This window comes from Gossypium hirsutum, chromosome D08, assembly GCF_007990345.1.
Source record: "Gossypium hirsutum isolate 1008001.06 chromosome D08, Gossypium_hirsutum_v2.1, whole genome shotgun sequence".
In the NCBI taxonomy this organism is placed as follows: Eukaryota; Viridiplantae; Streptophyta; class Magnoliopsida; order Malvales; family Malvaceae; genus Gossypium; species Gossypium hirsutum.
In genome coordinates, this window is record NC_053444.1 from 15,989,834 (window position 1) to 16,061,922 (window position 72,089).

General features: G+C 31.5%; 2 protein-coding genes across 3 annotated transcripts; both read left to right on the forward strand.

The window, feature by feature from the left end:
- Positions 1–4,042: 4,042 nt before the first annotated feature.
- On the forward strand, positions 4,043–4,856 carry LOC121220285 (transmembrane protein 230). The gene is made up of 2 exons (XM_041099936.1): positions 4,043–4,397; positions 4,493–4,856. Exons 1-2 carry the CDS (start codon positions 4,208–4,210, stop codon positions 4,612–4,614), a joined length of 312 nt encoding a protein of 103 aa, XP_040955870.1. The 5' UTR covers positions 4,043–4,207; the 3' UTR covers positions 4,615–4,856.
- A 28,233-nt stretch (positions 4,857–33,089) lies between these two features.
- Positions 33,090–40,708, forward strand: LOC107924437 (ethanolamine-phosphate cytidylyltransferase). 2 transcript variants are annotated; one of them, XM_016854925.2, is made up of 10 exons: positions 33,090–33,251; positions 33,736–34,130; positions 34,819–35,054; positions 35,170–35,327; positions 36,213–36,284; positions 37,829–37,896; positions 38,673–38,793; positions 39,528–39,593; positions 39,685–39,807; positions 40,280–40,708. In XM_016854925.2, exons 2-10 carry the CDS (start codon positions 33,778–33,780, stop codon positions 40,349–40,351), a joined length of 1,269 nt encoding a protein of 422 aa, XP_016710414.2. In that variant the 5' UTR covers positions 33,090–33,251; positions 33,736–33,777; the 3' UTR covers positions 40,352–40,708. The 2 variants fall into 2 exon arrangements, with proteins under 2 accessions (XP_016710414.2, XP_016710492.2); XM_016855003.2 differs by lacking the exon at positions 33,090–33,251 and adding an exon at positions 33,259–33,392.
- The last annotated feature ends 31,381 nt before the right edge of the window (positions 40,709–72,089 follow it).

A 72,089-nucleotide genomic window follows, 5' to 3' on the forward strand; every position in this document is an offset into this window, starting at 1 on the left:
ACATGTCTGGATGTAATGAATTTATCTTATCAAACCTTTTATTGATGCTTGCCTGTTTGGTTGCACTAGAAGAAATTTGGAATGTACAGATGTGTTCACCATAAAACTAAAGCTGATTAGAGTGAATTAACCAACAAAGTTGGTAGAAGCACGATTGAATTCATAATAAAAAAAACCTTCAAAATAGGGGTCAGACATGTTGACAGAATCATGGGTGTAAATAAAATATGAAAAAAACATGTAAATTTGAAATTAATTACCAAATATTATGAGCAATCTCATGCTAGAAAAATCGGAATATTTTGTTTCGTAGTTAACTATTTATTTCACTCAATCGGCATTGTAAAAAGAAAGAGAGAAAGAAATAAACAAGCACTACATTACTTTGATCCTGTATTTATACATTTTTTTACTTCAACTGGTTACTAATTTGGTCTGCAAAATGAAAGTAATCAATTGTAATTTCACATGTGGTTGTCTTTACCATGAATATCTCACGCATAATTTATGAAAATTTTACTCTATAAGTTTGCTCCACAAGACATATATTTTAGTTTATCTATATATATTAGTGTAAGGATAAAAATAAACTTATGAGATATGAAAATGAGATCCTTAAAAAGTTTAAAATAATACGTAATAAGGCAAAAAGTGGCATATAGATGAGATCCTTAAAAGATGTAAGAAGAATTGAACTATTTTGCTCCCCTTTGAAAGAGTGTGTGAAATGAGAATTGAAGCTACATTAATTGCTTAGATATTCTAACTTTTGTACCCCTAAAAGTTGGAAAGCATTGATTACATTGCAGTTAAAACAGATTTGTGTAACTTGTACCTGTAATCAAGTGAAATCAACTTTTTTTTTGTTTTTACCTATTTGATTCATTTGTTGCAATCATTTGATAGTCCTTGGAACTCTATTATGGTAGTAACAGATATATGTAAATTGTTTACTTACCTCAAGGATATGCAATCATTTCTCAAGTAATTGTTCAATAGTTCAACATTTGAAAAAAAATATTGTTTCAAACCCTAAATTAGACAAAATGTATAATCTAACTATTGTTAACATGATTCAACAACCCTTCCAAAAAGATATAGTCTTTGTCCACAAAACATATTTCCCCAAACAAAATATATTCCTAAATGTGCAACAAAATGAAATCCAATTCAGTTAAAACAATTGATACATCTTTGGGCATTTTTTATATTGTGATAGTTGTGTTGGAGTGGAGTCATTGATCTATTGAGTTGGCATCCGTCTTACTATTGTTCGTTGACCAAGTGGATCATTCCTTTTGAAATGTAATTTGGCCCTAAAAGTTGTTGTAAGGTTTGAGCTTTGTTAGGTTATGGGTGGTTGGCTTAATGTGTTATTCATTGAAGTGGCTTGGTTCGAAATTTGCAGGCTCGATTATTGGTTTGCCATTTGGTTACCCCCAATAATCGCTTTACGAGTCCTTGTATTATTGCTGGTTTGCCATATTTGGTGCAGTTAACTTGTTGTCTTGTCTTACTTAGTTTTGGTCCACTTTTTCTTGCTTCATCAACTTTCATCCTCCTTGTTTCTTTGGGTCTTCCTAAGGGCCTTCTAATCATGGGAGGAAGAATGGGTTCCATGTCCCTCACATGTTCTCATTGCATAGGACCTATACGCAAAAATTTAAAGATGTCAAACACATTTTACAAATAATTAATATTTCATAAAGGTTTAGAGTTTTAGGGGTATTACCTTTTATAGGGTTAATCAAGTGGCTAAAAATATTTGTAAAACCCAAATTTTGCCCAGGGCCCAAAACCAGAAATTACAACTAAATAATAAACCAATAAAAAATAAAATAGCAGTCCAATAACAGTCCATTTACATTGGCCCAAAACAATACAGCCTAAATGGACCAATTACAAAAACCCAAACCCATATTCAAAAAAAAAACCCTAGCCTAGGCAGGAACAAACTCAGCCTCCGCACGCCCCAACAGCAGCCAAACCAAAATAACAGCAAATAATAACAAAAAAATAAGAAGAAATGTAAAAAAATAGTTTTGAGAATTTCATTTTTTTTCTTTCTGTTTTGGCTATAAAAGGAGCCAATCAAATCTGTAAAAGGGATTCGAAAAAATCAATAAAAAAGAGAACATATAGCAGTGAAATTTTAAGGTGATTTTTCGATTTCCATTTTTTTTCTTTCTTCTGTTTCCTTTGATTTGTTTTTATTGCGAACTAAAAAAGAAACGAAAGAGGCCATACCTTCGTGAGTGCGTCGTCGGAATCTCCGCGTGCTCCGTCCCAAATCGGAGTTGAGAGTGGAGGATTTAGGGATTACGCAGCGGCGGAGAGAAATGGGGTGGTGGCTACTGATTTTAGGGTTTAAAAGGGGTTATTTAAAGTAGGAAAAACGACACCATTTAGGGCATGTGTCAATGGCTCTAAAACGTTGCCATATTGAGCCATACCCGATGACCCGATCAAGATGCGACTAGATCCGCGCGTTTTGGTATGGGGAGGGATATTTGCGCACCAAGTCCTTCTGCTTTTGTGCCGTGGTTCAATCTAGTCCTTTTGTTACTTTAATTTTGGCCATATAATTTTCTGTTGGTTTCGTTTCGATCCATGATGGAATGCAGCATTATGGAGGGCAGGGATTAATTTCCCTTTTGGCCCTTCCCTGTTATTGGCACGTTTAATGTGGTTCATATCCTTTTATTTATTTTGAATTTCCCCTAAATTTCTGTTTTAATTTCAAATTAGTCCTTCTGTTATTTTTGTTATTAAATTAATTAGTTTAATACTCTTGTTATTATTTTATTTTATTATGTAATACTATTTTAAGTTTTCCACATATTATTATTTAATTTCATAATGTATTATTTTGTATTTTTTTTATGTTAATCTAGTATCATTTGTATACATTTTTATGATTTTATCTTTTAATATATTCTTAAAATCTATTTTTATATATTTCTAACTTTAAAAGATTTATACAATAATATTTTCATAATTCCATTGCATATATGTACATACAATTTATATTGAGTTATTTTATCATACATATGTATATACATAATATACTATTGATTTCAAATTATATATTTTTTTACCTATTTTCTATATATAAATATGTACTTTATTTCTTTTAAATATTCTATTTTATTTTACTTGTTTTAACTATTACATATATTATCACATATATTATTTATATTGAGTGTTTCATTTCATATGTATTACTTATTTAGATTAATATATGTGTATTATTTTGGGTTTTTATTTATTTTTATTTTCTTCTTATAATTCTTACTTTAAAATTCACTTAGATACTATTATTCATTTTTAATTCTATTTTTAAAATTATTTCGTCTCTTCATATTAATTACTTCTTTTTAATTTTTTATATACGTGAAATTTTGTGTTTATACATTGGTAATTTCAAATTTCTTTTCTCTCATGTTTTTTAGCTATTTTAAATTTGTTACATTTTATTTGTGATAGGCTTTTAGGTTATTAACTTTCAAATATTGGTGTTAATATTTACATGTGATGTAATATTTGTTGTTATTATGTACATTGTATTGCTTGTTTGTATTGATTGATTATTTGCGTTCATTGGTATGTATTTTGGCTTACGAATTATTCTTTCGCGGTATACATTGTCATTCCATTGCGTTTTACTTGTCAAAAAGTTTACATTTCATTTAAACATTAAAATCGTTTTATTCAAAAGTTTTCAAAATAAAGCAATACTCGATATCCAAAATTTTCGAGAAGATTGTGCCCTAACTTACTGGGCTTCAATTTTCTTCGTTGAATTTAAGTAACCGAGTATTCCTTTTTAAATTCAAACGTAAAATTTTCAAATCAAAGCTTATCTCAGGAATTCGAAACGTTGTGTCCAAACTCATTGGATATGACCCTTCGATATCTCGAGACGAGGTTTTTTTAATAAAGGCAAATTTATATGACGCATTTGGAACTTCGAGAAATTGTGTCCTAACTTAAAAAAAGGTTTAGACTTCTTGCCTTGGAATAATCAACTTAGACGGCAATTGATAATAGCAACAATGAAATGAAGCCTGATTTTGACTCTCTTTTTTAAGCTTGCTTCTAGCGACGGATATCTCTTAGCTTAAGATTCTTGAAAGTTGAAAACCCTCACCTCTTACCCTAATTCTGGAGTGGAGTAATCATATTGTTTTAGATATCTTGGCATTGTATGGCGTACGTAGACCATGCCTTCTCCATAACCGACGAGGACATCTTGGTGGACACATCCTACGCCGTTAACAATCGGCCTCCGTTCAAGGAAATCGGCCTCGCTGTGTCTCTTCTCGTCTTTGGCACGCTTGGGATCATATTGGGTATCTTCATGGCCTACAACAGAGTCGGCGGTGACCGAGCCCATGGTATATCCTTCTTTCTTTCTCTATTGAGAAAAAAGAAAATAAAAAGCTTTGTTTCAATTAAGACTAATGCGGTTAGTTATAATTGTTGGTTTCAGGGCTTTTCTTTACACTACTAGGCTGCGTATTATTCATTCCGGGATTCTATTATACGAGGATTGCTTATTATGCATATAAGGGATATAAAGGTTTCTCCTTCTCCAACATTCCCCCTGTTTAGTGTCTTCCTTCTATGTACAGATCTTCTTTCATTTATCTATGTTTCGTTACTTATTTGTGTATCCAGAATAACTTCAGAGTTTGAATGTTATTTGTTCGTATTAGAATTGTGAGCAGCCACTAGTCCAATCATTGTTTGAGTGAATGGAAGGATAGATGTTGGAAAGTTGTCTCTTCCCCTGTTTTATTGCCTCGGTTCTATGATTGGAGTTATCAAAGGTATATTAGAAACATTCCTTGTAACCAGAGCTTCCGCTTGCCTCCTTACAATATGCACAAGATACAGCTTCCATTTATTTGATTGTAATCACTTAACTTTCCAAAACATGAATTATAGAAAACATGATTTTTCTTTCTTTGAATTTGTTTGCATGATCCATATTGTCTCCCTACCCTTTAAATAAAAAGATAATGCGTTTCAGTGGAATAATATCGATGCCAACTAAGCTAATACTCAATCTGCGTTGTTTGGAGACAATCTTAAATGATTTCTTCTTGGAAAAAATTAATAAAACACGAGTAATTGCATTAGACATCCCTAAACTGTGACCTAAATTCTAAATTCACTCCCAAACTTTAAAATATTCTAATTACATCCTCAAACTATTGATGTTATCATCATTTAAGTCCTTCAATTATTAAAACCATTAAATGAGATATCAAATTTTATATAGCATAATTTAAAATGAAAATTTGAAAGAAAAATAGAATGTTTTCGCATAATTTTAAAAATAAAAAATAAAATAAAACATTAAAAGAGTGAGTGGTAAAGCTTTTGTAAAAGCTTTGAAAACTTTAAAACCAACAACATATTTTTTTACAATATTCAATTTTTTATACCTTTCATTTAAAATTATATCAAATAAAATTTAACATCACATTTAACGGTTAAATTAATAATTATAACATTAGGAGGACCTTAATGATATAATCTTGATAGGTTGCGAATGTAAATAGTATTTTTTAACGTTTGAAGAAATATCTAATATGAGTTTTATAATTTTGGATTGTATAGTGCAATTAACTCATAAAACACAAACCATTTCAGTTTCAATGATAAAATGAGAGATTTAAGTGTAGAGTACAAAATTATGCAATTTTTTATTTTTTTTATTTCCCAATTTTTTTAAATCTACCAAGTATTGCATTTAAAAGTTAATAAAAATGTATTAAATGAAAAGAAAATTAGACTTTATTTGAATTTAGGAAATATATAAAATGAAAAACATTTAAGAAAATTTAGTTAAAATTTTTAAAAATTAATTTTACAATGAAAATATGTAAAAATTAGAAAACATATTTATTGTTTTTACTAAAAATGGTTAATAAAACTTAAAAAAAAAAGTTAAAAACAAATATTTTAGATTTTAAATTTAATTAATGAACTGACGTTATCTCAAACTACAAAAAGACTTATTTTTTCAACAACCTATTTTGAATCTCTATAAATGTAGTTAAAATTTATTTATTATGCTTCTATTATAGGAAAATAGATATTAAATATTTTCATTATTAAAGGTTTTTAAATTTAAAAAATTGATTTTTTTTATAAAAAAGTAATAATAAAAAAACAAATTCAAGAGGCATGAAACCTTATTGTTTCATTCCATTTTTTCATCGTTCTTACTAAGCAAAAAGAACAGAAAGAAACATAAATATTGTTTGTATAAGGATTGAAACAAGTATGGTAGTCACCAAATGGAAAGGAATTGGACTTGAGTTAAGCTTCTTTTGGAGCGGACTTATAGTGAAGAAACAAATTCGAATTAAAGAAACAAGTAATGAAAGAGAGCAAAAAGAATGAATTGTCGGAGAGAATGACGTCCTTGTTTGAATGGAATTGGAGGTAACTTGGACACCAAGGTTGTCCTCGAATTGAGAGTAGTTGCTTTTTGATATGAACGCAAATGAAGCAGAATAACAGTAGCAATGAAAGAAGCAGAAACAGAAAAGACTTCATTTCTGAATTTTCATAACCATCTTCCCTTCCCACATCTGCTTAAGAAGGAAAGAATTAACGGTTTCCAGAATCAGTTAAGCAAGCAGTTGGTACCGTTTCATTTAATGGACACGTACTTAAAACGTCCAGTTTTAGCCACTAAACAACTCGGCCAAAGCGCACCGTTTTATTGAACACTAGAACATGAAAATGCAATGTTTGAATGCAGCAGCCTGTTGAATATTCTTCCCATATCACTTTTTTGAAATTCTAAAAATTAAACGATAAATAATTAGACTTTAGACTTATTCAAGAATAATCAGAATTAAAGAGATAAATAATTAGACTTTAGACTTATTCAAGAATAAACAAATAAGTTTATTTTCGTTGTTTAGGAACAAGGCTAGCCTTTGAAGTAGATCACCCCAACAAATTCAATAAGTCTCTAAGACTCTTTAAAAGAAAGTTTTTGCAGAAGAGAAAACTATAAAAGAAAAAGCTATTTTATAATTTGCAATCTCCTAGTTTACAATCTATCTATACAATTGAATTATCCTCTCTATTTATAGAGGGACTTAAAAATTCTATACAATTGTATTTTGAATCCCGAACAGTGTTTCTGATAAGGATTCGACTTCAAATGGATGTGGCTGTTTCCATGTCGCATTTGTCTTGTAGCTTGTGGAATCATGGTTACTTCCACATTTCACAAGTCTTGTCTCATCATAGATTTGATGTTTGCTTTCACGTTGCAAGACTTTTTTGTCTATATCTGAATGCCTTTCAATAGCATTAATGATTGCTTCCATCACTGCTTGTGTCATCATTATTTTGATGATTAATCCACGTTGCAATCTTTGTTGGTTGCATAGGATTTTGTCTTGTCACATCAGGTTTCTCTGATGAATAGTTCTTCACTTTGCATCTTTTTGCATGTGAATTTCAAGTTGTCGTCTTTGTTGACTTCAACCCAAGTAATGAATTGTAGAAATGTTTTGATGACAAGTTTCCCACATTCTTCTGATTTGTTCCAGAATGTATTCTAGGAAATATTCGAGCTCCATATCGGCTAGCTTTTTTAATAGTCGAATGGATTCTTCATCTTTTTCATCAATAATTCCAGAATGGTATGCCAATATCCTTTTTCCATCAGTCTTATTCTATAATCTTTTTGTTAGAGAAGATATTTGGTTTTGGTCATTAAATCAATCCCGGTTTGGGTTCGGTAATAACATAAATCTTTCTGACACTTGTCAATTGTTTTTACCAAGTGTTTTTTGTTTTCATTGAGGGCAGATAATCAGGGACTTCCGAGCATCTTATGAATAACCCATATTTGATACGACTGATAAATTTTTTCTTTTTCAGCAATACCAATAAAACTACTAATTTGAATATAAAATTAGTAGAAAAAATTATCATTGCTTATGATGTTTTGTAGTAAAGATTTTACTACTGCTGGAAAATCTTTTAAAAGATGAAAAGAAAGATTTGGTACAATTATTTATCTTACAAAACCCCATTCAATACTTGTTATATCAAATGGTTCATGGTCCAATCTATATTTTATAATTGGAAAACTTTCACCTATAAAATTAGTAAAAACATAGGATTGTAGAAAATATTCAGAAAAAGATTTTTGAAATTGAGTCTGCCGGTTGCAGATAATTCCATTTATTTTATTGAATATTTCTACCGGTAAAATCTATCTAGATTTGTTATATAAACATATTCTAAATATCTTATTCAGGACTGTTTTTTCCCTTTATGAATAAAATATTGAAATATATCAAGAAGATTGTTTATCTCCTTAATATCCATGAATTCCATTTGAAATTCATCCCATTCTCTGTATAAAACAGATTTTAGTAATAAATCTTCAGCTTCATTTCCTTTAGTTGTTTTTTCAACTAAAAATAATGAAAACTGTGTAAGAGCTCTTCTGAAATTGGCTCTTTGATTTGAAATATGGGTTTTCCATACCTCGTTAATAAAATTATAAAACTCTGGTGATATACCAGGATTATAAAAATCTTTTATTTTTTAAAAGATCTTTAATATCTTGAATTTGTTGTACTGCTCCCTTGATAGTTTCAGCATAACTGGCTTGAAATGCGGAATTTGGATCTTGGGACCATAGTGATTGACTCACCTTTTTTAGGGTCAATGGAAAAGAAGTTCCAATTGGTTGGTTTACCATTGGATGTGATAAAATATTTGTTCCAACTGGTTGTTTTACCATTGGATAAGACACATAATATCTCTGGTTGGGATAGAATGGTATTTGAGCAGGTACAATTCCTTCTTTGGAATTTGTTGTTGCTTTCCCTTTGTTGGGTTTTTTTGTGAACGGTAGTCCTTTCACTAGCTTGTAGAGGTTTTTTACCCCTTTCAATGAGGCCTACTAAGATAATCAACAATTATTAGTATAAAATATTTTTTAACTAATAATTTATTTTAATTAGTGTAAAATTTTTATTACACACAATTTTATTACTATCTACTAATGGTATTTTTACAGAATTGTTTTCTATGGACAACCTAATAAAATTTCTATCAGTAGTAAATGGTAAATACTTACATATAAAATTATTTCCTAATAATATGTTTCCATGCATAGCAGGAAAACATAATATTTTAGGTATTACAAATCTTACATTACTTATATAAATTGGTATATTTCTAGCTTTATATTGAATTATGGTTTCGTTACCATCTATTCCTATTGCTTTTATAGGATTTTTCATAGGTTTCCATTTTTCCACAGGAATAGCATTTTTTCTGCAACTACTAGTTGTAGCTCCAGTATCTAATAAAACATGTAAATAATATTTTTTATATTCTCTAAATTGAAATGTAATTTCAATATATGTATAATATTTCCTGGATTGAAATTTTGAAAATGTAATAATATCATTTTTCCCAATTTTTAATTGTTGAATAATTGTTTGTATCTTCTAACAAACTTTTTTATTATTATTATAACTAGAAAATTTTTTATTTCCTAGTTTCCATTTAACTAATTTATACAGTTTTTTCTTTTTATGTCTATGATGAGTATTAGGACGTATTGTTTTATATCCTAATAAAGTTTTATTAAATGATTTTCTTGTATTTTTAGGATTTATCTTATTAATAGTTAATTTTTCTATATTACTAGTCAAAATACCGGTTGTATTTTGAACTTTCTCAAATCTAAATTAAAAGATATCAGATAGTCATTTGTTTGAATATCCGATTCTATTTTCGTTTTTCCATAAGGATCTGTTGGTTCAATATCCATAGGTTCCAGAATATCTATTTTTTCATCTTCAAATGAAGTGTTTTCTTCATCAGAATTATAACTAGTGACTTTTATGTCTTCATCCTGATCTGTTGAAGTTTTTTCTCTATCAGATTGATAACTAGTAACTTTTATATCCTAATCTGTTGAAGTTTTTTCTTCATCAGATTTATAACTAGTAGCTTCTAAGTTTTCTATATTTTCAGAATTATTAGAACCACTATCATTTGAAGTATCATAATTTAACATATAATGATAATTAAACAAAGTAAATAGATCTTTATGTTGTTCATAAAGTTCTTCTATTAACTTTAAATATTCTACTTTTTCTAATTTATCAATACTATTAATAAATTTTTCTTTCCAATGTCCTATAAGGATTTTATAGACTGGAAATCATATTTTTGTTATTTCTCATATTTTTTCCGCTTTTTTATGATTTTTTATATTTTTTAGAAGTTGACGACGACTCTGATTCTTCAGAAGAATCATCATCTTCATTAGATAAAGCTAATATAATATTACCATTACCATAATATAAAGGACCTAAATCTACTTCCTAATTTATATTATTATTATTTATAACCTGATCTAATTTATTATTAACACTAGTTAATATTTCTTTAGATTCGCTATTCAAATCTAAATTTTTAACTTCACTTAAATTATTTACTTTCTCTTCTACTTTACTAACTTTATTATATAATTTACCAAAATAAAAAGAAGTCATATCTACTAAACTAATAATACCCTTACTCAAAGATGAAATGTTGTTTTCATTTCTAGAGTCTATATGCATAATATGATCACAAGTTTTATCTTTATATTGACACTCGATTTGCTCCATAATATTTGTCTTTGGTACCTAAGACCGGCCTGTTATCTTAACGTCTTCACTCAAACGCCTAAACGTCCTCCCTGGACTCAACAACAACAAGAAGACAGACTAATAGATATAGGTTTTGAAACAAATAACTGTGAAACAAACAGAAATGTAAATCAAAGATAAAAACTTACAATGAATATTACGATATTATTTCTCCAGAAAATCGTTACACTGTCACCTCTGATACCAATAGAGGGGAAAGGGTATGTAGGGTTAAATGCGATTTACAAGCGGAAGGATAATAGACTCTTTAAAAGAAAGTTTTTACAGAAGAGAAAACTATAAAAGAAAAAGTTATTTGATAATTTACAATCTGTTAGTTTACAATCTCCTAGTTTACAATCTGTCTATACAATTGAATTATCCTCTCTATTTATAGAGGGACTTAAAAATTCTATACAATTGTATTTTGAATCCCGAATAGTGTTTCTGATAAGGATTCGACTTCAAATGGATGTGGTTGTTTCCACGTCCCATTTGTCTTGTAGCTTGTGGGATCATGGTTACTTCCACGTTTCACAAGTCTTGTCTCATCATGTATTTGATGTTTGCTTCCACGTTGCAAGACTTTTTTGTCTGTATCTGGATGCCTTTAAATAGCATTAATGGTTGCTTCCATCACTGCTTGCGTCATCATTTTTTTTATGATTAATCCACATTGCAATCTTTGTTGGTTGTATCTGGATTTTGTCTTGTCGCATCAGGCTTCTCTGATGAATAGTTCTTCACTTTGCATCTTTTTGCATGTGAATTTCAAGTTGCCGTCTTTGTTGGCTTCAACCTTCTTGCATATTGTTAGATTCATTTCTTCAATTTCATCCAGATTTAATGAATCTAATGAAATTCTTGGTGAGTTCCAAGCTTTCCACATATTTTTAATTTGTTCCAGAAGATGAGATGCAGAATCTTCAATTTCTATATCACCTATCTTTTCTAATAGCCTTAAAGATTCTTCATCTCTAGTTTCTTGGATATCTCCAGTATAATATGCCAATATTCTTCTTCCATCGGTCCATAGTTGATAAATTTCTTGTTGAAGAAGATCTAGGGCTGTTGCTATTATATCAATCCATGCTTGGGTCTGATAATAATTTGGATCATTATAACACTTGTCAATAGTTTTTTTCAAGTGTTCTTTGACCTCTTTTACAGCGGATAGTCGGGGACTTCTAATCATACTTTGAATAACCCATATTTGATATGGCTGATAATTTTTTTCTTTTTCAGCAATACTAATAAAACTACTAATTTGAATATAAAGATAGTAGAAAAAATCATCATTGCTTATGATGTTTTGTAGTAAGGATTTTACTACTGCTGGAAAATCTTTTAAAAGATGAAAAGAAAGATTTGGTACAATTATTTCTCTTACAAATCCCCATTTAATACTTGTTATATCAAATGGTTCATGGTCCAATCTATATTTTATAGTTGGAAAACTTTCACCTATAAAATTAGTAAAAACATAGGATTGTAGAAAATATTCAGAAAAAGATTTTTGAAATTGAGTCTGCCGGTTGCAGATAATTCCATTTATTTTATTGAATATTTCTACCGGTAAAATCTATCTAGATTTGTTATATAAACATATTCTAAATATCTTATTCAGGACTGTTTTTTCCCTTTATGAATAAAATATTGAAATATATCAAGAAGATTGTTTATCTCCTTAATATCCATGCATTCCATTTGAAATTCATCCCATTCTCTGTATAAAACAGATTTTAGTAATAAATCTTCAGCTTCATTTCCTTTAGTTGTTTTTTCAAATAAAAATAATGAAAACTGTGTAAGAGCTCTTCTGAAATTGGCTCTTTGATTTGAAATATGGGTTTTCCATACCTCGTTAATAAAATTATAAAACTCTGGTGATATACCAGGATTATAAAAATCTTTTATTTTTTAAAAGATCTTTAAAATATCTTGAATTTGTTGTTGTTTCAACAAATTCTCTGCTCCCTTGATAGTTTCAGTATAATTGGCTTGAAATGCGGAATTTGGATCTTGGGACCATAGTGATTGGCTCACCTTTTTTAGGGTCAATGGAAAAGAAGTTTCAATTGGTTGGTATTTGAGCCGGTACAATTCCTTGTTTGGAATTTGTTGCTGCTTTCCTTTTGTTGGGTTTTTTGTGAATGGTAGTCCATTCACTAACTTGTAGAAGTTTTTTACCTCTATCCATGAGGCCTGCTAAGATAATCAGTAATGATATTATCAGTACCTTTTACATATAATACTTCAAAATTGAAGGTACATAGTTCATTATACCATCTTATTCTTCTTGGAACAGTTTCCAAACTTTTATTAGTAAGGAATTGTTTAACTGCCTGATTATTAGTTTTTATGATAAATTTTTTAGGTGCTAAATAAATAGGAAATTTTTTTATTCCCTTTTTTGTAGCTAATAATTCTTTTTCATATATAACATAATTAATTTCATTTGGTTTAAATTTACCCGAACTATATCCACATATTAGTTCTTCATTATTAGTTGTTTTAGCTTTTAAAATACATCCCCAATGATTTTGTGATACATTTGTTTCTAATATTAATTTATCACCTTATTTAGGTAAATAAACTTTTGGACTCTGATTTATTTCAGATTTTATTTTTTTTAATAATTTCTGAGTCATTTTTAGACTAGTCAAAAGGCTTATCCTTTTTTAATTTTTCATATAACTTACCTATTTTTTTAGATATGTTAGGAAAGAAATTTCTTCCATAATTAACAATTCCTAAAAATTGTTGAAGCTGTTTTTTATCTTCAATATTTTCAGGAAATTCCTTTATTTTTACTATAATATGATCTTGTAATTTAAGACCATCTGCAGATAATTTTAATCCTAAAAATTCCATTTCTGTTTTCTTTAGCTCTATCTTTTTAAGGCTTCATATAATTCCATATTTTAGGAATTCTTGAGAAATAATATTTAAATGTTTTTTTTTGTGTTTTTCTAATGTATTAGAAAATACTAAAATATCATCTATATATACTACACAAAATTTTTTATACTTATTAAATATAGAATCCATCCATCTTTGAAATATTTGAGGAGCATTACATAACCCAAATGTCATTACTCTCCATTGGTAATGTCCATTATGAGCACTAAAGGCTGTTAATGGTTTAGATTCATCGGTTAGCATGATTAGCCAAAATCCCGACTTACAATCAAATTTACTAAAGTATTTAGCTTGTTTAGCCTGATTAATCAAAACATATTTTCTTGGAATGAAATCTCCATCAAAGACAATATTTTGATTAAGTCTTTTATAATTAATGACCATTCTAGCTTTTCCTCTTTTAATCTCAGCATGGTTTCTTACCATAAAAGCTGTACTAGAATGTGCACTATTAGTTTTTTCTATTAATCCTTTTTCTAATAATTCATTTATTTGAACATCAAACTCATCTATATCTTGTTTAGTTATATCATAGGTTTAACCCCAATGATTTTATTAGGATTTTCTAATTTTATTTCACAATATCTAGGACTATTTTGCCATAATTTTAATGGTTGTTCACTAAAATTATCTTCTAGAATTTTAACAACCAATGATTTGTTTCAAGTTGTTTAATCTATTCTTTTCTTGTTGGTGTAAAATTTTTATCACACACAAATTTATGATTTTCTACCAGTGGTATTTCCATAGAAGATTTTTCTACGGATAAAATAACTAAATTTTTATCAATAGAAAATGGTAGATGTTGATATATAAAATTATTTCCTAATAATATGTCTCCATGCATAACAGGAAAACATAATATTTTAGGTATTACAAATCTTACATTGTTTATGTAAATTGGTATATTTCTAGCTTTATATTAAATTATGGTTTCGTCACTATCTATTCCTATTGCTTTTATAGGATTTTTCATAGGTTCCCATTTTTCTACAGGAATAGCATTTTTCTGCAACTACTGGTTGTAGCTCCAGTATCTAATAAAGCATGTAAAGAATATTTTTTATATTCTCTAAATTGAAATGTAATTTCAATATATTTATAATATTTCCTGGATTGAAAATTTGAAAATGTAATAATATTAATTTTCCCAATTTTAAATTGTTGAATAATTGTTTGTATCTTTCCTATTCTAGTGTTTCTAGAATTTTCTAACATAAACATATAAATTCTATCAAGATTTATTTCTGATAATTTTTTATCAGGATTTGTTTCCTCTTTATAACATATTTCTAAAACTTCAACAGATCAGGATGAAGAAATAAAAGTCACTAGTCATAATTCTGATGAAGAAAACACTTTATCTGAAGATGAAAAAATAGATATTCCAGAACCTATGGATACTAAACCAACAGATCCTTATGGAAAAAGGAAAATAGAATCGAATATTCAAACAGATGCTTATATGAGATCTTTTAATAAAGATTTTGAAAAAGTTGAAAATACAACTAGGATTTTTGGTAACAAAACCGAAAATATAGCTACTAATGATGTAAAACCTGAATATCCAGGATAAACATCTAATCAACCTATTCAACAAAGAATAGATGATTTAAATAAAATAAATGTAGCTCAAGGAGGAATATATTTAGATTGATCTAATATTCCTATATCAGACTATGAAAAAATCATAGATGATTGGGCACAGTCAATGACTATAGTTGTAAACAACAACACATGGTCAAAAGAAAAGTTCTTATACTATTTTGTTGGAACATTGGGAAGAACCTGAGAAAGGTGAAGAACAAAAAGGGTAGTTACTAAACCAAATAGGAACACCCAAAGATCTTTTAAAACAATTAACCTTTATTCTAAAAATAGAATTTTGTGGTTATACTGATAAAAAAGATCAAGCTAGTATATCTAATTATATATTATCTAAAATTAAGTTATGTGATATAAGATATTTAGAAGAATTTTCTAAAAAATTTCTTCATGAATATCAGAAATTAAATACTGAAAATATAGAATTTTGGAAAAACCAATATTTTCATAAGTTACCACCTTTGTGGGATGAGATATGTATAAAAAAAATACATGTCTTATTTAGATAAACATAGTAAATCATCTGGTTTATCAACAGATATTATAGATTCTATAAGAAATAGAATAAACTTTGCAAAGGAAAGAATAACTTTACATTGCTTAGAAACAAAAGCTGCTAAACAAGTTAAGATAAGCTAAGTACTAATTATTGTACTAAAATATTAGAAAATGAATGGGAGTTTAGATGTAAACAAATACGTCCTAATACTTATCGTAGGCATAAAAAGAAAGATAAGAAGTATAAATTAGTTAAATGGAAACCAGGTAATAAAATATTTTCTGGTTATAATAATAAAAAGTTTGTTAGAAGAAAAACTTCTAAAAAACCTAAAAAACAAATTTGTAAATATTTTATATGTGATGAAGAAGGTTATATAGCAACATTTTTTTCCTAACAAAGGAAAGAATGCTAAGAAAATAATCAGAAGTCTTGAAAAACAAGATTTATTAATATGTTATAAAGAGGAAACAAATCCTGATAAAATATTATATGAATTAATATTGGAATCAGAATCGAATACTGATATTGATGAATATATATTTATGTTTAATATAGAAAGTAGTTCTAATAATCAATTAGAAGAAATTCCTAATTCTAAACAACAGGAAATTAAACTAGGAAGTTTAATCGGAGAAGAAAAAAACTTTTCTGATGAAATGATAGAGAAAATTAATAAAACTCATATTTCTAAACAAGAAATATATAAAATATCTAAGTTCAAAATATGGACTCAAAGACACATAGAGAAAATTAGCGGTAACACAATCGCTAAGGATACTCGTGGAGGATTAACAGAAATTCCTCTATTTACTAAGGACAAAATTAAGAGGATTAAAAAGAAATATCCTCAGGTTAGATATATACATTTAGGTATTATTATGATAACTATCAGAGCTATAATAGCAGTTCTATTAGATAAAAGGTTTGATAATCCAATAAAAGCACTTATTGGAGGTATTCAATCTAATTTACATAATGGCGTGATAGGATTTAAGGTTAAACCAAATTATTTTTTATCCATTACAGACCCTCTAATAGAAGAGTGTCTATGCCTTAGAATTTAGACAAAAAATTCTGAAATTAATGATTTAGCAGAAGATCTGGCAATAAGTTGGACTTCTATTAATGAATATACGAATACGACAGAGGTAGAAATAAAAGAGATTAATAACAAAATTATTGAACTCTTTGAACCAAACAGCTTTACTACTGAGATACAGCCGAAATTATTAAATTTAAGGGATCTATCAATTCCAAAAGACTAGATGATAGAAAAACTTAGTAAAGAAAGTACTTCTAAACCAGTAAGTACTATAGAATATATGTCCTCTGGTAATAGACTATATTTTAAAAATAGTTATATAACAAATACAAATGAAAATTTAATTTTAACCTCTAGTTCTCAACTAGAAGAAGAAGAGGATAATATTAGTACAAACAGTACACCAATAGGAATAAAAAAGTCCATATACATATTTTTCCTACTGAACCTAGTAATAATTCTAGAAACACTAGAATGGAAGAAATTCAAACTTCAACAATCAATAAAAATTGAATGTTGGAATAAATATTGAAAGTACATTTGAATTTAGAAAATATAAAAGGTATCCTCTAAATGCTTTGATAAATACTGGAGCTACAATTAGTAGTTGCAGAAAAAATGTTATTCTTGTAGAAAAATGAGAATTAATCAAAAAACCTATAAAAATAATAGGTATAGAAGGTAGTAAAACCGTAATTAATTATAAAGCTAAAAATATACCAATCTACATAAAAAATGTTAGATTTATAATTCCTAAAATTTTGTGTTTTCCTAAAATGCAAGGAAACATATTATTAGGAAATAATTTTATATGTAAGTATTTACCATTTACTATTGATAGAAATTTTATTAGGTTGTCCATAGAAAACAATTCTGTAAAAATACCATTAGTAGATAGTAATAAAATTGTGTGTAATAAAAATTTCACACCAATTAAAATAAATTATTAGTTAAAAAATATTTTATACTAATAATTGTTGATTATCTTAGTAGGCCTCATGGATAGGGGTAAAAAACCTCTACAAGTTGGTGAATGGACTACCGTTCACAAAAAACCCAACAAAGGGAAAGCAGCAACAAATTCCAAATAAGGAATTGTTCCTGCTCAAATATCATTCTATCCTAACCAGGGATATTATATGTCTTATCCAATGGTAAAACAACCAGTTGGAACAAATATTTTATCACATCCAATGGTAAACCAACCAATTGGAACTTCTTTTCCATTGACCCCGGAAAAGGTGAGTCAATCACTATGGTCCCAAGATCCAAATTCCGCATTTCAAGCCAGTTATGCTGAAACTATCAAGGGAGCAGAGAATTTGTTGAAACAACAACAAATTCAAGATATTAAAGATCTTTTAAAAATAAAAGATTTTTATAATCCTGGTATATCATCAGAGTTTTATAATTTTATTAACGAGATATGGAAAACCCATATTTCAAATCAAAAAGCCAATTTCAGAAGAGTTCTTACACAATTTTCATTATTTTTAATTGAAAAACAACTAAAGGAAATGAAGCTGAAGATTTATTACTAAATTTGTTTTATACAGAGAATGTGATGAATTTCAAATGGAATTCATGGATATTAAGGAGACAAAAATCTTCTTGATATATTTCAATATTTTTTTCATAAACGGAAAAAGAGTCCTATTATGAATAAGATATTTAGAATCTGTTTATATAACAAATCTAGACAGATTTTAACGGTAGAAATATTCAATAAAATAAATGGAATTATCTGCAACCAACAGACTTAATTTCAAAAATCTTTTTCTGAATATTTTCTACAATTTATGTTTTTACTAATTTTATAGGTGAAAGTTTTCCAACTATAAAATATAGATTGGACCATGAACCATTTGATATAACAAGTATCGAATGGGGTTTTGTAAGAGAAATAATTGTACAAAAATTTTCTTTTCATCTTTTAAAAGATTTTCCAGCAATGGTAAAATCTAAGTTACAAAACATCATAAACAATGATGACTTTTTCTATTATTTTCATATTGAAATAAGTAGATTTATTGGTATAGCTAAAAAAGAAATATTTTATCAGCCATATCAGATATGGGTTATTCAAAGGATGATTGGAAGTCCCCGATTATCTACTATAAAAGAGGTCAAAGAACACTTGACAAAAAATATTGACAGGTGTTATAATGATCCAAATTATTATCAGACCTAAGCAAGGATTGATATAATAGCAACAGCCCTAGATCTTCTTCAACAAGAAATTTATAAACTATGGACTGATGGAAGAAGAATATTGGCTTATTATACTGGAGATATCCAAGAAAATAGAGATGAAGAATCTTTAAGGCTATTAAAAAAGATAGTTGATATAGAAATTGAAGATTATCCATCTCATCTTCTGGAACAAATCAGAAGTACGTGGAAAGCTTAGAACTCACCAAGAATTTCATTAGATTCATTAAATCTGGATGAAATTGAAGAAATGAATCTTAACAATATGCAAGAAGGTTGAAGTCAACAAAGACGGCACTTGAAATTCACATGCAAAAAGATGCAAAGTGAAGAACTATTCATCAGAGAAACCTGATGTGACAAGACCAAATCCATATGCAACCAACAAAGATTCAACATGGATTAATCATCAAAACAATGATGACACAAGCAGTGATGGAAGTAACCATTAATGCTATTCAAAGGCATCCAGATGCAGACAAAAAATTCTTCCAACGTGGAAGCAAACATCAAATACATGATGAGACAAGACTTGTGAAACGTGGAAGTAACCGCGATCCCACAAGCTATAAGACAAATGCGACGTGGAAACAGCCATATCTATTTGAAGTTGAATCCTTATCAGAAACATTGTTTGGGATTCAAAATACAATTGTATAGAATTTTTAAGTCCCTCTATAAATAGAGAGGATAATTCAATTGTACAGACAGATTGTAAATTATCAAATAGCTTTTTCTTTCATAGTTTTATCATCTGTAAAAGCTTTCTTTTAAAGATTCTATTATCCTTCCGCTTGTAAATCACACTCAACCAAAAAAAATCACCAATAATCTTTACTCAAAATATTTTTTCTAAAAATTAACGAGAAACAAATCTTACAAAGAAAGAAAGTCATAAGAGTAATTTATTGAAAAAATTCAAATGCAAAGTTACATGAGGGAGGCCGACCAACTTTTGTTTAAATCGACAATGAAAAAAAAACAACCAAACTCCAACCTAACTTGAAACTCTAAAAAGTCACGTAATCAAGTGGTGTTCTTGATGAATTGTACCTGTTAATTATAACTCCTCCTATTTCAGTAAAATTTGATAAATAATCTTCTAGTTAAACTCTATTTATTTGTATCAATCAACCTCTGTTTATTTGTTTTAATCAAACTCTAATTAGTTTAGATTATTTTATTATTATTTGACATATGAATTTAGCCTATAAATAAGCTCTTTTACAACTTTAGAAAAAACACTCATTAGAGATTAGAACTCATAACACATTTAGAGAATTTTGTGTTTACGTTTTGAGGGTTCTTTGTTTTCAAGTTTTAGGGGTTTAGTTTTTTATCTCCATATTTGTACTTTTCATTTTTTTTGCCATTATAGTAAAATTATCTTTGCCCGTGATTTTTTATCCTCTTTGGAGGGGTTTTTTCACTTTAAATTTGTGTGTTCAATTTCTCAATTGCTTCCGCTAATTTTTACTTGTTGCTTAATCGGGTTAATCCCCAACAAGTGGTATCGGAGCTAGTTCAATTTTTGTAAATCAGCCTGTTCAGAGATCGCAGCAACAAGGTTTGAAATTAAGAAGTTCGATGGTGTCACAGGTTTCAATCTGTGGCAAGTTCGAATGATGACAATTCTAGTTCAAACCAGCCTAAAATAGGTTGTTACGGGGAAAAAGCCTAAGAATCTAAATCAAATAGAATGGGAAGAGCTTGATGAAAAGGCCTTGTCTGCAATCCAGTTGTGCCTCACAAATACAATATTGCAAGAGGTATTGATAGAGAAGACCTCATTTGCCTTGTGGAAAAGGTTAGAAACTCTTTATGCGACTAAGTCTCTAGCTAATCGTTTAGTGTTGAAACAATGTCTATTTACGTTTCGCATGAATGAATTACTCTTTTAAATTATTTAAAGAATGTTGAGGTTCAAATTGATGATGAAGATCAAGCTATGCTATTATTTTGCTCTTTACCCCATTCATACAAGTCTTTCAAGGAGACATTGATTTATGGCAAAGACAAACTCTCGTTCGAAGATATGAAGGGTCATTTTTGGAGTAGCGATAAACTCGATAATGAATTCAGGCTAAATTAAATGGCTACAACACAACCAAACATATAGGCATCCAATAGCTAAAAGACCTATACATAACCATTCACCAAGTTAGCCATGTATACACACAAAAACCGAGAATCATGTATGAATTCAACAATTATTAAAATTCTATGTACATGTAACATCTCTACCGTATATTTGTATATCATATATATAAACTATCTCTATGTAAATACCTGTACTAGTTCGTATCGAACTTGTATAATCTCGTAATAACACTATGTCCGTTGAACCGCTTAGAATATCTTTAGATACGCGGGTAGTACACGTGAGGTGTACTGAATTGTAAGTCCGTCAATTCCTGTACATGTATGCTCTTACAAGCCATAATCAGTAAGATCCTTCGAGCTGAAATATGGTAAGCTCATACAAGTTGAAAATCGGTAAGCTCTCACGAGCTGCAAATTAGTAAGCTCATACGAGCTGTGGTGAGTCCACAACACATACAGGATCTCAACCATAATCGGTAACCCTAATGACATGTCACTTGTATCCTACGAATTTCTAAGGTTCAAACGGGGATCGGTATTCTTCATACTTCATTGGTTATGCATTCAATAGTTGTGCATTGAAATTACACAATCCACATACATATATTTCAATTAAAGTATATAACTACACAATTTAATTACACAAACTTACCTCAAACTTGTACGGAGAAATACGATTGTTTAGTCCACGACTTTATCCTTTCCCCGATTTAAATTCCAAATATGGTTTTTCTTGATCTATATAATCAAATTTAACTAATTTAAGCATCATTCTATTAAATTCAATCCAAAATTCATGTTATGGAAAAATTACCATTTTACCCATATACTTTTGACTTCTTTACAATTTAGTCCCTAGGCTTGTAAAATGAAATTTATGTAATTTCACCACTATGTAAGCCTAGCCAAATTTTATATGTGCATATAACAACCCATACATTTAACAATTTCACACATTTAACACACTGTTTTCACATTTCTCTCTTTACAAAAGTTGTTTAACTAACAATAAGGATTTATTTTCTTCCATTAAACTTCAAAAACCTAGTATTTTCATCAATGGAAAATCTCAGACTATTCAATAATTTTGCAATTTAGTCCCTTAGTTAGCTATGTTAAGCTACAACGATCCCGAAAACATAAAAATCATAAAAAAACGGGCTTAAAAATCACTTACATGCAAGGAATTTTCTTTGCAAATTTTCAAGCTTTTCAAAGGCTCCTCTTTGCTGTAATTTTTGGTGGATGAAAACACAAAGATGATGGCCTATTTTGTTTCATTTGATTTAATTTAGCTTTTATTACCTAATTACCATTTTACCCTTACTTAACTTTAAAAATTACACAATTACCAAGCCATGCACATCCACTATCACATTTAATGGTCTAATTACCATATAAGGAACTCCACTATAGAGTTCTATAGCTATTTAACACCTTTAGCTAATAGAACACAACTTTCACACTTTATACGATTTAGTCCTTTTTCACAAATTGAGCATACAAAAGGTAAAATTTCTTAATGAAATTTTATGAAATCATACTATCATGCTGTAGACCACAAAATAATAAAAAAATAAAATTTTTGGCTTCGGGTTTGTGGTCCCAAAACCACTGTTATGATTTCACTGAAAACGGGTCGTTACAAGCAGATTGTTATAAACTGCGAAATAAAAGAGCTGCTGAGAGTAACGAAGAAGATGTAGTTGGTGCTAATTTGGCCAATGAAAGCGGTGATGATTTCTTGTTAGTGTCAACGAGTGATAACTCCAACCTTACGTCCAAGTGGATCCTAGATTCGGAATGTTCTTTGCACATGTATCCTAATAGAGAATGGTTCTCCACATATAGTTTGGTTGAAGGTGGAGTTGTGCGTATGGGAAATGATTCATCCAGTAAGGTAATTTGTATTGGTACTGTTAAAATTAGGATGCACAATGGGATGATTAGGACACTCTCAGATGTTAGTAAGTACCTGATTTACAAAAGAATCTCATCTCATTGAGTATTTTAGACTCGAAAGGATGAAGAATCCATATCGAGTCGAGCGGCATTAAGGTATCATATGGAGCTCTCGTTTTGTTAAAAGGTAAAAGAACCGGCAGTCTTTATATTCTGGAAGGTTTTATAGTGACTAGTGAAATCGGATGTCCCTCGTCTATTACGGAGTCGAAATCAACTCGTTTGGAGCAGAGGCAACTTGGTCATAGGAGGGAAAAAGGTAAGACCGTTTCGTTGAAAAGTTAGGGCACTGTGTTCGTGAAAATTAGACTCGAGTTAGTTTTGATTTGACAGTGTACAAGTCGAAGGTTAGAAGTCTTCCAGTTTCTAAGCAGAGATTCGACTCAGTTATTTCCCTACATAGTTCAAGATAGGCCTGTGGCGGGCTTTGGCAAAGATGACGTTATGGAAATATGAGTCAATGTGGAGATTTGTTAAGTATGACTCCTATTTCAGTAAAATTTTAGAAATAATCTTCTAGTTAAACGCTATTTATTCGTTTCAATCAAACTTTATTTATTTGTTTCAATCAAACTCTGATTAGTCTACATTATTTTATTATTAGTTGACCTATGAATTTAGCCTATAAATAGGCTCTTTTAAAACCTTAGAAAAAATACCCATTAGAGATTAGAACTCATAACACATTTAGAGAATTTTGTGTTTACGTTTTGAGGGTTCTTTTTTTTCAGGTTTGAGGGGTTTAGTTTTTTATCTCTATCTTTGTACTCTTCGTTCTTTTTCCATTATAGTAAAATTATCTTTGCTCGTGGTTTTTTATCCTCTTTAGAGAGTTTTTTCCACGTTAAATTTGTGTGTTCAATTTCTCAATTTCTTCTGCTAATTTTTACTTATTGCTTAATCGGGTTGATCCCCAACAATACCTTCTAATGAGAAAGAAACTAAAAATTCTCTAAAGAACAAGGAAAGGATTTAAAGACCCAAAGGACTCTAATATTTGACCAAGCAACAAGTTTCCAAGTGCTTTAGCCAAATTTAAAAGGAAAATAATGAAAAGGAATTGAAAGAAAGCATACCCTAAGTAGGATTCTCCAAGGTCAGCCAAAGAACTTCTAATGAGAGCAAACTTTACAAATAATTTGGATAAGATAAAAATCAACTTGCTATATCCTTATATATGTTGAGATTTAGTGCCCTTAGTGTCAAACGTACTTGAAATTTTTCGAACAGGTTGGTTTAAATAAAATTTCATCATTCATATTAATATCTTTTTGTATTAAGTCCTCAACGATTTTTGCACACAAAGCAAAATGTAATTAAATATTAGCTAATTGATTATCTAACGCTGAACTAATATTAAATTGCATTATATGGTTGGATCATAATGCAAAAAGATAACTTATATTAGCAGATAATCTAAATGCTCTATAGTTTAATCGAAATTGAGTAAGGGTTAAAAGATTTTCGTCTATCAAGTGCAATAAGGGAGATATCTTGTCTGGGGTATCGAAGCAAATGATTCCTAAAAGATAGAGACACAAATGTAACTGTTTAGATTGACAGTGCATTGGACAAGACTTAAGTAGAATGAATCTATTAAACTAAGCTTTATTTGATAAAATATTTTGATATAACAAAGATAATGTTTTTGAATATAAGTTGTTTTGAACAAAGACTTAATGAAGTTCAGAGTCAAGATTTTTTAAACACTTTGAAAATTACTTTGAACACTTGGGAAATATTTTGAACAAGTTTAGAAACCTTTCAAACATTCTAAAACAAGTAAAAAAACTGCTCCCTAACACTTATAAAATTGTTTTAAGCTTCGAAGCTTAGAAATATTGAGCAAAAATCAAAAGTATCAATATTTATCATTAAGTATCGATACCTAAACATTTTTATCGATACACATGCCTAGTATCGATACGAAATTGCCATTTTGGAATTTTTGAGACAAGTAAAAATTATCGATACTTATCATTAGTATCGATAACATCATATTTTTATTGATACCTTTTTTGGTATCAATACGAAATTGACGTTCTAACTTCGAGAGAAAATAAAGCAAAAGTATTAAGTATTGATACTTGCAGTTAGGTATTGATACCTATAAAAAGTTTACCGATACCCTCCCTTGGTATCAATATCATTTTAAGGTTCGATGTTTTGAAATTTATTCAAGAAATTACCCGAGTATCGATACCCATAAAAAGATATCTATATCTTTAATTAAGTATCGATAAATTTCTCCAGGTATTGACGTGAAAAAGGGCTAACGGTTATTAAATTGAACATTAAATGCTATAAGTACTGATACCTATCAAAAGTTATCAATACATGTTGTTGCAACTGACATTAATGCACTGATTTTTACATCCCCAACGACTCTATTCAATTTTACAACAACCACAATGGTTAGAAATCAAATTAGGACTATAAATATTATCTTCCAAAGGTTCAGAAACAAGAAGAGAGAGTAAAAAGATCAAAAATCTATCCTATCAATATTTGTTCTTTAATTCTTCATAATTTTCTTATATACACTTGTGAGCATTTATAGTTTTCTATCAACTCAAGTGTTTCTTTTGTATTAGTGCTTAATTGGCAAACATTCTAATCTTGTAAGGATTGTTTCTTTGTTTGCTTTTTTAGAGGGTTTGTATCTTAAGATTTTGGTAGAAAACTTAAGGGAATTGTAAGGTTAAACCTTGTCCTCAAAGGTTAATCAAATTAGTGAATTTTGAAAAATCCTTAATTGTGAAAAGCTAAGGTGGTGGAGTAGGAAATTGGGGTTGAACCATTCTAAATTCTTGTGTTCATTGTTTCATACTTTTTTCCTTTTGCTTCCACAAATTTTTAAAAAGCCAATTCACCATCTCTTAGCTATTTTGGTTGATTGATTGAGCTAATAGAATCCTAGATCCATTTATGAATTTTTTTTTATTTGTCACATTCATAATGTGACTATGTGCGCGTAAGTATTATAATTTGATGTATTAAAACCCTGTGTTTAATTGGTAATAGAGCCAAAAGCTAGTATGTCGAGTATATGAATTCTACCTGACATAGCTTCGTTGATGATAATGGAATTTGTAACACCCCAAAATTTTCTAATTAGACACCTAGCACTATTCTAGTAGTGGACATAGTGAATTCGTGAGAAAATAGGAAAATGAGTAAATTAAAGTATTCTTATGGAAAAAAGTTGATATTTGAGATGAAAATTAATGAAATAAATTTTAGAAGTGAGAATGTGGCAAAAATGACTAAATTGCAATCTATAAAAAGTTTCAGGACTAAAGTGAAGATTTGACTAAAATGAAAATTGTGAGTTATTATTGATTAATTTTAATAAGAATAAATTGGAATATGTATTGGTGTGATGAAAATTACTTTTTTGGGACTGAACTGGAAAAAATTGGAAATGTAACGATCCAAAATTTAGTGGTATCGAAAAATACAGTTTTAGAACCTCATTTTTGATGTTTGAGTCCGTAAATGTTATTATTTAATATTTATGAGGTTAGTACAAAGGGTAATTGAAAATTGACCCCTTAATTTTGTCAAATGGATAGTTAATTAAGGTATAAAGACTAAATTGTAAAAGTGGTGAAAGTTAATTTTTAATTAATTGAAGGACAAATTGAGCAATTAGACCTTCTTTATTCTAAATTGTAAAAGTGATAAAAGTTAATTTTTAATTAATTGAAGGACCAATTGAGCAATTAGACCTTCTTTATTATGTCAAACAATGGTGGATGCAAATTGTCATCCACTAATTTTGTTAATTAAGTTTAACATTAAGTTAATTAAGATTTAGCTAATTAATTATGTTTAATTAATTATTAACTAAAGTATATGAGACAAAAATAAAAGAAAAGCAAAACATTTTATTCTCTCTATCTTCTTCAACCGAAACAAAGAAAAGAAATAGAGTTTGGGGAGCTTCAAACTTTTGGCACAAAATTGGTAAGTTCAATAAAGTCTTTATCTTGTAATTTTTATGTTTTTGAGGTCGTGGGAGTTTAATTTAGCTAGCTCATGTACCAATTTGTAAAATTGTTAAAGTTTCTAAAAGTTTCTATTGATTAATTCTTAAAGAAATTGGTATTAATTTGTTAGGTTTTAAGAATAGATGTGAAAAAATAACTAATTTATAAAGTGAAAATTGTTAGTTTTGAACATAGGGACTAAAGTGTAAATATTTCAAAATTGGTATGAAATTTCTATAATTATGGACAGTAGAGGGTCCTAAAAGGATTTAATTCAGATCAATTTTGAAATTGATGCTCAAATTATTGCAATTTTGGTTTTTAGAGACTAAATGGAATAAAATGCAAAATTTTCGTGAGCATTAAAAAATGAAATTGAACTGATACATACTTATAATTGGATGAAATAAGACGGTTGAAATTGACAATTGAACTAAATAATTGTATAGATAGAAAATTGAACCAAATCGAAAATAATCAAGGAAAAGACAATTTTTGAATAGTCCTTAAAAGTTTGAACTTGTTTGTTGAATTAACCAGGTAAGTTTATATGGTATGTTTGTATTTATATTTTTATATTTTTCAATAAAGAATTTGTGCATGTTTGATAGTAATTTGAATTGTTTGCAATTTGGTACAAAATGTGAGATATAGACTAAATGAGTTTATAATTAATAGGCGAAAAGCTGGAAAATAATTATAAATCATATGAGGGTAACACACTTATTAGAATATACTTGGACGAGCATTGAGTAGTTGCTTTCGTAATGGTATGTTGTTTGCAAGAACTTAGTCACAATACTATAGTGGAATGACTTCATGACTAAATGGGTTTATAATTAATAAGTAAAAAGCCGAAAAATAATTATAAATCATTTGAGTCCTAATTACATATGTCCAATTGGTCCCTCCACTAGCTTGTTAAAACCAGAAATGAATTGTGTGTTTGAATACAAATGAACTGAATGAATAGGAAAAGAGAAATGAGAAACATTCAGGAATGATTATGGTTTTTTTCGAAATGAAAAAATGGAATCATTTGGAAATGAATGTAGGTTTCCAAAATGGAAATGGAAATGATTCATTTGCAATTCTATATGGATTACTTAAAATGATCGGAAGAATGAATTTATGTTTTTGAGCTATTTTGAAGCCCGAAAATGAAAATAAACCATTAAACCACAATGAACATGTTGAGTTGTGAAATATTAAACATATTTTCTCGAAATTTTACTAAGGGTAAAATCGTTAAAATTTTATTTGGGGTAAAATCGTCTAGGGGTAAAATCGTTAAAATTTTATTTGGAGTAAAATCGTCAAAATTTTACTAGGGATAAAATAGGGATGAGAAAATTGTTTAATATCGAATATTAAAGTTTATTTTGGGAAATAGAAAAATCGAATCGGGTTGGATCACACTTTATCTATACTTTTTCCAAATCATTTGTTTTTACTTTCATCTTTGTCCACCAATTTAGGCGAATATATCTATACGCATAACATAATAACGTAATAAAAATAAGGATTTAAGGGACCTAGCCAGGTCGAACATCATGCACATAAGGGGTATTATTTCCAATTCCTACGTCTAGAGGATCGAATAAACCATGCTCTGATACCACTAAAATTGTAACACCCTTACCCGACTCGATCATCAAGTCTAGATATGGAGTGTCACAATTGAACCAATTTGATCTAATAATTTAATCGAAAAATTTGCCAAATGACTTTATTAATTTATTTTGAATGCTTTTTATAATGGAACCTTAAGCCAACCTTAATTTGACTACCTTGAAAGTTCTATACTCTAAGTAAAACTATTTAATTACAATATATCTAACCCCAAGGTGAAGCCTTTGAAGATACCCATTCCTATGTGCATGACACCGTACAGACGATAATCCTTGATCTAACGCGGTCTGGTTTGGTCCCTCCTCAAGATCCTCAATCACCCAACGAGTCTTACAAACATAGGCCCAAATTTTGTAAGTTCGAAAGAACTTAGTGAGTTTCTTTACTATATTACTCATAAATAGACCCCATCTTGCAAGGATAGTAAAATGAAAAGAAACTAAATGCGTTTAACTCCTAGATTATTTTGGGACAATTTCTCTTAATTTGGGATAGTGGACTCCAATTCATTTTTCAAGTTCGTCTATTGGTAGATAGATTGATAAGTGATCTTCCCTTGGTCGATCCTATAGTCATCTGACTAGTTTTGGTGATTTTTCAGATGTCTCGTAGTAACTGCGGACTCTATCCTTTCTTCATCTACATTTTTTCTTTCGCCATATACTTAAGGTTGTCCTTTTAAACTTCCATCCTAAAGACCCTTTGGCTATTTCTTTCTTGATGTACATTCCAAATCTGACTAGTCCTTAGTGGACTCTTTTTTTTTACTATAGTCATGAATGACTTGCTAACATCCCATCAGTCAAGTTAACTAATGAGGACCCGCGCCACTCTGGTAGACTTAATCTCATTTCACCCTGTACTCGACTAAAAAGTTGGATAGATTACTTACTTGTGATCTGCCCTATTTGAGATACCTTGCCTTTAAGGTATAACAAGTTTATCTGTATTAGACTGTTTTAGCCTACAGTATCCAACAGATTGTTATCTGAGCGACCATTCAAGTTTACGAATCCTCTTCTTGTATATTGGTTCTCTACGGGATTAACTCTATGGCGAATATACACACAATAGTTTCCCCTCAAAGAGGAATAGTTTTGATAGACATATACCACTTAAATAATCCTATTAGTACATTTTTCTATCCTTAGGTTCCAACTAACCCCTCTTTACCGATTAGATTGTCTGGGTATATACATTTATGCATCATCGTATAAGCTACGGTTTCAATGAAGCCTTATACTGGGAGTGAATCTCTCGTTACTCTTCTAAAACCTTCCTCTAACATCCAGAGTTTCTCAGTGGCAAAACCTTACCTACGATCTATAGATAAATCCTCTCTTGTTTGCCTATATACAAGGCATTATTAGTACGACATTCCCATAATTGGTTCTAGCTGGGTTACAACCATATTCCCTACCAGCTTTCTTGCTTGTCGTTTTGGTAGACATTTCACATTTCTAATATTTTTGCATTATTTGACTGATTCCTCAATCCCGCTAGCTAGCTATCGCTTGTTAACACTTGCAATTTCCTCGCTTGTGTGATTTTTCCATAATCACCGTCCTAGCGGACTACCCCATTTTTATTGTCCCGACAGACTATCCCATGTTCACTGTCCTGGTGGACTACCCCGTGTTTATTGCTCCGGTGGACTATCACATGTTTAATGTCCTGACAGACTCTATTGGTTGCCATAGTCAAGTTATGGTCTTACACCTGTAATCCTCATGTTTAATGTCCTAGCAAACTATCCCATGTTTACTGTCCTGGCGAACTCTATTGGTTGCCATAGTCGAGCTATGATTTTACACCTTAACCTTTTTAAGGTGTCGCCCCAAAGGACTTAATAATTGTTTCTACGGTGTCGTCCTAAAGGACCTTACTATCGTTGCGATATTTCTCTGTAGAGTCAACAGGCAATCATCATGGTATCGCTCTAGTGAGCTAGTCAATATCATTCTATCTCACATTTAACCTTGATGCTCGAATACCATAGTGTCCCTTCCGCAATACCCAGAGCTTTGTACATCACGGTTTACAACCTGTAACATCGAATTGCGGAATCTACCAAAAATTTCATTTCCCTGTCCATCCTCCTATTTCTTCATACGCCAAATCCTGCTCCATCTATCCCGCCATTAATTTCCCTCCATACTTCACAATTCATAAACAAGCAGACACATGCGTATCATCACATAAACAAAATAACGCGGTATACACTAGGTTTATATGTAGTACCACAACCATTTCATGCATACCAACACACTTGCGGACATTCATATACCTAGTCATCCTTATGTATACATATAATTCTCAAATAGCAAAGATCATATCAATCATATAACATTCAAAGCACATCCATGTATGGAGTATATAAACTCACCTAATGCTTATTTGCTTCATCAGCTTAGCTTTTCCGAATGCCGGAGCTCCCATTCTCCTAGCAGCTAAGCATAATAATCAAAGCCATAAATTAAACTTAACATTCCCACTTAAAAACTCAGTTTTCAAAAACATGCAAAACCCCTCAAAGGTTCAAGGAATTCTTAACTTCATTTCTCAATTTTACGAACACTAAAGGACTTAGGACTTTACCAGTTCACTAGATTTTTTACTTTTTCGACTAAAACCTCATGATCACCGCTCCATGCAGAGCTTCTCGGAATTATCACTTCTTTGGAGCAACCAAAGAAAAAGATGAAAAAGAGAATAAAATTAAACAAAATTGAGAAGATTTCACCCTGAGAATTCATTTCTCAACTATTTATAGCCTTTTACACACGATTATCAACCCTATAAAAATTACCCATCGATAACCATTTTGTCTCCCACTAAGAAACTAGTTGGTCTTAATCCAATTGAACCAGAATTGGGAATCAACTATGTCCAAATCAACCACTAAATTTTTCTTGATTTTTTAGTAAAACCTGTCAACTTACGAATTCTTTCAATTTAACCCCCAATTATTCCTAAATTTCAGACTTAAGGAAATATCAAGTGTAACAGTAAGTGTTAACTATTAAAGTGTTATCTGGTCAATATAGAATTTATGACACTTCTATTTCTCTAAAGAGATAAAATGAGTTTTTGAAATTTATTATTACCATATAGATACAATTAATAGATAAATGAAAATTTTGAAAAATCTAATCTAATAAATAATGAACAATTAAATAAAAAAGAAAAAAAAATATAGAAATTACATTAAAAAAAAGAGAAATCCGCACTTGTCATCATTACATGATTTTGGTCCTTATTATATTAAATATACTGGTTTTCTCACCAGTACAATGCACATTAGGGACGGAGCTAGGAGGTTGACAAAGGCACTACCCCTAAAATGTAAAATTGCAATATTGACTCTTTAAGTTTTACAAGATTTTAATTGAGTAAACAGTAAAATTATAATTTGACCCCTAAAATAATAAAATTATAATTTAATTATTTAAAAATTATAAAGATATAAGTTATTACAATTGTGAAATTGCATTTTGACTCTCATAAAATATACAAATTAATTCTATCTTCTTAAAAAAATTTCTAACTTCACTCCTAACGCATGTGATAAAAAAATTGCACAGTATAATATATGCCCAAAACATAGAAAAGATAAAATATGTGATGATATTTTGATATTAAAAACGGTTTCGAAGTCATATATATTACCAACATTTACATACTATTAATTAAATTTTTTAATGAAGCAATATATGAAAGAATTAATAACTAAATATAAAAAATTTGGTTTAGAAATTAATATAAAGTTGTAATAAAAAATATTAAAATATGTGCAAATAATTTGGATGGAGTACATCAAATCATATATATAATATAATTTAACAACAGTGTTTATTTATAACACAATTACATAAATATATTAGTTTAATGTTGTTTTAAAATAAAAAATAATATTATATATTAAAAGTAGATTTAACAATCATGAGTATATTTATACTTAAAAGTATTTTATAAATATAGAAGCATTTTAATTAATTAAATATATAAATCTTAAAAATATTTATTTATCAAGGGAAATGTATTATTTTGTTCTTAGAGAAATATTAAATAAAAATAATGTATAATGTAAATTAAAATAGTGAATTATTATTTTTAAATAAAACTTTTAAAAAAGGTAATTCAAGAAAGCAAGTATACCATTTTTAAATAAAAAATTTCCTATAAAAAATATATAAAAGATACATGATATGGTGTAATATATATATAATATGATTCTAAATATTTTAATTATGCCAACAAAGACTTGTATTTTTTTTTAAAAGAAAAGTTTATTTTGTTGTATATATACATGTGATATTGATGTATGGAAATTAAACCCGACCCGACTGCTTTGGGAAAGAAAACAAACAATTGGAAGGATATTTGTGAGAAAACGATATTGTTTGCAACTTGTTTAATTTAATTAGACGAAATGCAATACATACTGGGCCAGCTGCCACTCACAAATCCCGTGTGAGAGAAACGAGAGAAGGAAAAACAAAAAAAAAAAAGAAAAAGAAAAAAAGAAAAGGAGGAGACACGAACCCAGAATTAAAGAAAAACTACAGCAAAGAAAGGTAAAGATTCGATCTACCATCTTCACATATTCCAATTCTCACGCTTTTCCGTTTCCTTTCGTTAGAATTTGCAGTCCTCAAACTTAATTAGATTTGCCCATTTTTAACTAAAATTCATATGATCTGGCTTCTTGATTTTGCGTAAGATTCAGATTTAACACTTTCTTAACAAATCCAGTTTTAATTAAGCTTTTTCATACTTCTGAATTTCATTTTTGCATGTATTTATATACAACCCATAACACATTTATTAATTTGTATGTTTTACAAGTTTCAGATTCTCTTTCAATCGTTGCCAATAAAGGCCCTCCTTTCTGCCCAAATTAGAAAAGTGAAATTATATTAATTGCCTTTTATTTATACATAAACTTTCGTGTAAAGTTAGCCTGAAAGGTCTCTGAAATTTTCCTTTATTGCAAATCTTACATTCTTCTTCTTATCATTATTAATAAAATTATTATTATTTGGTATTGCCATGTTTTAGGTTCTGTGTCTCCTGTTATTGCGGTTCGAAGAGAGGATAGCAATGGAATACGAGAGTAACAATTGGATTTGGGACGGGGTGTATTACTGCCCACGTCTCTTTGGTGGCCTAATGCTAACGGCTGCCTTGCTTGGTTTGTCTACCACTTATTTCGGTGGAATTGGACTGTTCCCATTGTCATATGTTTGGTCAGATTCAGGGATCTTCCACAAGAAGAAGTGTGAGAAGAAGCGCATTCGAGTTTACATGGATGGGTGCTTTGATCTCATGCATTATGGCCATGCCAATGCGTTGAGGCAAGCTAAGGCTTTGGGAGATGAATTGGTGGTTGGGGTTGTAAGTGATGAGGAGATTATTGCCAATAAAGGTCCTCCTGTTCTGCCTATGGAAGAGAGGTACTAATGTGACTCTGTTTTTCGTTCGATATTTTATTTCATTATCTGTAGTTCATTTTTGCCTTATCCTTGTGTTTTGCACATATAAACACTGCTCTGTTTTGAATCTTCATTAACTCTAATCACATGGAAAGCATTCACAATGCCTTGGCTTATTAATGAAGGTTTTGAAAACTAGCACAGCTCAAAATACTGTGATATCCTCATATGTGAAAAAATAAATTTGTTGAAAGAAAACAGTGAGGAAAAAGATTATATATGTACGTGTGTGCGTGCGTGTGTGCATGCATGCATGCAAGTCTATATATATCCAACTCTGAAGTATGAGAATCAAGAAGCCTAATAAATTGTAACAGATTAGCTGTTTTACAATGGAACCTTCACATGCATGTAAAATCAGTTAATGAACAACATGAATTGCAGAGGCTAGTTATCTGGTGCAACAATTTCTTTTTCAAGAGCATGTAGGCAAGAAGGCTGTATACCTTAGGTATTATCTTTGCTTCTAACTTATTAAGCTGTATTGAAATTAATATCTCCTATGCAATAAAGTTCTCAACTTTCAACTTGATTAATCTGCATGCCAGTCTTTCCCTTGATGGTTTGTTTGTCAACTCGCTACTGTTGGTAAGATTTTTGTAATTACTGTATTGTGTGGTTCCATGGATCTCATTGAAGTTCTCTCCAGGCTGGCACTTGTTAGTGGATTAAAGTGGGTGGATCAAGTAATAGCAAATGCCCCCTATGCAATTACTGAGCAATTCATGAACAGTCTGTTCAATGAGCATAAGATTGACTATATAATACACGGTGATGATCCTTGCCTTCTCCCTGATGGATCTGATGCTTATGCCTTGGCAAAGAAAGCCGGCCGCTACAAGCAGATTAAACGCACTGAAGGTGTCTCCAGCACGGATATTGTTGGTAATAAAAATTTTCTTGAGATGTGTTCAAGATTCCTTTGGTTAAATCCTTTTCATCTACTAGCTTCTGTAAATTTCAGTAATTTCTAATTATTTCACTAATTATACATATGTAGGAAGAATACTTTGTTCTGTAAAGGATACTGAAGGGGGTGGAGATCATACTAGCACACTTTTGAATGGAGATTCAGGTGAAAGATGTCATTCACAAAGGGCTCAGATTTCCCAATTTCTACCAACATCTCAGCGGATTGTGCAATTTTCAAATGGCAAGGTACTATTTAGTTTCACACTAGCCAGCCTAAGAGAAACTAAGCTTCATATTAAGGATCCTTCAGAACTTTCTTTGAGATTAGCTCATTGATATAATTACTTAAGAAATTATAATTTTAGGCAGCATGAACATGGAATAAAGAGTGCACTCTTTAAAATCTGTTTGCAAGAAAGAGTTATAGCCTCAAAAACTCCAAAGTGCTTGGCGAGCCTATTACTAAAAATTATACTAAAGTTATATTACGTTTGTCAAGTTCAGTTGGTAAAGGCATACAAAGTGCTAATTCTCTCTCCTTTGGCAGTTGACAATAACAAGAAAAAGATGATTTTATATCATCTTTCTTCAAATTAGGCTGGTTGAGCTACTCATTTACCATAGCTATTGTCTTGTTATGACCAAACTGGCCGACTGCCCTTCTGGCTTATAATCCCTTTGCAATGTTTTATTAAAGATGTGTTCTGTAGCATCATGAACGTAAAGGTCTGGATAAAATGCTTATGTAAATCTTTTGCTTGAAAGATAATTTTTAGGAAACTGATTAAAGCAATTTATTGGACGGACTTTAAAGTATAATATGGATCAATGGTTTGGTGCATTCTTCACTTCGTTTTTCATTCTCTTTTTTTATCTCACTAGTAGTAATATTGTTTCAAAATGGCCTAAAATTCTGTCATAAGTCAATTCCCTAGCACAAGGGATGCTTGCAACCATTTCTTGTAAAAGTTTAAGCGCTATTTTCTTCTTTATCAGACGTGGGGGAGAGTGTGGGGGTATGGATGGATGTGGTGCCAATTTAGTTCTTTTGCTTTCTTTCTCCTTTTAACTGTATGTTTATGAGAATGCATGGCTCTCTTTGCATGCCAATCTCATTCAGTTTTTCTTCAGGGACCTGGACCAAATGCTCGCGTTGTATACATTGATGGGGCTTTCGATCTCTTTCATGCAGGGCATGTGGAGGTATTTCATCCCTTTGATACTTTTCTCTCATCTGATTTTTCTTTTTTTTTTTATGTTATTATGATTCCATAAATTTGGTGATTGCTCTCAATCAGATCCACATGTTATTCCAGTGTTGTTGTAAGATAAGCATTCTACTGTCTCATTGTAGCCTCTTTTAATACACATTTTGGTGCAAAATTTAAGCATAGCTTACTTTTATCTGGCTTGGCTACCATTGTCTGAATATATGAGCCGAGCAGCTAGCTGACATTGTTGCTCTATGGTGAGTAAATAACCCAACTGAAACTTTTAGTCCTGATGATAATTAAAATATAGGATGCCTATCCTGTAATGAGGATCCTTTAGATATGCACTTTCTCTATCAAATTTTAAACTAGAGTGGTGAACAGAATATTGTTAAAAGGCTGGGTGTTGATGCAGCTCAATCTATTTAATAATTTAGGTTAACACCTTTGTGATAGTCAAAGGCATAATTGATTTGTAGGGACCCGTGTGGGGAATAATTACTAAGTTAAATGCCAGAAGTTCTAAATTATGTACTTCATTCTTTTGATTTAGGGGTCTCCCAATGTTGAGTGAAGTAGCATGACATATATAAGATTTAAGGTAGGTATGATTAGTAAGCAACATTACCCCTTACTTTCAAATGGGAGATTATATTTGAAAGCTCATTTGTGTTGTTGAAATGCTGTAATCTTCATCATACTACCAAACAACTAATTAATCCCAATATGGCACCATCTGATGTGTTTTGTTGTAACATTTAATTACACTTTGTAATTCAGAACCTTTTTTTCAATCAATAACATGCTAGTCTGGATGTGGACATCTTCTGACTGATCCTTCAGGGAAAAGGTTAATTATTCTCATTTGTAAAGGACATTGCCTTAAATATGGAAGTGGTCTAATGCTTCATCCTTAATTAGCTGATATTATTTTTCATAATCAAGATCAGAAAATGTGCTCATATATTCATTAGTTAATCCATAACAATGTTTGGTGTTAAGAAAGCCTGTGCAGGAACTTACACTGCCATCACCACCCACATCCTATGTAGGTGATGGACCATATATCTTGAAAGTCCTATGAATGCATTGTGATCCTTTGGTGGATCAACAAAGAAAATAGAAACTGTAACAAAAACTTGGAGGTTACTGCTAGAAATATGCAGTTAGTCATTGGAAAGGCAGAAAAAGGTTTGGAGCTAGGAAGGACTGCAATGCTGAGAATGATATGTTCTTGTGGCTACTGAGTAAGATTGAAGAAATTAAGAATATTAAACTTGCGAGTTTATGATTTCTGATTGTTGGGAGAAGAGGAGAAACAGCCTTATTTATTTATTTATGTTTTTGGGTGAGGGGGCCCTGGCTGGGTGAGGATTTGTCTGAAAGGGTGAGAGAGGGTATATACCATCATAAACTTTTAAGAGCTGAAAAGAAAATGCTATAATTTGTGATCCACTGATCTATGTTCCATGTTATTTGTTTTTCTGGAAAAATGAAAGTTCTGCAACTGATTCCATGTTGTCCATGTTTACTCAGATCCTTAAGAAGGCTAGGCAGCTTGGAGACTTTTTGCTTGTTGGTATCCATACTGACCATATTGTGAGGTACGTCATTTATTTTATGCTTTGTTTATCTTTTTGTTTTGTTAGTATCTTTAAATTTTGTTGTAATACTTGAGTTTAGAAGGTTGAGAGTTAACTTCAGATACTCGCTTGTAAATTTGCTTATCTAAACTATATTTAAGCACTTTATTGAGTTGGTGTCACCCTTAACCGGGTCACTAACTCAGCTATGAAATTATAAAAATATCTCTTCTTTTAAGTTATAATTAATATTAGTATGATGACACTTTTTTCATTTCATACTTTTGTGTCATCTTTAATTAAAAGATTAAAAATTACAAATCCAAGGATTGACCACATGTTCAATAGTATTAAAATACAAGTTCATTACGACTCCACTTATATTCATTATTGAATAATTTTAACAGATTAACATACAATATTTTCATTCATCTTCTATACTACATTTAAGCACTGTGCTGAGTTGGTGTCACACTTAGCGGCTCACCAACTCTGTTACGAGATTACAGAAATACCTATTCTTTTAAATTATAATTAATATTATTATGATGACACTTTTTTCTTTTCATACTTTTATATTACCTTTAAATAAAAGAATTAAAAATTACAAATCCAAGGATTGGACACATGTTCAATAGTATTAAAATACAAGTTCATTACCACTCGACCTATATTCATTATTGAATAAATTTTAACAAAAAATATTTTCTTTCACCTGCATCGTGGGTGTGACAAATTGTAGTGTTACTAAAGAGTTTCTATATAAGATATTACTCATGCGTCTACTTTGCATGCAGGGAGCACAGGGGGATGCCTTACCCAGTTATGCATGTTCATGAGCGCAGTCTTAGTGTGTTAGCTTGCCGTTATGTTGATGAAGTTATCATTGGTGCTCCTTGGGAAGTTACTAAGGACATGGTGTGGTTTTCTCTTGAATTTTATATTGCTATGTCTATAAATTAATCTGTGTATAAGATTGTACATCCCTTCGATTACGTATCTATTTATTTGTATCGGTTTAGCATAGTTATTTCCTTGGTGGTGGCACAAAAATATGCAACAAGCTACAGTCTGTTGGCTGTAAGTTTTAACATGACCTAATCATGGTGATGAGGACCTCTATTTTCATTTTTAAGCATTTGAAGTGAGTAAAAGGAAAGGGTCTTGGTTTTATAAGGGGGAGTAGGTCTTATTTTCATGTATTCCTTATTCTCATTATCCATTTTATCAAATCTTGTACAAAATAATGCATCCAGAAACAAGAATTTAGATTCAAGATATTGTTCCTTTTAAAGAGTAGACGCATCCTCCTTATATGCCAAAGCATGTCCATCCATTAAATACTTGTGCCATATGACTTGATGATTTAGTTGTTACTAGTTTCTGTAGCCAGGTCTTGGATTTAGAAATCCCCCCTCCCTCTCAGGCCTGAAAAAAATACAAGAAATATGTTTTTCTTTTCTTTAAGAATTACTTATTTTTGTTTGTTGTTAACTGGTTGTGCATTTCTGTACTCTCTACAGCAATTCTATTGGTAATTTGCATTACATTATTGCTGCTGCTGCTACTACTAATATCACCATTGCTATTTCTCTCTCACTCTTCAAAATTGGAAAGCTGTCATGGCTCATGATATTTCTTTGTTTTAACAGATTACGACCTTCAACATTTCTATTGTTGTGCATGGAACTGTTGCAGAGAGTAATTCTTTGTTGCCTGTAAGTTTTCAGACCCTCTTTGGATTTAATTCATCGTTATGACCCCTTGTGTCTATGGATTTGGAAGAATTGCTGATTTTGCTTTGTACAGGGTGAAACTGATCCATATGCATTTCCGAAGAGCATGGGAATTTTTCGGTTGCTTGAAAGCCCAAAAAGTTTAACCACTAGTTCTGTATCCCAAAGGATAGTTGCCAATCATGAGGCTTATGTGGTACTACTTACTTGCACTTGACTGCATGGGAAATTTTTTTGTTGTTTTATTCTCTGATGCTTAAATAGAAGTGGAAATTGATCGGCAATTGTTCACATTCTTTCAGAACAACATTACATGCTAGACATTTAATTTATGGATTACAGATTATATCTTGGCTATGGATATCGTTGAAACTTTTTGCATGAGGCATGCACTGAAAGGAGTGTGCTTCTAACATCAATCGCATTTTGTTGGTCATTTTCAATTAGAAGAGAGATCAGTTGTAATTTTCTAGTTCCTTTGTATCTGATCTGCGTATCAAAATGTCTTACTAGTAACCTGAATCATGGGTGTTTTCTACATTTACTAGTTTCTTCATTTTAAGTCCTGCAAGATAGTGCTATTTCAGATGTTTAACGCTTTACCGAATGCTTGGATATATTTAAATATCATCTCTATCCTCAAAATTTTCTGCTGAATTTCAATGCAGAAACGCAATGTGAAGAAGGCACAGAGTGAAATGAAATACTATGAAGAGAAGACTTATGTCGCAGGGGAGTAGCTGATTTAGGTTTCTAATGTTAGCAAGTTTGGTACAGCTCTTCATGCTGCCTTAACAATTCATATTGATGTAGATGATTATATCAGGCTGTGGAAGACACAGACAGTATTATTGGAAGATAGAAAGATTGCAAGGCATGGCATCAATACCAGAAACTTCCAAGCCAACGCTTAATTTATATAATTTTTGTTATTCCAATTTTTTTTACCCCAGTTTTCTGAGATTTAGAAGAACCCTTTAATAATTTGTTTACTACGGATGCTTGTAAACAATGTAATCACTGATTACTTTACCCCTCCCTTGGGTGGGGCGCATGATTTTTGTGTGCTTTTAATTCAAAAGCAAAGGTACTCTGTATATTTGCCTAATTATTTTGATTGTTTCAGATTGGTGGTTTACGATAAAAGACGTAACAGAAAACAATCATGTAATCAAGAATGACCTTATTTGATATTTGGTTCTGTTTTCTTTTTGCCTTGCGCGAATGAACGCAGAATCTCTTTTACCGTAAAAGTAAGGAAATATGACTCACGTTGGAAGTACAGAAAAAACCATGTGATTGGAGTGATGAGTCGGTAGCCGTTGTTTTCTTGTACATCCACTGAATCGGTAGCTTCCAGGGCAGGAACCCTCATCAATATCAGTTAATTCCATGTCATTTGCCCACATTATTTTCAATGCCAAAAACTGAACAAGGAAATCGTATCCAACCACGAAACTTGGAAACTGCAGCAGTTATCACAACATGGTGAAGAAAAACATGAACTATTAGGGGAAAAGGAGAGCTAGAGATAAGGTCAGGATTTAAACAGATAGGGGAACGCAACAGAGGTTTACTATCATAATGATGAAGAGAACTATAGCTCGTTCTTGATTCTCGGGATAGGACTCGTCGTCCTCTATAACGGAGGGCAAATCCGGCGACAAATGGGAGAAATTAGGTCAAATTCTTATTATACCCTGTACTTTGCTTAAGTTTTGGATTTAGTCTTGTATTTTCTGAATTGGTCAATTTTAGTGTCTATACTTTTTTTTAATTTTAAAATTTTAGTCCTGATCCAATGTAACACTTCAATCTAATTGGTTAAATTATGCTATTAGTCACATATTATGCGTAAAGTTACAAATTTAGTCTATATTATGGGTAAAGTCATTAAATCTATTAATTATTTTTTTATTGCGAGTAATTACATTTATGATAATATGCTTGTCACATTAAAATTTGAAAATAGCAAAATTTAATGAAAACTTGAAATTTAGTTTCTATACTTTTATTTCCAGGAAGTTAATTGTTCTAGTTTTCAGATTTCAAAATTCATGTCTAACTACTAATGCTGTTAAAATTATTTTGTTAAATTCAAGTTCATTATAAGGTACCTTTTAGTTACGTGACTATCAAGTGAGGTTTTTTTAATTCTAAAATGTCACAATAACAAATTTAACAACAAAAAAACTTTGTCAATAACTGGATCTGAATTTTAAAATTTGAAAATAAAAAAAGATGAATTAAAATTATAAAGACTAAATTCTAAAATTTTAAAGAATATAGAGACTTATAACCAATTTAATAATTTATCGAAACTAAAATTTTAAAATTCTAAAAAGTATAAAAAAACTAAAATAAATTATAAGCACTAAACTAATAAATGATTAGGTGGATGTCCCTCTCTTCAACTTCCCACTCAAACCCATTTTCTTCTTTCGTCTTTCAACAATGAATTTAACTTTGTTGGGTCTTGAACACACGAAACATAGACTGGTTAGTAAAATTAAAACGAGGAAACAATTACATAAAAATAATACAACAAAGCATGATACAAATACTAAAAATTAAAATAATTCTTTAGTGTATTCAATTTTGATTGGTTGGGTCCAACGATTTTAAGATTACAATTTTCTTAGAGTTTTACTATTCTAAATATGATATATTTACAACTACAAAAAAAAATATAGATATATGCTTTATCAATTATTATGTAGAATGAAATCAATATAAATATAATAGATAAAGAATCCAAAATAATTGGATCAAATAGAAAAAAACGAACAAAACCTACTTACATTATAAAATTTTTTATTATATATTTATGACCTATGTCAATTTTTTTCCTTTTATGAGATGTATATATTTAGAAACATCATTTTATTTTATGTATGGTTATGATAAGAAATTTGATTTTGAAGTGTGATAACACCTAGAATTTTTTAATATATGACTTTAATAAAGCATTTTGGCTTTGGCTTTATGTTTCATTTTATTCAATTGAAGGAAATATCATTGACTTAGGGTGGGTCTGGACGGGCGATTGGGTGCGGTGCGGTGCGTTTAGTTTACTTTTTGTCTCACGCTACAGTATCGCTATAGTATCTAATCTAACCACCACCTCTGTTTTTACAGTAACCGCAGGTAAACGCACCGCCCATCCAAACTCACCCTTACTAAATAGTATTCACTATTTTCTTTATGTTTTGTTCTATTCACTAGAATTTGACTATGAACCTCCAGAATGGTTTTTTTTTTTAACTTTTAATACATTGTCTTAGAATCTCCGAGATAATATCATTGCTTAAAAATTCGTAATGGAGTTATGTTTCGTATTTTTCGATTTTTCTATTTAAATTCTAATTAGTGTAGGTTATTTTAAGTATTAGCTTTTACAAGCTTTTAAAGAATTTTGTATTTAATTTTGAAGGTTCTTATTTCGGGTTTCGGGATTTAGTTTTATCTCCATTTTCTATACTCTTCGTTTTTTCCGTTATAATGAAATTATTTTTGTCCGTAATTTTTTATCCTCTTCAGAGGGATTTTTCTACTTAAAATATTTGTGTTCGATTTTTTTAATTTTTTTCGTTATTTTACTTGTTCATTGCTTAACCGGATTATGCATATACCTGCTCACTATACTAACTGCCTGTGAAATGTCAGGTCTTGTACACACCATTGCATACATCAAGCTACCTACTGCATTAGAATACGAAACTTGTAAGATGTATTCTAGTTCCGTATTCGTGGAAGGAGATAGTTGTGCAGAAAGCTTAAAATGAGAAGCCAACGGGGTACTTACAGCTTTTGTCTGCTCGTTCATGCCAAACTTCTTGTAGTACCTTCTTCAAATATTGCTTTTGAGACAAACTAACTCTGCCACGAGCTCTATCCCTACATATTTCCATGCTACAGAGTCAACTAACTTCACTAACTATAAGAACAGGATGAAAAACAAGAAAATATATGAAAAACTAATTCTAAACTATGGAAGAAGCTGAAAATAAAAACCCTAGAAAAGGAAGAGAAAACTCCTAAAGAAAATGAAAGAAAACCCTAAGCTAAACGACACTAATGCAGCCTTCTTTTTTCTCTTAGCCAAATTTTGGCTAATATAGCAGCTATTCTGACCCAATTTGTGTGCCCAAAATATGCTTGAATGGGCCTTTAATGATTGGTGATTTAGGTGGAAAAAGGCTACTCTTTTTTTTTTTTCCAATTTTGTCTCCTCACGATATCGGTATCGCGATACAAAAGAAGGGGATATTGTGATACCTCAAACAAGTTAGAACTTGGGGGTCTTACTAGACAGTGGATATCGCGATACCGAAAATGGATATTGTGATACCACTAAAGGGTGGTCTCCAATCTTCAATTTTGTTGGAGGCATCACAATTTCAAGGTTTTGATATCACGATGCCCTCTCTTTTGGTGTCATTTTTACTCGTTTTCAACCTTCAACACGTCCTGTAACAACCCTAACCTGTATCCGTTGCCGAATTAGGGTTACGAGGCATTACCAAACAAAACATAGTTCATCACGATCATTTATTACAATTCATGCACAAAATCATAATGACTTCTTTACAATAGTTATCAAATTCAAATAGCAACCATTCACTCATTCATATAAGTCAAATTCATATATATAAAGCACATAACCAATTAATTCAAACATGCATTATTAATCATATTACAAATACGAACCATGCTTCAAATTCAATCATATCAATATCTTCCATTCAATCAAAATTTTGAACGAACTAACATGCATCTAATTCATACAACATGTGCTTTATAAATATAAATTTTCGAACCATATGAACATCACATTCATGGTATTCGACTACCTAAATTAAAACCAAGCATGTATCATTTCATATGTGGTACCTAACACACAGATTATGATATTCAATTTTATAAATCTATTTCACTAGCACATTGTCAATCATACATTTTACATACCTATGCACATTCAAATTATTAAGTCAAAACAAGACACAACATATGGCTTAAATAACATCTATACATGAGACATTATCAAACATTACCAAACGATTATATATGATCTTGTACTTTAATTTTTCATGCGCAATTTACCATTTATGTCCATACCTAGATAACCATTCAATAAATTATAAAACATATTTGTACTTTGCCATCACAAACCGTACCTAAACAACCAATATGCAAGCAATCATTTATACATAACTTAGCTTATGGGAACATATGCATTTTAGTAGAAACACATCCATCAACTAAATCGTTACTTAACCAAAACATATAACCAATACACCATACATATATACCATGAAACATACTTCCCAAAATAAGTTTATACCATGATCGAGTACACACAAACATTAGCATCATTATCAAGCCATTTTCGCGTGGCACATATATACAAATCAAAATGAACCATATCGAAACTAGCCTATACATGCCACATATCAAAAGTACAAACTTTTAAAGTATCAAAATAGAGCTCAATAGTGTGACAATGTTCCTTGACGATCCTCGAACTCGAGCTAGCTTTATATAACTATAAAATAGAAAAAAATGCACAAAGTAAGCTTTGAAAGCTTAATAAGTCATAAGTAAATAATTCATCACGAGAACATATATAATTAAATTCGGAATAGGCTAAAATTTAGCTAATCTTATACACATACACAATCATTTTTCTCATATAATCCAATTTTCCACATTAAGTAACTTCACTTACCTTAAATTTTTTAATGAACATATAAACCTTATACATACCTGAGTCATTTAGCTCAAATTCATATTCAGACTCATTTTGACATTACCCGTTGAACTATTCAAAATCGTTATGGATACTCGAAACACATATATGACATACAATGCCAAATCCTAGATATGGTCTTACATGTTATAATCATATACGATGCTAATGTCCCAAACATGGTCTTACACAAAATCATACCTCGGAACTCCTAATGTCATGACATACGTATCCTATACTATTCCTATGGTTCGTACGAGGATTTCGGACATCGTAATTCAATCAATTCAAGCTCGAAACAGGTCATCCCATACTCAGTTCAATTTGAAAACATATATATTTGTATATACAATTAAATTTAAGAACATTTATTTACTTATGAATTCACCTCGTTCGGAAACGAACGGACCGGGACGACTATTCAACAACTTTTGACTTCCCTCGATCCAAATTCGATTTCTTCCTTTCTTGATCTAAATCAATTAAAATTTAACTTATTTAAAGACATATTCATTCAATTTCATCCAAAAACACATAAATGGGCATTTTTTAGTTTATCCCCTAACATTTCACATGTTCACAATTTAGTCCCCATTTTAAAAGAACCCAAAATACTCAAAATTTCATCTAACCCATGTTTGGCTAAATATTCCTTAGCTACCTAGCAGCACATTAATTCTATTTATTTCACATTTTAACCCCTCAATTTATAAATTTCACAATTTAATCCTTAATAAGAATTTTTATCAAAAATCACTTTGTAAAACATGATAATCTAACATCAAATATTTATTTTTCATCATCAAACAACAAAAACATCAAGCTATCATCAATGGAAACTCACAAATTCATCAACCAATCCAAAAATTAAGGCAATGGGCTAGCTAGAATACGAAGCAACGATCTAAACAACATAAAAAACATCAAAAAATCGAGTTCAAAACATACCTAAATCAAGCTCCCAAGTGTGCCGAACCTTAAAGCTTTCCAATGTTTTCTTTTTCTTTGAGTTTCGGCCAAACAAGATGAATATGCATGTGTTTTTACTTTATGTTTTATTTTATTAACCATTTATTAATCATTTACCAAATTAACCTTTATAATTTAATTTGAAAACCATATAATGCATGCCCAATACCATCCACTCATATATTCAATGGCCTAATTTCATATTAAGGACTTTAAAATCAAGAAACCATAACAAATAAGTACTTTAAAAACTAGAAAGTCACTATTGCATTTTATGCGATTTAGTCATTTTACCAAATTAACTAACCAATCGGTAAAATTAAATCACGAAATTTTCACACATATCAAGTAACATACTTTAAATACCAACAATAATATTAAAATAATTTTATGACCTCAGATTTGTGGTTCTGAAACCACTATTCTGATTTAGCTAAAACCGGGCTATTACAACTCTCCCCCTTAGGGATTTTCATCCTCGAAAATCTTACCAATGAATAGGTTTGGATATTGCTCTCTCATAGCATCCTCGGGCTCCCACGTAGCTTCTTCAACCCCGTATCGATGCCATCGTATAAAACCAAGACTTATATATATATTTTTAAATTAAAACTTTTTGATCAAGTCATGAAAGCTTGCACATCCATGAAATGCATCATCATGAACATATAACTTGATCAAAATTAGCCAACATCAATGGCTTTATACAAAATAAATTATCAAATTGCATAGACCAACATTTTAGGCCAAATCATTTCTGACACATAACAAAATAACCAAGCCTTCTATACATGCCATAATTCAAAATATTGATTTAAAAATACCAAAAAGTATTGATAGTGTGGATGGAACTCCAACGATCTCCATACCCTAAGCTAGCTTAGTGACACTATAAGTCAAGGAAAAGAAAGGGGGTAAGCATATAGCTTAGTAAGTTAATATATAAATAAAAACAATTTATTAATATGCTTTTATCAATCTTCACAATATGTTCTCAAAATAATACAATCATAAAACCACATAGTTCCAATATTTACTCAAGTTCATATCTAGCTGTGTACCCGCATCATAGTCACTAAATTATTTACATCTTGAGTTACAGAACTCCAAATTTAGTTCTGAAAATTTATCCTGAAACTAGACTCACATATCTTCTTACCATAAAAGTTTTAGAACTTTTAGTTTAGCCAATAAGTATAGTTTATTCTTCAAAGTTTCCCCTGTTCTGCTGTTTGACAGTTTTGACCTTTGCACTAAAAATTAATTATCTTCTCGTACAGAATCCAGATGATGTTTTTGTTTCTTTCTCCTGAAAATAGACTCATTTAGGATTCTAAAAATATAAATTATAGCACATAATTATTTTTGTAAAATTTTTAATAATTTTCCAAAGTCAAGACAGGGGATTCCAAAATCATTCTGACTTTACTCACTAAAATTCAAATATCTCATAATATGATATCCTTTTGCTTACACCGTTTCTTTTATATGAAAATAGACTCAATAAGATTTTATTTCATATCTTATTAAACTTCTAATTCAGTTTCCATAATTTTTGGTGATTTTTCAAAGTCACACAACCGCTGCTGTCCAAAACTGTTTTATTACTAAATTTCACTCTTTCATGTTTTCTTTATAGTAACTTTCATTGTAACACTTACTCCGTATCAGTCTTACCAAAGTTTGATCATATATCGAGTACATTGCTCATAAGTTTACACACACATACCTGCACTTATTCATCACATAGTCATATTCATTTACACTTATTCATTTCCTGTTGAACACATCGGAATAATAACGGATACCCAGTGGCCTACACATAGTACAACCCTAATAGCCAAAGCTACCTTCTTCACAAAGTGGCCTTCACATAGTACCACACTTGTGACCAAAGCTATCTTTATTCACAAAGTGGCCTTCTTATAGTACCACACTTGAGTCACTAGTGACATGTCACTTGTATCCTATTCTATTCCTAATGTTCAACTGAGAAATTTCTCACTTTTCGATACTTGTCAATTTCATTCAATATTCAGCCACATTTCATAAAACATAATAAAATATGATAACGTAAGTAAAAACAATACGTTATGTACATACAAACTTACCTCGGTACAAGATATGACGAATTTACAATTTAGTCCACAACCTTTTCTTTTCCCCGATCAAGGTCAATTCCTCGTCTTTCTTGATTATTGAGCTTGAAAGCTTGAAAAAACCCTAGCTATGGAGACTTAGAGAAATGTGGCCAAGCATGGAGAAGATGGACACAAGTTTGGCCTTATTTTCTCTTTTTATTTCTTTTATTAACCAAATGGCCAAAATGCCCTTCATTAAAAACTATGGTATTTTATCCTTCCTTGGGTATTTTGTCCAAATTAAAGTATAATGGTCTAATTACTATCCAAAGACCTCCACTTTAAAACCCATTACAAACAAGCACCTTTATGAACTAGAACACCCATTTTTCACTTATTGTCATTTTTTCCTAATCATCAAATTGGACACCTAATCGATAGAATTTCATAGCGAAAATTTCACAAAATCATTCAATCACACAGTAAATATTAAAACTTAATCGCAATAAATTTTTTTACTTCGAATTTATGGTTTCAAAACCACTATTCTATTTAGGCCCTAAATCGGGCTGTTACATTCACTAATGAAATTTTCTTATTTCTCAGTTCTTTTCCTCGAGATCTAAAACTCGGATCGATTCTTCTTCGTATGTGACATCAGACTGAATCTCAATCTCAAACGGGGAAATCACATGTGAGGGATCGGATTGATATCGTCGAAGCATCGATACATGAAATACATTATGAATCTTTTCTAATCCAGGTGGCATTAACAATCTATAAGCAACCGGCTTGATACGCTTGATAATTTCATACAGCCCGATGAATCTCAGACTTAACTTGCCTTTTCTGCCAAATCTATGTATTTTCTTCCACGGAGATACTTTAAAAAACACTCGATCTCCAATCTAAAACTCAATATCTTTTCGTTTCAAGTCTACGTACGATTTCTGACGATCTGACGCTGCTTTCAGACTATCACGAACCACTTTCACCTTTTGTTCAGTCTCTTTAATCAAATCGACCCCGTGAATCTTATTCTCACTAAGTTCAGTCCAGTACAAAGGTGTTCGGCATTTGCAACCGTATAGAGCTTCGTAAGGTGCTATTTAATACTCAATTGAAAGTTGTTATCATACGCAAATTCAATCAACGACAAGTACTTTTCCCACGTACCTTCAAACTTAAGAATGCAACATCGTAACATATCCTCAAGTATATAATAATTTGCTCGGATTGCCCATCTGTATGTGGGTGAAAAGTGGTATTGAAATGTAGCTTTGTAGCTAGTGCATCTTACAGTTTCTTCTAAAACCGCGATGTGAACCTCAGATCTCTGTTCGAAGCAATAGAAATAGGTACTCCGTGCAATCTCACAACTTCGAAAATATACAACTTAGCTAACTTATCAAGCGAATAGTCCATTCGTATTGGAATGAAATGGGCTGATTTCGTCAATCTGTCAACTATAACCCAGATCACATCTTTCTTTCTCGGAGATAGGGGCAATCTCAACACAAAATCCATAGTAACTCTATCCCATTTCCACTCAAGAATCATAATTAGCTGTAGTAAACCAGACGGTACTTGATGCTCAGCTTTAACTTGCTGACAGATAAAACATGTAGAAATAAACTCTAAGATGTCACGTTTCATACCAGACCACCAGTAAAGTTATTTCAGATCGTTATACATTTTCGTGCTTATCGGATGAACAAACAAACGACTACTATGAGCTTCATTTAAAATCATTTGAATCAACTCTAAATTTCTCGGTACACTTATTCGGCCTCTGAATCTTAAACAATCATTAGCATCAACTCAAAACTCTGAATCAGAATTCAAATCACATTGTGCCCGTTTTGCTAACAATTTATTATCAACTTTCTGAGCTTCGCAAATCTGCTGTATAAATAATGGTCTTCCTTTCAACTCAGCATAATCGAGCTGTCGTCAGATAGATCTAACTAAGTATTCATTGCACGTAGAGAAAACAAAGATTTCTGACTTAAAGCATCAGCAACAACATTGGCCTTTCCCGGATGGTAGTCAATCACTAGCTCGTAATCCTTTAACAATTCCAACCATCTTCGCTGTCGTAGATTTAGATCTTTCTGAGTCATCAAATATTTTAAGCTCTTGTGATCAGAATAAGCATGACATTTCTCACCGAAAAAATAATGGCGCCAAACCTTCAACGCGAACACTATCGTGGCCAATTCAGGATCGTGCATCGGATAACTCTTTTCGTGCGGCTTTAGCTGTCTCCAGGTATAAGCCATGACTTTGCCTTCCTGTATCAAAACACAACCCAAACCATTCAACGATGCATCACTATAGATTATGAATTCTTTACCCGATTCTGGCTGCACTAACATTGAAGCTTTAGTCAATAGAGCTTTCAGCTGATTAAAACTTTTCTGGCATTTGTCTGACCAATCGAACTTAACATCTTTCTGAAGTAGTCTCGTTAATGAAGTTGCAATCATTGAGAAACCTTTTACAAATCGTCTATAATAATCGGTGAGGCCCAGAAAGCTTCAGACTTCGGATACATTTTTCAGAGGCTTCCAATCCAATATTGCCGAAATCTTACTCGGATTGACTCAAATACCCGATGCTGACACAATATGCCCCAGAAAACCAACTTCTCGTAACCAGAACTCACATTTACTGAACTTTGCAAATAGCTATTTATCTTGCAAAGTCTGTAGCACTATTTCAGATGTTCAGCATGCTCAGATTCATCATGGTAATAGATCAAGATGTCATCTATAAACACCACAACACATTAATCCAAATACGGTCTGAAGATCCGATTCATTAGGTCTATAAAAACAACAGGTGCATTCGTTAGTCCTAAAGGCATAACTAGAAACTCATAATGCCCGTTCCTCGTTCGGAAAGTAATTTTCGGCATATCTGAGATCTTAACTCGCAGCTGATAATAACTTGATCTCAAATCTATCTTAGAAAACACTATAGCCCTTTTCAGCTGATCAAACAAATCGTCTATTCGTGGCAGAGGATATTTATTCTTGATGGTTGCTTTATTGAGCTGTCGATAATCAATGCACATTCTCATAGTTCCGTCTTTCTTTTTCACAAACAAAAGTAGTGCACCCCAGGGAGAAAAACTCGGTCGTGTGAAACCTCTATCTGTCAACTCTTACAATTGAGCTTTCAACTCTTTTAATTCGGTCGGTGCCATTCTGTACGGAGCTATCGATATCGATGTTGTTCCCGGCACTAACTCAATACCAAATTCAACTTCTCTGATCGGTGGCAAACCCGGTAACTCTTTAGGAAACACATCTGGGTATTCACACACAACTTGTACTGATTCAATCTTTTTTTCGGTCACTTTAGAGTCGAGTACATAGGCAAAGTAAGCTTTACAACCCTTTCTCACATATTTTCGAGCTAACATCAAAGAAATCATTGCCGGTAAACCATTCAAAACATCTAATTCAATCCAGATAATCTCATTATTCTGACTTTTCAAATCAATCATCTTCTGTTTACAGTTTACAATAGCATCTTGCAATGTTAACCAATCCATACCTAAAATTATATCGAATTCATCGAATGGCAACAACATCAAATCGGTCGGAAAGCAGAAATCTCGAATCATCAGCAGACATTTCTTGCCCACTTTATCTACCAAAACACACATGCCTAAGGGGTTTGATACTCTAATCACAAATTCAGTAGACTCTACAAGAAAAGCCTTACTGGATAATAAAGTCTCATATACATAAGAATGAGTTGATCCTGAATCTATCAATGCAATCACAGTAGTATCATAAATAGTGAATGTACCGGTAATAACATCTAGAGATGAAGCTTCTTCACGACGAGTGCGAGTAGCATAAGCTCTGGCAGGTGCGCGGGCTTCAGATCTAACAATAGTGTCTTTAGTTTCCTTCTGAATACCACTGACATTACCCGTGTTTCTGGGTAGTCTACCTCTAGCTACAGTGTTACTCGGCCTTGTATTCTGCATTGTATCTTGGTCGGCCAACTCAGGACATTCACGGATGAAATGATCTAATGATCCACATTTGAAACAAGCCCAGCCATTCAATCTACAATTTTCGGGATGTCATTTACCGCAATGTTTGCACTCAGGTTGATTTGGTCTGACATTTCCAACACTAGCTATTGAAATAGCTTTCGAACTCACAAGTGGTTTGTCTCGATCTCGTCTAGAATAACCCACAGTAGCCTTTGAACGGCTAAAATCATCTCGGAGCTTCTTTGATGCTGACTGAAATGACTTACTCAATGATATTTTTCACGAATCCCTAGCTTCAAAGTCAGCTTTTCTTTTCTCTTTCCCAAGTTCTTCAGCTTTGCATGCTCGCTTGACCTGTACCATAAACTCTTTTATTTCCAAAATCCCGACTAACAGCTTAATGTCTTCATTCAAATCGTCTTCAAATCTTTTACACATTATAGCTTCAGTCGAAACACATTCCCGGGCATATCTGTTGAGTCTCACAAATTCCCGCTCATATTCTGTCACTGTCATGTGACTTATTTTAACTCAAGGAATTCTTTGCATTTTTTATCTATGAATATCTGACTGATATATTTCTTCCGAAATTCAGTCTGAAAGAACTCCCAGGTAACTCGTTCTTTTGGAACCACTGATACTAGTGTATTCCACCAGTGATATGCAATGTCCCTTAACAAATATATAGCACATTTGATACATTCATCAGGAGTACAAGATAATTCATTGAACACCCGGATCATATTATCAAGCCAGAATTCAGCTCGTTCAATATCATCATCGACATTAGCTCTGAACTCTTCGGCCTCATATTTTCTGATTTTATCAACCGGAGGCTTATTCAGTCGTATCGGATCAATAACTTGAGGCATCACAGGTATTTGGGCAGAATTAGGCAGGGGTGGAGGTTGTTGAGCAGACGAATTTGTCCGGACATACTGTGTGAACTATTCGTTCATCAGCTGAAAGAAGGCTTGCTTAGCCTTTCTCTCGTGGCTACTCGTAATTGGCTTAGAATTAGTCGACGCTGCCCCTTGAGTGGGAGCGGGCGCATTACTTTCCACATCGTTAGCTACGGCTGAATCGAGATCCATTTACTATACAAAAACACATTTTAATTGCCAGGAATCATCACACTATCGCAATTTATATATATGCATGTATAGCTATACTCACACACGCTACGTTAGTCCTAGAACGGACTAAACCGTAGCTCTGGTACCAATCAAATGTAACACCCCTAACCCGTATCCGTCGTCGGATTAGGGTTACGAGGCATTACTGAACAAAACAAGTTCATCACAATCATTTATTACAATTCATGCACAGAGTTACGAGGCATTACTGAACAAAACATAGTTCATCACAATCGTTTATTACAATTCATGCACAAAATTATAATGACTTCTTTACAATAGTTATCAAATTCAAATATTAACCATTCACTCATTCATATAAGTCAAATTCATATATATATAGTACATAACCAATTAATTCAAACATGCATTACTAATCATATTACAAATACGAACCATGCTTCAAATTCAATCATATCAATGTTCTCTATTCAATCAAATTTTTGAACCAACTAACATACATCAAATTCATAAAACACGTGCTTTATAAATATAAATTTTCGAACCATATGAACATCACATTCATGGTATTCGACTACTTAAATTAAAATCAAGCATGTATCATTTCATATGTGGTACCTAGCACATAGATTATGATCTTCAATTTTATAAATCTATTTCATTAGCAAATTGTCAAACGTACATTTTACATACCTATGCACATTCGAATTATTAAGTCAAAACAAGACACACCATATGGCGTAAATAACATCCATACATAAGACATTATCAAACATTACCAAACGATTAAATATGATATTCTACTTTACTATTTAATGCACAATTTACCATTTATGTCCATATGTAGATAACCATTCAATAAATTATAAAACATATTCGTACTTTGTCATCACAAACCGTACCTAAACAGCCAATATGCAAGCAATCATTTATACATAACTCAGCTTATGGGAACATATGCATTATAGTAAAAACACATCCATCAACTAAATCGTTACTCAACCAAAACATATAACCAATAAACCATACATATATACCATGACACATACTTCCCAAAATGAGCTTACACCATGACCGAGTATACACAAACATTAGCATCATTATCAAGCCATTTTCGCATGGCTACATATATACAAATCAAAATGAACCATATCGAAACTAGCCTATACATGTCATATGTCAAAAGTACAAACTTTTAAAGTACCGAAATAGCGCTCGATAGTGTGACGATGTTCCTTGACAATCCCTGAACTCAAGCTATCTGTATATAACTATAAAATACAAAAAAATGCACAAAGTAAGCTTTGAAAGCTTAGTAAGTCATAAGTAAATAATTCATCACGAGAACATATATAATTCAATTTGAAATAGGCTAAAATTTAGCTAATCTCATACACATATACAGTCATTTTTCTCATTTAATCCGAATTACCACATTAAGTAACTTTACTTACCTTATTTTTTTAATGAACATATAAACCTCATACGTACCTGAGTCATTTAGCTCAAATTCACATTCGGACTCATTTTGGCATTGCCCGTTGAACCATTCAAAATCGTTAAGGATACTCAGAAACACATATATCACATACAATGTCATATCCTAGATATGGTCTTACATGTTATAATTATATACGATGCCAATGTCCCAGACATGGTCTTACAGGAAATCATATCTCAAAAGTCCTAATGTCATGACATACGTATCCTATACTATTCCTATGGTTCGTACGGGGATTTCGGACATCGTAATCCAATCAATTCAAGCTCGAAACAGGTCATCCTATACTCAGTTCAATTTGAAAACATATATATATATATTTGTATATACAATTGAATTTAAGAACATTTATTTACTTTTGAATTTACCTCGTTCGAAAACAAATGGATCGGAACGACTATTCAACAACTTTTGACTTCCGCCGATCCAAATTTGATTTCTTCCTTTCTTGAGCTAAATAAATTAAAATTTAACTTATTTAAAGACATATTCATTCAATTTCACCCAAAAACACATAGATGGGCATTTTTCACTTTAGCCCCTAACATTTCACATTTTCACAATTTAGTCCCTATTTCAAAACAACATAAAATACTCAAAATTTCATTTAACCCATGTTTTGCCGAATATTCCTTAGGTCCCTAGCAGCACATTAAATCCATTTATTTCACATTTTAACCCTTCAATTTACAAATTTCACAATTTAGTCCTCAATAAGCATTTTTATCAAAAATCACTTAGGAAAACATGATAATCTAACATCAAATATTTATTTTTCATCATCAAACAACAAAAACATCAAGCTATCTTCAATGGCAACTCTCAATTTCATCAACCAATCCAAAAATTAAGGCATGGGCTAGCTAGAATACGAAGCAACGATCTGAAAACATAAAAATCATCAAAAAATCGAGCTCAAAACATACCTAAATCAAGCTCCCAAGTGTGCTAAACCTTAAAGCTTTCCAAAATTTTATTTTTCTTTGAGTTTCGGCCAAACAAGATGAATATGCATGTGTTTTTACTTTATGTTTATTTTATTAACCATTTATTAATCACTTACCAAATTAACCTTTATAATTTAGATTGAAAACCATATAATGCATGCCCAATACCATCCACTCATATATTCAATGGCCTAATTTCATTTTAAGGACTCTAAAATCAAGAAACCATAGTAAATAAGTACTTTAACAACTAGAAAGCCACTATTGCATTTTATGCGATTTAGTCCTTTTATCAAATTAACTAACTAATCGGTAAAATTAAATCATGAAATTTTCACACATATCAAATAACATACTGTAAATACCAAAAATAATATTAAAATAAATTTACGACCTTGGATTTGTGGTTTCGAAACCACTATTCTGATTTAGTTAAAATCGGGTTGTTACACGTCTCTACATCACTCAACCATATGTTAGGTCCCCCAATGGAACTATTGACCAAATTGGGTCTCAAAATGAGTAAAAATGAGGCATTTACATTTATTAAGTTAAAATCTCAAAATTACAAAAAACTTCAAAGAAGACACTACTTTTCTTGAGAATAAGCTCCTTAAGTATACCGGAAAAGCCTAATTTTCCATATCAAATTATGATATATCACATACCATTCAACATTTCGATTCATACTCATTTTCTTTATACTGAACCAGTACATAGTTTCAGCATCCAATACCATAACTGTTTAATTTAATACATGTTGTCAATCACATTCACAACCACAATCTAATTCATTATAAACATCATATAACATCATATATAAACTCAATTTCAAACCAATTATCACATATCAATCAATTCATATGACTTTCTATTCTACGCAATTTAGTCCCTGTCTCAATATTCAATCTAAACCATAGTAGTTTGGTTCAATAATTTAGTAACGACTCACCTTGAAAATATATGATATAAAATAACATGATTATACAGAAATTAAATAAATCCTGAATCATAGAAATACAAAGCGAATTTTTGAGCTACTCATTTTGGATTTTCCTGTCCCTTTTGACGAATTCAAGTCGACGTTGGCTAAAGGTTAACATAAAACATATGAGACTATAAAAAGGCAACCAACTCACAATAAATTGTCAATTCATACAAAATTTTCAATTTTTTAGTTTAGTCCATAAAGCCGAGAATAACATAACTCTCAATTTAAAACTCTGAATTCAAATCCAATTTCACAGTTTATTTCTAGAGTCAATTTTACATTTTATTCACTTTAGTTCCTAATGTATGAAACTATCAATTAAGCTTTATGATTTAGCTATTTTCACATGTAAGCTTAAAATCTATCAATTTAACACCTAAAACTTTCAATTCTCAACTACGAAAATTTTCAAAACTTTAAAAGTTTTACAAATTTGGTACATGAGCTACCTAAATCAAGCTCCTTGACCTTAAATATATGAGAATTACAAGAAAATAACTAAGGACTTGAATATTTAAGATAAAAGCTTAAACTTCATGAAAATGCCATTCCTTCTTTTCTTTCTTTCTTGCTTGGTTTTTCTAAATGAAAAAGATGACAACATTCTATTTGTTTTATCTTTTATTCTTAGTTTATTTTATAATTAACCTTAATTAAGTTTATTAGTTAAAATTATTTGTTAATTAGTCATCCAACTAGACGTAGTCCACTAAATCTCATTATAATAGGCTCTAATTGTATTTTGAACTTTGGTGTAATTGTAATTTAGGCCCTCAAGCCATTTTCTAATAAAAAACTATAGCGATTGGACTTTACAATTTAGTCTCTGGGTCCTAATTAATCACAATTTCAGCTAAACAAACTATCTAAAATTTAATTCACCTATATAATAACTCTATAAATGTTTTTAATTAATAATTATGAGCTCTATTTACGAAAATGGAGTCCCGAAACAAAATTTTTTGGCACCATTAGAAATTGGGTCGTTATAAAAACATCTAAATCATAGATTGTCTTCATTATGCTCACATTACTTATTTTGCATGGAATAGAGAACATACCTTGGTCCTTATGTTTTGGCAAAAGTTTCTTTTGAAGAATAGTGAAATGTTTTCCCCCACATTTACTTTTTCATTACCAACTAGATTCTTTTTGCTAGTGCATAATTCTTAAGGAATTTTGCATAATGGGGAACTTGCTTTAATAGCATCAAGCAAGTTTATATTTACCTCAAGCTTTCTAAATGTCACAAGGATTTTTTTTTCTTATTTTTTCCTTTTTTTTCAAATCTTCCTCGAAAAAGAGGTGCTATCGTGATTGACCTTATGAGTTTTAGATTTTTTTTGGCTGTTGATTCATCATTCTATTTTCACCGACCAAATTTGTTCCCATGACTCACGCGAAGAAGGGGTTCCAAGACTATTCCGCTATGTAGAGTCATTGAACTCATATTTTGTCTCGGGTTTGGTTTCATTTGGGATGATAGTTTGCCTGGGGATTCTAACCTACCAACTGTTACGAAAATTTTACTTGGCTCTTTGGATTTTAAAGTATTGCTTTTGTGTCCTATTGAAATTTAAGAAAAACAATAGCCAATTTATTTACAATATCTTCTAAAGATATACCTGAAGCTTAGGGCTGTCAAGGAGGAGGCGACCTCGATTGGTATGGTTGATTGTATGGGGGTTTTGCTCTATAATTGAGATTAGGGTGGTCCCTCCATCCAAATTTATATGAGTTGAAATATGGGTCATAAAGATTTTTTGTTGGACTCAGAAAGTTTCCAATTTTGCCCACTTATAAGGTGAGATCGTCACATAAGATCAGACATGTATCGGTTGTATGATCTAGGATGACACAAATACCAAAAACTCAAGCTAAAGTTGTTTTTCCTTTAAGGATGGGGTACTTATTTCATGAACTGGTCTTATAAGTTATTTATTAGCTTGAATTTTTTGAGAGTTGACTGCCATGGTGGAGATTAATTTTGCACCGCTTGAGGGGTCATGTTGACAAGCACCCCTCCACTTGAGACATCAATCATCTACCTCTCTATGGAAAGAAAGCATTCATTGAAATATTTAAGAAGAGTCTATTCAATAATGTTGTGTTATGGGCAATTCAGGCGCATCTTTTTAAAACACTCCTAATAATCATTAAACGACTCTGAATCCCTTTGTTGAACTCCACAGATCTCCCTTATTAACTCAGCTACTCGGGATGTCGGAAAGAACCTATCAAGAAATAAACAAGAGATTTCAACCCATGTGTTAATCGATCTAAGAGGTAAATAAAATAACCACTCATTAGCAAGTAGTTTAAGGAAAAGCGTAAAGGTTTATTTGGTCTTCGGTAACTCCATGTGGTTTCATACTCAAGAAAACTATGTGGAATACCTTAAGATGTTTATGAGGGTTTTCATTTTGCAAACCATGAAAGGTGAGCAGTAAGTGTATCAATCTGACTTCAATTCAACTACAACATCCACTGTCGGATAAGTGATACATAACGATTGTTGTTTGGTTGGCGCCTTGGCAAGTTGCCTTGTGGTACATTCTAAAGCCATGGTTTCTAGTGCAAAAGGTGGTTCTTCATCAATTTATGTCACTACTCTACTTTTTTCTTCGATTTCGTTATTTGAAACGTCTAACCCTTCTGGTCATTTGCAACGTCTTATTACTTCTTTTCTTCTCACTCAAGTGATTTTCTTAATTTCAGGGTCAAACTCTAATGGTTCCTTTGGGTCTAACCAAGTCACAAAGAAAAAAATTTATATTTTTTGCTAGTCCCTACCAATGATTCCAAAATTTGGTGGGTGTTGAATCTACCAAAAATAAATTTAACAGTATGTAAATAGTAGTATAGGGTGTAGGGTCGATCCCACAAAGACTGAATATTTAAATTATATTTTCTTATTAAGCAGGAGGCCTTATAGGCAGTTGGCATGCCTATGACGTGTGTCGATTTGTATGAAAATAGAAGGGGGTTTACATTCGATATAAAAATAAAAAACAAAAAGTAAATTGAAATAAAAAATGAAGTAAACTAAACAAAAAAGTATTAAAACTAAGTAAAATTAAAAACCAATAAGATGATGTTCCAGCTTCAGGCACGATTTAGGCTCCGGCTTCGAATTGATCCTTGACAACAGATCTTCTCCTCCAATTGATAAGTCAATATAGTGATTGACAAACTCCTCAGACCACCGCCCTTCCTTATGTAAATTAACCGTAGGAACGCTCAATAGCTAACCCTTACCAATGAACAACCCTGAATCTGCATCCACGATTTAGCTCATTGATAGCTTTTCAAACTAGAATGATCCAATTTGAATAAACAACCTTAAATGTGTGGGTCGTTTAAACCCAATCATTATTTCCCTTGACGGATCCAATCACTCACTCAATTAATCACATCAATTAGTTCCTCGATAGACCGATTACAACAATTACAGATTGTATCAGTTCTTCCAAACACTAAACCGATAAGTTCTTTTTGACTTGATGCTATTACAACTTTATGGGTCGACTAAACCTATCTCCTTAAACCTTAAATCTAATATTACAAAGTTATCAAAAATAAATAAAAGATACAATATTGGAAAATAAAATATTTTCTTAATAAAAGTTTAAAAATATTACAATTAAAATTCCAGGATAAAAATTCCCAATCCATTAATTTGTTGTCCAACTCAAAAGTCTTTTGACTATTCACATTTTTGACTCATTTTGAAATTTTTTGAATTTTTTTTGCACCAAATAAAAAATTAATTAATAATTCCAAAATTAGTGACATCTCATTAAAAAATATATAAAAAATAGGCACAATAAATATGTCAATTGGGCATGTTATCAAGCAATATTAAGAAACCTTGTTAAATGAAAGAAATATTATAAGAACAAAAATTGTGTTTTAAATATAATTGTGTGTAAATGGATCGATGATTGAATTCACTTACTTGAAAAGTAAAATTTGTGAATTAATTGGAAAGTGGTAATAAATTGTTCATTGAGCATTTAAAAGTGATTTCTGATTATATGTGTAAAACTTGATATGTTTATTTTTTTTTATAAATGCCTATGCGTTCAATCGTGAAATAAAAATTTACTCGATAGTATTAATAGTATTAATAAAGTGAAATGCGTATTAGATTTAGTAGAATAATTATGATGTAATTGGTATGTCAAAGGGATTAGTGTGTACTTTTATTGAAGACATTATTTAATGTGAAGAGGACTATTTATGCCTTATGGCATAGCATGTAAGTACATAGTGAAGGCTGTAAGTATTTTGGTATAAGGTTGGTTGCACCTTTAGTGCAAATCTACTTGAGTGTATTTTAGTAAGCTTTATTACAGACAAAATGTTTAAAATTTGACTAATAAGCATTATTAATGAATGTCACGTGTTAAATATAACCAAAAGTGATATATGCTAAGTGTTCATAAATAATGATAATTGAATTTATAATCACAATAAGTATTTAAATGAATAAAGGTAAAGCACATGACTTAAAAATGAATAAGAGTGGGACTTAAGTGAATTCATTAATGTCATCACTACTTTGAGTTAGTAAGTTGAGAATTTAAGACTAAAATGCTATGTGACAAATAAGTGACATGAATATAAGTGCTATATTCATAAGTTATATAATGAAGAAAGCTATGAAATGACTAATGGAAAATGATTATGAGGTGAATAATAAGTTAGAGAATTTGTAGCTTGCAAGTGGCTTAGTCAAAGCGAAGTTTTTAATTTATAAAATGACTTAGCCTTAAGTGTAAATAATGGTAAAGTTTATAAAATCACTCTCCGGTTTCATTATTGTTCGATTATGATTTGATATTGTCTCTTCGAAGAACTATTGTTGTAATACTCTATTTTTTCTTATCAACGCTAATAATCTCTATTTTTTTACTGATAATTCTTTTAGATGCTACTTGATTGAATATACCTAACTATTGGATGCTATGTATAAATCTAAACTTAAATTTTACTTGGTATATAACTTTAATATTATAATTTTTTCTATGTTTTATACTTAGATTTTTATTTAATTAATAACTCTATTTTAAAATTAGCACAATTTTTTGTGAATAATAAATTTAAATAAAATTATAATTATTTTTAAAATTAATATAGTAATATCGTGGAAAATAAAGGGTACTCTCATCGATTCAATAACTTTTTCCAAACTCATGCTTTTATATATAATATATAAAGAGCAAATTTTATTTTGATCCATCCAAAATTATCTATTTCAATTCTAATTACTCTTACAAAATTTCTAACTTTGCACCTGCCCTCTACAGAAATGATTTATCATGGGCCTATAGGTTTGGAGTCCTCTTTGTGGTCATATATATATGTGAGGTCTTTTTTTTTAATATAATACCTAAAGCTACTTATAATTGTTCTCAATTTTAAAATAAAAAGATAAATACATTTCAACAAAACCAAACATACATCCTCCTCCACTAACCACATTTAATTTACTTCTCAAAATTTTTAAACAAGCCTTATATATAATTTTGTATAACATGCCTTAAAAGTTTTTATATGAGTTCCAAGAAAACTATCCAACATCGATTTACACACAAAAACGTAAGATCAATAGATTCATTCCTAAAGGAATTAATGCCAACGTGTTTAACTGATTTATTAATTTAATTTAAACAAAATTATTGGGAAACTTGTCGAGTTATAAAATTTGATTGCTACTCTAAAATTGAAGCAAAAAAATTCACACTTTTGTTTGTGGTAGAGACAAATTAATTCATTCCATACTAAACCCACAATACAACAACAATATGTCTTCCTCCTTTAAACATGTTTATGCTCAAACTTGATAAGATTATTATATCACTTATTATTGTTATTTTTATTTCAACTGTAACGAATAGTGCATCGAATTTGATAAAATTTAATGGTTAGGATAGCATTCTTGTGACCAGAAAATAATAAATTAGTGGGGCATGGAAACCTGAATGACTTACATAATTACGAAAGTGGTGTAGGTGGAAATCCCAATCACTAGTGGATTCCTTTTTATTCTAACCAATACGGGAAATTTTACTTTAATTTACTTACAAATTAAACGTAAGTCTTTAATCAGCCACCACCACAATTTGTCAATTTGAAACTTGAAAGAAGAACAAAAATAAATCGCCTTGATAGGGGTTGCGCGCGGACCAAGATTGAGTCGTTAAGTCACGGGAAACTCCTACAAAAGCTCTAAACAATCAGATCTGAAACGAAACAGAAAATTAAAAGATTAGAACTTTGAATTTCCAGATATGAAATAAAATCCCCAAATCAGCAAAGAGTCAAATTGAGAATAGAAATAAGTGTTAATAAGGGTTCTTGAAACCCTAAAGGAGGTTGCAATTCTGCCCAATTGAATACCAAGATAGTTTTCCCCAAATTTCAGCAATCTAATTTCACCCAAAAAGAGTATGGATGAATCGGCAAGAACTCTAGAAATTGGGGATTTTTGGCTGATTCTTTAAGATAGAAAAAAGGCTGGAAACACAATAAGAACATCAAATAAATTAGATAAAGATTCAGCACAAGCAGAAATAAAGAAAGAATTGACAGCAAGAAATTAAAAGATAAGTCCTGAGAAGCCTTGAAATCCCGAAAGATCTCACAACTCCCTTCAAACAGCTCTAATATCCCCTCCAAAGAATATCAATGGCAAGAAGAAGGTTGAAGATGGCTCCCACAATCAAAAGATTGTTAAAACAGCTTCTAAAGAAAACCCAAGAGAGAATTCTTGGAGAAAAACTCAAAGAGAATTCTGCACTTAAACAAATTTGAAATTTTTGATATAATTGAGAAGTTAATAACAAGGTGGCCGGCCAAGCTGTTAAGTTCAATTTTGAGCTTAACTTATTCAATTAAATTATTTAAATTATTGATTACTTTTTTGGTTAATTAAGTTATAGTTCAGCCTAAATTGATTAGAGACATTCTATGCTGTAATAATTTAATTGCACTCCAATTCAACAATTCAACAATTTAATTTTAATTTTATTTCATGTGCAGGTTGATGCCCATATAAGCTCAATTTGGAAGGTAATTCGCATAAATAAAGCTGCTGGAAGAGACTGGTCAGATGTTGATTTTAAAGAAATTGAATTAACAATGAAACAAAGAAGGAAATTCGGTCCAATTGGATGTACAGCAGGCCGAATGTGCGACAAAAATCAGCTAGGGAATTATTTTTAATTCCCCAATTTCCCTTCTTGCTAGCGGTGGCCGACCTCAATTAATTCAAGGAAATTTAATCAGCCTTGAAGAGTTCAAATAAAATAGAACTCTTTTAGGCTGAAGCTGTTTTTATGCAACGGGATCAGTTAGGATAAAGGGGGATAGGATCGAATTATTTTTGATTTTTGCTGGAGGCCGTTAATTTTTCCATTAAAAGAGGCGGTCAGCAGCTTTAAAAGGGGAGTCGAATAGCAGAGGAGAAGGTGGCAGAGGGGCGCCACAATTGAGCAGGAAAATTCTCTAATCAAACCAGCAAAGTCGGTTAACCAGCAGGAGTAGCAGCTTGAAGATTTCAGCTAAGCGGAAGGAAGGAAGCTCGACGTTTTCTTTTCAAAAATTCAGTTTGTAATTCATGTTGTCTCCAATTGACTTTGGTTTTGTTTTATTTGCTATGAGTGGCTGAATAATTAAGCTTAGTTAGACACTTATGAAACCTAGCACAAGGAATTTGAAGGTTATTTAATTTAAATTCGAATTTGGCATTCTTGAGTTGCTAATTTTATCGTTCGAAGAATTTTTCTAAATTAATTAGATTGATCACCTATCTAATTTAGGACTTTCCTCATAATCATCTAAGTGTAATTGAGTAATCAAATTTCTTAATTAAACTTGGAACTAGTGATAATAAATTGGCATGCCGCTAATTGAAGCAACTTCGGATTTAATTTCGGAAGCCGCTGGAGGATTTTCTTTAATTAACGCAAGGCGAAGTCTCAAAAAAAATACTTAGTGCACTTTTAATTACTCAACAAGGAATAATTAAGGGTAGGTATTCCAGTATGAACGTTCTCTATTTGAATTTGAATTTATTTGGGATAAGAATTCATTTCGTAAGTGATTTTCTTCGGCCTTGTTGCTAGATTAGATTGTTAAATTAAATGACGATAGGGACTTGTGCTAGGTGGATTAAGGATTACTAACTAAGCACTCTTTCTCTAAATTCGACACCCTTTCAGCATTTGCAATTACGCTTAATTATACTAGTTACCCAAGAGCATTATTAGAAAATTCCCCCCAATTTTCCTTTCTTGCAAACTTTTATGTTAACTTAATTTCAATTCTTTTCTAATAGGTTTGTCACAAGCTTCTTCGTGGGACGATTTCGTACTTACTTTATATTACCAGTTAATATTAGCTGAGTAGTGGATTAAATTCGGTGGATGTAATGATAGCTACCACAAGCCTTTATATAGGCCTCTCAAGTGTTTTCCTAATCTAATTAGAAAACTAAAATAAAAAAAACTCCTAATTATTTTAATATGGAAATTCGGCCAAGGGTCTTTATTTGGGACTTTTGAATTGAATATTTACATAAAAATTTAAACTAAGTAAAAAAATAAATAAATATAAAACTTTACAACGTAGGCCACTTTGACAATTTGGCCTGATTTTCGACTAAGTATGGGTGGATTTCTTGATTGGGCTTGGAATCTTTTTATTGGGCCTTGCCTTCAAGAATTTGGGATTGTGATCCATCTCCTACAAAAATTGAATCGTTGATGCTCGTAACGGAGATCCAATGCGCTTTGGCTGCAAGATTTGGTTTCTTGGACCAAGATTCCCAAGATTTGAAATCTTGATTTTCCTGTTCTTTCGTGTACGCATCTAAGGCCTTGCTAACAAACTCCTGAATGATCCATTTAGTTTGGAACGCATTTGTCGGGCCTTTGATCTCGTATCATTCCCCCCTTCCTCAAAAAGATTCGACCTCGAATCTGAAAAATCAAATGGGGACAAGTCAGCCACATTAAAAGTAGAACTTACATTGTACTCACTAGGTAGATCGATTTTATAGGCATTATCGTTGATCCTCTCGAGTACTTGGAAAGGCCCATCGCCCCTTGGGTCCAACTTGGTCTTTCTTTTTGCAGGAAATCGTTCTTTCCTCATATGGACCCAAACCCAATCTCCGGGTTCTAGGACAACCCGTTTGCGCCCCTTGTTTGCTTTGTTGGTGTTGGCATCATTTGTTTTGGCTATTCGTTGCCTAGCCTTCTCATGTAAGAATTTCACCAACTCAGCTTTCTGTTCGCCATCTAAATTAACAATGTGTTCAAGTGGTAATGGCGCTAGATCAAGTATTGTTAGTGGGTTAAAACCATAAACAAGTTCAAATGGAGAATAACCAGTTGTAGAATGAATAGATCTATTATATGCAAATTCAACAAACGGTAGGCATTCTTCCCAGTTTCTAATGTTCTTTCCCACAACAGATCGTAATAAAGTCCCTAAGATCCGATTAACTACTTCGGTTTGGCCATCAGTTTGGGGGTGATATGTAGTGGAATAAAGTAATTTAGTACCAAGCTTACCCCACAATACCTTCCAAAAGTGGCTAAGGAATCTGACATCACTGTTAGAAACAATTGTTTTAGGGATGCCATGAAGTCTTACCACCTCTTTAAAGAATAAGTCTGCCACATGTGTAGCATCATCTGTTTTGTGACAAGAAATAAAATGTGCCATCTTTGAAAACCTGTCAACAACAACAAATATACTATATCTTCCTTTCTTATTTCGAGGCAAACCTAGAATAAAATCCATGGATAAATCTACCCAAGGTGAAGTAGGAATCGGTAAAGGAGTGTAAAGGCCATAAGGCATTACCTTAGATTTTGCTTGTTTGCATGTAATGCACTTGGAACATATCTTTTCGACATCCTTTTTCATATGTAGCCAATGGAAGTGTTCTTGCAAGATGTCTAGTGTTTTGGCCACTCCAAAATGTCTCATCAAACCCCTACTATGGGCCTCATGAATCAATAAGTCTCTTATGGAACACTTTGGTATGCATAACCTGTTTATACGAAAAAGAAAGCCATCTACAAGATAAAATTTTTCAAAAGTAGTATGTCCACAATTCTTATAGATATGGCCGAAATCAACATCATCATCATATAGCTCCTTAATATGTTCAAACCCTAAGACTTTAGCATTCAATGTAGTTATTAAAGTATATCGTCTAGACAAAGCATCTGCAACTACATTATCTTTACCTGTTTTATATTGTATCATATAAGGGAATGTTTCAATGAATTCTACCCATCGGGCATGTCTTTTACTCAACTTACCTTGTCCCTTTAACCATTTAAGGGATTCATGATCTATGTGTATGACAAACTCATTAGGCAGCAAATAATGTTGCCATACTTGAAGTGCACGAACCAATGCCAAGAGTTCTTTGTCATAAGTTGAGCAGTTTAACTGTGCACCATTCAATTTCTCACTAAAATAAGCAATAGGTTGCTTATCTTGCATTAAAACGGCGCCAATTCCAATTCCTGAAGCATCACACTCAAGCTCAAAAGTATTAGAAAAATCAGGTAATTTGAGAAGAGGAGCAGAACATAACTTATCTTTCAGGGTCTGAAAAGCCTTTTCTTGGGTTTCACCCCATTTGAAATCCACTGATTTCTTTATAACCTCTGTCAATGGGGCAGCAATAGTAGAGAAATATTTCACAAATCGTCTATAAAAACTAGCTAAACCATGGAAAGATCTCACCTCAATTACCGATTTAGGAGTCGACCACTCCTTAATTGCCTTAACTTTGTCCTCGTCGACATGAATACCTTGAGCACTAACTATGAAACATAAGAATATTAGTTTATCACAACAGAATGTGCATTTATCAACGTTGGCAAATAAATTTTCAGCTCGCAGAATATCCAAAATGGTTTTAACATGGAAAACATGATCATCTAATGTCTTGGAGTAAATTAAGATATCATCAAAATAAGCCACTACAAATTTACCCAAGTGAAGCCTTAAAACATGATTCATTAATCTCATAAATGTACTAGGTGCATTAGTAAGGCCGAAAGACATAACTAACCATTCATACAATCCAAATTTTGTTTTAAAGGCTGTTTTCCATTCACCCCTTCGCTCATTCGAATTTGATGATAACCGCTTTTTAAATCAATTTTAGTAAATATGACTGAACCATATAATTCATCAAGCATATCATCAAGTCTAGGAATTGGGTGTCGATACTTTACCATTATTTTGTTGATTGGGCGGCAATCAACACACATTCGATACGTACCATCTTTCTTTGGTACCAATAAGACAGGAACGGCACAAGGACTTAGGCTCTCACGAATGTACCCTTTGTCTAGTAATTCCTCGACTTGCCTTTGCAATTCCTTTGTCTCCTCAGGATTGCATCTATAGACTGGTCGATTTGGTATTGAAGCTCCAGGTACTACGTCAATTTGATGCTCTATCCTTCTTAAAGGTGGTAACCCTTTAGGGGCCTCACTAAAAACATCCTCATAAACCTGTAAAAGAGACTGAAACACACTAGGCAAATTTTCTTCAATGTTAGATAAAGATAAATAATTTTGCCTAAATCTCACAAGGATACAAGGCTGTTTATTGAGTAGGGCTCTCCTCACATCTTTTTTTGTTGCCAAAAATTTTTTTTCGCTCATTTTACCACTTGTGGATTCACTCACCTTTGGGATTTTTAAATTTTGACTTTTTCCACTACTAGCCTCTTTTCTCTCTATCTTTTGTACTTGTCCTTTCTCCCTTACCCCCTCACAAAATTTCATCATCTTCAATTGATCTTTATATACATCAGTAGGATTTAAAGGAGCAAAAGTGAATTTTCTACCTTTAAACACAAGGGAGTATCGATTAAGCTTACCTTGGTGTGTAACATTGCGATCAAATTGCCAAGGTCGTCCAAGGAGCAAGTGTGCCGCATGCATTGGGACTACATCACACCATGCTTCATCCTCATAATTGCCAAGCTTAAAAGTGACCAAGGACTGCTTCGTAACTTTAACTTCGGAGCATTCATTAAGCCACTGAAGGTGATATGGCTTAGGATGTTTGGTACAAGGCAACTTTAAAGAATCCACCAAATAGCTACTCACTACATTCGAGCAACTCCCACTATCAATAATAAGTGAACATAAGTTACCTTTAATAAAACACCACGAATGGAAAATGTTGGTCCTTTGGTTATCATCATCTTTCATCTGAATGTTAAGTGTTCGGTGAACTACAAGGCATTGGAAATCAGCAAAGTCCCCTTCTTTTGGTGGTTCAACCAACTCTTCGCCATTATCACTGTCATCCACAAGTTCTGGCATGTCTGGATCTATTTTATCAGAGTCAGAAGTATACTCACCATTATCTTTCAGAAGAAGTAATCTCGTGTTAGGGAATTCCCTACTAAAATGACCTCGCCCTTTGCACTTAAAGCAGTCAATCTCACGAGTCCTCTTCACACTCGAATCACCTAAATTGGGCTGCTTAGAAGGTGTTTGCATTTTAACAGGAGCCCCTTTTTTCCAATCTGATTGCTTACTTCCATTACTCAAAGAAGACTTATTAGTAACAAAAGGTGATTTTGAACTCTTAAAATCAGAATTGGAATTGTTACCTCGGTAATATTGTGAAGTCGAGAAGGAACCAAACCTTTGTTCCTTTAGTTGTTGCTCGATCTCAATGGCTTTATGAACTGCTTCTTCCAAATCAATGTAAGTTTGGAGCCTCAATGTATTAGCTATCGGCCTGTTCAAACCATCAATAAATCGAACCATAGTTGTTTCCTCATCCTCCTCCACATTAGCTCTCTGAATGAGCATCTCCATCTCCTTAAAATATTCATCCACCGTCCTACTACCTTGAATAAGTCTTCTAAGCTTTGTTTTAATCTCTCTATAGTAGTGAGGTGGAATAAACCTTTTGCGCATAATCTGTTTCAACTCCTCCCATGTCGAAATCTAACCTTCATAATTCCGATGACGATTTACCCCAAGTTGAGTCCACCAACTTAATGCATAATCTGAAAATTCCAGCGTTGCTAACGCAACCTTTTCATCATTCGGACATTTATAATATCGAAACATAAGTTCAATCTTAGATTCCCATTCATAATAAGCTTCTGGATCATTCTTACCATGAAATTGGGGAATTGTGAACTTTGGTTTTGCCAAAGAAGGTTGTCCACAATCATGAACATCAAAATCATTCCTAGTGACACGTCGAGGACCACGCCTATGAGCAGGAGGCTGGTTATCCATATCTTCTTTAATTGGGTCTCGATATTGAAACTCTTGATTCAATCGCACCTCATTGATGGTAGCAGTCAAAGCTCGAAGTGCAGCAGCCTGTTCTTCCAACTGTTGTTGGAATTTTTTAAATGTGTCATCATTATTATTGCCCTTAGACATTTTGAAAAACCTGCAAAAAATAAACACTCAACACTCGAAAATAAAAGTTAGCAAACCTCACAGTTAATCGCTCAAAAAGAAAAATCAAATTCTCAATGAGATAGAATTCATTCTTATGAGTGCTTTAGTAGAGTTTATATCAACCAATTAGAGAGTGTATGAACCAGACTACCAAAGAATCCTAATTTGCACTAGGATGCCAAAGACTGACGAGACACCAATTGATTCGTGTTGCACCGAGGAAGAATTGTGCACACGTTTAAATCCTACTAACACAAGAAACAAGAAGGTGTTAGATATTGTAAAGGGAGAATAAAAAGAAAAGAAATGAAAACCTACAGCTAAGAATCAATAAAAATTGCTGAAATTGAAAAACCCGAAAAATTGCGGAGTAACTTGACAACTTCGTTCGAGGTGTTCCCGATCTCCAAAAATCACGAAATTAAATTTGTAATGTCATTAAATATTTAATTTTTTATCTAGAAAGTTTGGGCACCAAACTCAACCCGCTGAATCTTTTTTTAAATTTTTATTGGATTTCGTATTTTTCGATTTTTTTAACTTTTTTGACTGAATTTTTTGTGGGAAATATTTTTATATTCAATCACAGTGCAAAAAATATGTATGTAAAATTTCATATCAATCGGACAACGTTTACCCACTCAAATGAATTTTTTTCGGAAAATTTTTCTGGGTAAAACTGCTGTTTGTAGTTTTAAAAAATAGAGATCGGTTTAGAAATCAACCAAGAACACCTAAAACGCCCAAAATCTGATACCAAATGATAGGGGGGTTGCGCGCGGACCAAGACCGAGTCGTCAAGTCACAGGAAACTCCTACGAAAGCTCTAAACAATCAGATTTGAAACGAAACAGAAAATTAAAAGATTAGAACTTTGAATTTCCAGATCTGAAATAAAATCCCCAAATCAGCAAAGAGTCAAATTGAGAATAGAAATAAGTGTTAATAAGAGTTCTTGAAGCCTTAAAGGAGGTTGCGATTCTGCCCAATTGAACACCAAGATAGTTTTCCCCAAATTTCGGCAATCTAATTTCACCCAAAAAGAGTATGGATGAATCGGCAAGAACCCTAGAAATTGGGGATTTTTGGCTGATTCTTTAAGATAGAAAAAAGGCTGGAAACACAATAAGAACATCAAATAAATTAGATAAAGATTCGGCACAAGCAGAAATAAAGAAAGAATTGACAGTAAGAAATTAAAAGATAAGTCCTGAGAAGCCTTGAAATACCGAAAGATCTCACAACTCCCTTCAAACGGCTCTAATCTCCCCTCCAAAGAATATCAATGGCAAGAAGAAGGCTGAAGATGGCTCCCACAATCAAAAGATTGTTAAAACAGCTTCTAAAGAAAACCCAAGAGAGAATTCTTGGAGAAAAACTCAAAGAGAATTCTACACTTAAACAAATCTGAAATTTTTGATATAATTGAGAAGTTAATAACAAGGTGGCCAGCCAAGCCTTTATATAGGCCTCTCAAGTGTTTTCCTAATCTAATTAGAAAACTAAAATAAAAAAACTCCTAATTATTTTAATATGGAAATTCGGCCAAGGGTCTTTATTTGGGACTTTTGAACTGAATATTTATATAAAAATTTAAACTAAGTAAATAAATAAATAAATAAATAAATATAAAACTTTACA

Excerpts from the sequence above, each read along its gene's own strand:
- LOC121220285 (XM_041099936.1), top strand. The coding sequence starts at position 4,208 with ATGGCGTACGTAGACCATGCCTTCTCCATAACCGACGAGGACATCTTG. Across the intron at positions 4,398-4,492 it reads CGGCGGTGACCGAGCCCATG|GGCTTTTCTTTACACTACTA; the intron begins GTATATCCTTCT and ends TGTTGGTTTCAG.
- LOC107924437 (XM_016854925.2), top strand. The coding sequence starts at position 33,778 with ATGGAATACGAGAGTAACAATTGGATTTGGGACGGGGTGTATTACTGC. Across the intron at positions 37,897-38,672 it reads CATACTGACCATATTGTGAG|GGAGCACAGGGGGATGCCTT; the intron begins GTACGTCATTTA and ends CTTTGCATGCAG. Across the intron at positions 39,808-40,279 it reads CCAATCATGAGGCTTATGTG|AAACGCAATGTGAAGAAGGC; the intron begins GTACTACTTACT and ends ATTTCAATGCAG.